The sequence below is a fragment of the Tasmannia lanceolata genome, unplaced genomic scaffold (genome assembly GCF_043159265.1).
Source record: "Tasmannia lanceolata isolate RefF3 unplaced genomic scaffold, GAP_Taslan_0.1 ptg000012l, whole genome shotgun sequence".
Lineage (NCBI taxonomy): Eukaryota > Viridiplantae > Streptophyta > Magnoliopsida > Canellales > Winteraceae > Tasmannia > Tasmannia lanceolata.
In genome coordinates this window covers 40,587,483-40,658,379 of record NW_027518689.1, presented here as the reverse complement: position 1 = coordinate 40,658,379, position 70,897 = coordinate 40,587,483, and the positions used below count along the sequence as shown (strand labels likewise).

The 70,897-nt window shown below is 38.4% G+C and overlaps 2 protein-coding genes and 1 pseudogene across 3 annotated transcripts; 2 read left to right on the top strand and 1 right to left on the bottom strand.

Moving 5' to 3' along the window:
• Positions 1-17,794: 17,794 nt before the first annotated feature.
• Positions 17,795-20,369, top strand: LOC143888220 (peroxidase 12-like). The gene is made up of 3 exons (XM_077392579.1): positions 17,795-18,077; positions 18,791-18,985; positions 19,588-20,369. Exons 1-3 carry the CDS (start codon positions 17,844-17,846, stop codon positions 20,200-20,202), a joined length of 1,044 nt encoding a protein of 347 aa, XP_077248694.1. The 5' UTR covers positions 17,795-17,843; the 3' UTR covers positions 20,203-20,369.
• A 1,384-nt stretch (positions 20,370-21,753) lies between these two features.
• LOC143888219 (protein S-acyltransferase 8-like) lies at positions 21,754-40,958 on the bottom strand. Its single transcript, XM_077392578.1, has 5 exons — positions 40,716-40,958; positions 32,329-32,514; positions 30,063-30,365; positions 23,420-23,653; positions 21,754-22,687 (listed from the first exon to the last, which is right to left on the bottom strand). The coding sequence occupies exons 1-5, from the start codon at positions 40,752-40,754 to the stop codon at positions 22,211-22,213; spliced, it is 1,239 nt and encodes a 412-aa protein (XP_077248693.1). The 5' UTR covers positions 40,755-40,958; the 3' UTR covers positions 21,754-22,210.
• Positions 40,959-49,218: 8,260 nt separating this feature from the next.
• LOC143888218 (protein BOBBER 1-like) lies at positions 49,219-61,607 on the top strand (annotated as a pseudogene). The gene is made up of 5 exons (XR_013254505.1): positions 49,219-49,726; positions 59,899-60,071; positions 60,292-60,340; positions 60,441-60,607; positions 61,009-61,607. The product of XR_013254505.1 is annotated as a protein BOBBER 1-like (transcript).
• The last annotated feature ends 9,290 nt before the right edge of the window (positions 61,608-70,897 follow it).

Here is a 70,897-nt window from a genome sequence, read left to right as displayed (position 1 = left end):
ATCCCCAACGGCTATAATTTCTTCCCGTTATAGGGTTCTCGGAGTTCCGAGAATTTCTCTCGGAGTTCCGGGAATACAAACAGAAGTTGGAAAAATGTTACTGGACCATTTCTCTGAGCTCCGAGGAATCTCTCGTTCTCGGAGCTCCGAGAATTCTCTCGGAGTTCCGAGAAGCCTATTTCCAGCAGATTTTCAATTCTTGTTTTTTATTCATTTAGGCTTCCAACTCTACACCAAGTTGGGATTGTTATGAGGGTTCCAAAGTGTTGGAACACCACAAGGACAATCTCTTAAACATTTAGGGTGTGTGTGTTTTACTTTATTTATGTCTCTAAACACCTAAACTAGGATTGGATCTTTACATTCTAAAATGACTTCGATCTTCAATTGTGATGCTTCAAGTCTTCGTGCGTCTTGGATCTCCGATGTCTTTGGCCTTCCGAATGCGGTCCAATGAGAGCTTTTTGACCTCAATCCTAGCAATCTTGTCATAACACAATCATGATCTACAACTTAGACAATCAAACACATTGGTGATATAGAATCACTTGTGTATTGGAATCATCAAAAGAAGATGGGAATACCAAGGTGGGAACCATTGGGCTTACACTTTTTTGTCCAGATCTCTGCTACTTTTCAGTTTTTACATAGCCGCTACGACCCAGACCATCTCTCATCTCTGCTTGTCCTTTATTTGTTTATTTTGAAATTTTGCACATCCTTTATTTTCTGGTCTGAAGTAAGTATTTTAACCATACTTGGAAAGCAAAAACACTCTTTTAAACTTAGAAAGCAAAAACACCATTATAAGTTTCTGATAGTATTTTTGCTGTGAAGGATCTTATGGGGCACTGCCTCAATTATAGTCTATAAATAAAATGTCATTCTCGGGTCCTCGGATGTTGTGATAGTGCACAAACTCTGTTAAATAACACACAAGTTAAAGGAATGGAACCAGGACAAACACAGAGTGGGTGTGGAAAAAAAGGCAAGATTGATGGCAAGAATTAAGGAAATTGCAAGTAATGTTGAAGCGAGGATAGTGAGTTTGGACGAGGTTGAAATGGGAGCTTTAAAAGAGGAGCACAACAGAATTGCCTTCCAGGAAGAAATTGCAAAGGGTAGAGGTCTAGAGTGAAATTGCCAAGGGGAGGAGATAAAAATACAGCATATTTCTATGGGATTACCGGTGCGAGGAGACGTGGAAACCACATCGGTGCTCTAAAGGTGAATGGGGGCATAATGGAGGATAAGAATACGATAATGAAGAAGATAATGGCATACGATTTTATTCATGACAGTTAATTTCGTTTGGATTCTTTTTGTTCCAATGAATGCGTGTATTTGAAAACTACGTGTTTTGATGCATTGTTCAATGCTGTTGGAATTGTGGCATGTTAGATTGGGACTTATAGGTAAGAATCAAATGTCCTTATTAGATAAGGGTGGTTATCCTGGACAGCTAGATGCCATTTATTACCCCACCTATGAGTTGTTTGTGGCATGTTAGATTGGGACTTATAGGTAAGAATCAAATGTCCTTATTAGATAAGGGTGATTATCCTGGACAGCTAGATGCCATTGATTACCCCACCTATGAGTTGTTTGTGGCATGTTAGATTGGGACTTAGGTAAGAATCAAATGTCCTTATTAGATAAGGGTGGTTATCCTGGACAGCTAGATGCCATTGATTACCCCACCTATGAGTTGTGTGTGTCAGGTAAAGCGATTAGAAAACCCTTCCCCAAAGCTAAGGGAACTAAAACTCTTTTGGAGATAATCCACTATGACATTTTTGGGCCTATGAGACTGACCACAAAACAGATATCGGGTCGAGTGCGCAACATAGTCTACATCATGCTACCCACTACATGCGCATAAGAACCTTACTCGTCTTGGCATTTTTATGTTAATTACATCTGAAATGCGGTGTGTCCTAACGCCAGTGTTGCTAGGCGTTTGATATTGTTAAACCATTATGGATGTCCTTGTTTGTGTGATGGTTTCTAAGTGTGTATTTGTGCTTACTCTAGTCGTTCATGGAGTTTGTCTCTCATATTGATTACACCGTTCAGCATTAGAATGTCGGCCCTTGCATCCTCACCGGAGGTAGAACATTCCTCAACATCCACCCCCCCCCGGCGCCGTCATCACCTTTCACAACAGCTTCGCTATTACATCCTCTTCATCTATGCCATCTTCCTTACTCTCCTATATCGACAACTGTTTCACTATCTCTCTTGTCAACGCCCAAGGCCAAATCGTCTAAGGTTCTGTAATTGGGTCTCTCTTCGCTACAGGGAATGTCGCCATGTTAGTTTTTTCGAGCCCCACTTACCATGATCTGTTTGTTGAAGATGAAATACGAAGCCATGTTTTAGTCGACAATAATACCTCAACCATGGTTTTAAATTTTCATTGAAACTGACACGACATGATTGAAATGTTTTCTGTTCCATCCTTGTTGAAACACATATCAAAACCAAGTCCATAAGTATACTACGTAAGTATTTCTTGCATAATTATATTTATGTGAATTGCATGTGAAATGTTGTATATGTATTATGTATAAATATTGGGCGATGATTTTTTCACCCCCTGTAGGACGGATGCGCCGCCCTTTAAAGTGACTTGACGTCAAGAAGCGTTAAAGTTGCCCACAATTCACGTTAAAGTGGGGCGCATCCCTCTTAAGGGATGGGGGGTGAAAAAATCATCTCCCTAAATATTTGTATGAATTACATGTGAAATGTGGTATGTACTGAATTTTAAGACATCCGTGACAATACGTCACTAGGCATTCAATGTTTCTAAACCATCATGGATGGATGTCTTGCTTATTTGATGGTTTCTAAGGCATTCAATGTTTTTAAACCATCATGGATGGATGTCTTGCTTATTTGATGGTTTCTAAGTGTGTATTCGTGCTTATTCTAACACCTAAATTTTCAGTCGAGACCGAAACATTTCCTTTTTTACGACGTTTGAAACTGAAACTGAAACCAAAATCGAAATTTAAACCTTCCCACCCACCCCCCCCCCCCCCCCCGCTCTAGCAGTCATGTTCCATATCTATCTACATCTTTAGCGTTCATTCAAACAATTAATCAATTTTCCTCGAAATTTATTTATGCTTACTATCCCACATAACCAAACTCCCCCTTATTGATAATATGATTTCCAAATAACAGAGATGTTCATAATCTTGAATAGCATGATTGTTCTCCAATTTTTAGGCTGGCCTGTTATCTCCTCCGACTCTGGTTGATGTGAGGTTGTACCAAAATGGTACTTCTTTGGCAAATTGCAATGTTACTCCATTATAGTGGAAATTTTTTATCTTGGAAATTGTTTCTGTGTTGGAACTTGTAATTTTAAATTATTAAGGTGGTGCTGACAATGCTCTAGTGAAGTGATGGTTGTGTGCCTGGAAAAGCTTCTTTTTTTTTTTGTTGGGTTGTCTAGATGTAGGGATGTAGGTATGTCCAATACTAAATTTGGGTTCAGTTCAGATGCGTAGGAATATGTTTTATCTCTCTTCATAAAATATTTAGTGCGCACCTTTAGGTAGCTAAAATAATCTATGATGGTTAAGATATATGATGCAGGGTTGAGCCTTAGCTCAGTTGGTTAAGGCTTTGTTCTCCAACCTTGAGGTCAGAGGTTCAATCCAGCTCCCATGCGCGCGCGATGCAGTGTATGGACAAGTAGCGAGCTAAAGGAGACAAAGCCATGGAAATAATCAATATGCTAAAACAAAAGAAGCTCATGTATTTCACTGTCAAAGAACAGTATTAAGTTTCATAATTTGATTCTAAAAGGTGTTCATTGAGGATCTCTACGTAGCCATTTGGTAATACATCTCTAGTTCCATCTTATGGTTTGAATAAGTATTTCAAAACTAGGACTCGGCTACGTTAGAAGGGAGTCAACTCAAGCGGGTCGTGATTGATGTGGACTATTTTTATTAACTTGGGCAAGTCAAATGAGTTTTGATTGGGTAGGACAAAACTCAGGCTCGGACGAGAACTTGGCCAAGGTTAAAGTGAGTCGATGAGTGACTGGGAGAGTATTCAAATAGTGGGTTTGGAGTATTTATAATGTACATAAATTCATGATGTGTTGCATGTTTAAATTCCTATATGTTTTGCGCTTCCACGAAGTGTAAAATCTTCAATCCAATGTAGTCATCAGAGCCCATGGCTCCCCAAAGCCCTCAGCCAAGGGGGAGCCGGGGGTCTGGCCTGACTCAGGGGAGATTCAAACCAGCTTGGAAGAAGGAATTCCAACTCTATCAATATCTGGAAAGGAAGTGGGAGATCGAACACAAATTCTAAAATCCTGCCTGGTGATAAAATCGAAGGATTGGAATCTTGTTGACCGTTGGAAATGGGCTAAGTATTTTTGGAATATTCCAACCCTTACTATGCCTGGCATTCTTGGCCAAAATGAGGTACTGTTCATGTTTGAGAATGAAGAATTGGCATCCAGAACTTTGAACATGGGGGATAGGGCTTGTGGATCCTTCCTCCATTCTCTCTTCGCGTGGGACCCGAAATATCAGCAAAAGGAGAAGGCAATCTGGATCATATTCTTTGGGATTCCTCTTCATGTGTGGACAACATCGAAAGTGAAGGCCTTGGGGAGCATCTTTGGATCGGTTCTGGAAGTAAAAATGGAAGGAGACCATCGCCACTGTATGGGCAAAAATTCTTACATCAGAATGGCAGCTAACCAACCCTTTTGTACACATTGGGGTTGAGAAGAAATGTTTCAAAATCGGTATAGAAATTCAGGGCCCCCAATCTCTAAATCGGAAGATGCCTTTGTAATCTATCAACATCTTTAGGGAAGCACCTTACAAGGTTGCCTCCCCCTGGATGGAGAGACCTCTGGCGATGAGACCAGTGGCATTGAATCTGCCGTTGGCCATTCCTATGGGGCTTTGGGTCAATGCGCAACGGACAAGGGCCCACTTTCCGTCCTAGCTGATGAGAGCGTGAGAGATGACGGAGGAACTGTTGATCACCGATCGGCTTGCTCTGACTCGTGTATCCCGTGGGAGCCCCCCACAGGATGAATTCAAAATTCAAATTTCAAACTCATTCGTAATATATTCGAGCCTTCCGTAGTCATCTCAGCAGAAAAGGCTAAAATATCTGTCGCTGAAGCTGACGACTCTCTTTCTATGAAATCCCCTCCAATGGTCTCTCAAGTGGACCAAGATGGCTCTATGAAATCCCATCCAATGGTCTCTAGAGTGGACCAAGATGGCCCGGTACTTCAGAAGTTTGCCTCACCTCATAAAGGCGTCTCTTTGGGACAAGTGGGTCAAACCTGGAAGACCAATTTAAGGTGCCGAAGCTCCAAAGTAAAAAGGGCGCTAGGAACCCTAATGAAAGGTTTTTTTGGGCCTGATCCGAAAGGAATGAGAACCAAGACTCTAACCATAAGTCGAAACTTCATAAAGAAATGGAAGCTCTTCCAGCAGATCCTTGGCCAACAAATCTGGAGGAGAATCTCTGAAAAGAATAGCCATAGCATAGCAGGGTTATATCAATCGGTAAGGAATTACCCTCCAGTTCATCCTGAGGAAGGAATCTATGATTGGAAATCTAAAAAATTTCTTTCTCTCCTCAAACCTCCCCGTCTGTGAGATGCCCTCGGGTGGGAGGTAGGTTTCGACATTGGGAATTTCAAATTGCTCTCAATGTTGGTGGAGTAGGAATCTCATTCTGTTGATAGATATTAAGAATCTATAACCGGAATCAAAATGATGTTGGTCTTTTGAGGAATTGGGGGAATGCAGCGAAGTTTAAGGAACCTTTCAAGGGGAACTACTTTCGAAGGAGTCGTATCAATTACTTCAACAAATGTTGTTTTATGAATGCTTCTGTCACCGCCATATTTACAATGGAGGTGGCGGTCTCCTCGATTTTGAAATCCATCATGAATGGTTTTGTCGGAAAGATGAAAAGAAGAGTACCATCAAATATCTTCCTCCTAACATGGTGAAAACCTTCTTTCACACATTTGAGATTATTTTGTGGGGCCCAACTACAGGCAGTTTCAGGCGGTTTCACTCTCTTTTGGGATTTCCCAGTGTGAGGAAAGAATTTCATCTCTGCCAAACTCAGTAAAATGGACTCAAGCGTTTCCACTCTCTCGGAGGTTCGAACCATTAAGTGACAGAGGGTGGAGAATATTGATTGCTCGGTGTGGGTGGAAGACCATGCGATATGATGAAGCAAAAGCGTCCGTAGTATCACCAACACCAAGAGAATTTGTCAAAAGCTTTATAAAGAGACAATGGAAACGGTTTAAGGAGGACTATATGCAAAACGCGGAGGAGCTCTCCATTTTAACAGGGACTCGGAAATCTGTATACCAATTTACAAACTTTCCTTTTTAAGGTTCGTTTGGAGGACGAGAAAAGGGTGCGACGCCTTAGCTGGGATGCCAACAAAGCCTTGTGCATTAGGAAGATGGAGGAACTCATCGCTATAAAATTGGACCTGATGAAAGAGATGCCATTGTTTTCATATCCAAAGAGGCGGAATTAGAATTTGGGATTGACCGCCTTTTGAGGGAACTAAAAAAAATGTTCATAGGAAATGGATACCTGCCGGGTCGGTGTAGATATTGTTAGGACTTCTAGTTAGTTTCTTTCTTCCGGTGGTGAACCAGTTTTTTTGGGTCTTGACTTGGGGTGGTTAGAAGAGGACTGGAATGTAAAGAATTAGGTTTTTGTACTGAATGAACACCAAGGTAGGTTCATATGATAGGTTTAGATGGATTCTCTATGATTATCTGAACACCTTTCAGATACTTTGTATGGGGGACTACTGGTCCCTATCTATGTATCTTTGACCTGAGTAATGAAAATTGTCGTCTTTAAAAAAATGATCTTGGTGACATCTTGGGTTCATGGTTCTAAAAATTTTCACCAAAAAAATAATTGCAGGGTCTAATTATTTTGTAAATGGTAGTGTTGTGTCTGGAATCTCAAAACAAGTTTTTCGAAATATCATGTGGAGCCCCCCCAACAAGCGATTTTTATGCAGGAAAATGACTGAGGACAGATTGAAGATTGAAAGGATGGACCTGATAACTTACAACTATTCACGGTTACAATAGAAATCAAAGGATTGATTTATTAAACCATTCCAAAAAAATTTTAAAGGATTGATTTATTAAGGAGATGAAAAAATAACCAGAAAGGATGCATAATATAGTGTGACAGGATCATTGCTTGAAGCTTCCCCTCTGCTACAATGTAAAGATAATTTATGTGAAAGATTAAATCTTTTCATTTCAAATTGAACAACTTGAAAAATTCGTTCAAAAGCGCAAAGATAGGAACAGGAGATTAAAGATGGAAAAATATGGATCATACATACTTATTTAAACCATGCACTCGAATTCAAGGTGATGAAACAAGCAAAGGAGCTTGAAGCAATCGAAGCAAATGCAATATTGCAAAATTGGGGAAAAAGAGAAAAACAGGAAAAGCAATTCCAGAAGAATTTCATATTTTGGGGGTGTTGGAAATTTTAATTAGAAAATGTTAAGACGGAGTCTTTAATGCTCTAATGGTGGTGCATAGAACAGTATGTCTTTGATTCTCCAGGTACATCTGAGGTTGATTCTCTAAACCAGGCATGCATATCTTTTATTTTTCCTATGGATTTACATGTTTTATTAATGGAAATTGTTTGATGTAGAGAGTAGTAGGCTTTGGTTATTTGCCCCTCAAGAATTCTGTTACTATGCTTAGGCTTTTTACTCAAGGAAGATGTGTGCTTGTTATTATGAACCTAAAAATAGTATGGTCTGTAATATGCCGTATGTGTGCAAGAATTGAGCTAGTCTTTGTGAAAGGAGAAAAGGCCAAGAAACAGAGTGTATTGCACTACTGAGGAGCTTTGTGCATGCACTTGGTTGTACATTTCCAAATTTATTTTACAACATTGCCGATGTCATCCAGACCCCAATACTTGGCGATGGGCCTGTAGCTCAATGGTTGAGGCTTTATATTTCAACCTTAGGTCCGATCCGAGGTTACCAACCAAAAAAACACCCTAACGATTTTTGTGCGAATAATTCAAGATTGACAGATTTTAGATCACATCATTTTTTTTATGGGGATTTGCTAGGAACCATCGCAGACGGCATTTTGAGGAACGGCTGTTGCATGAGAGTGCAGCCACCTCAAATGAATTAAATTAATAAGACAAAATCTGTTGAAAAGTGAGCCTGTGTGGTTGCTCTCTCATGCAACGGCTGGTCCATGAAATGCCTTATGCGATGGTCCCTAGCAATGGATATTTGTTTTACGCCCATTTAAGGTCAAGAACGAGAGAAATTAAACGGTGCCCGACCATGAAGTTAAGTGTACAGAAGAAAGGATTATTGGAATTGAAAATGAAAAACCAAGCAAAGAAAATTCAGAGATTACTACTACAAATGCATTCAGTATCCTTACCAATGTTGACCTAGATGAAAATGAAATTGGAGAAAATTCCAATCCAATTTGTCACAAATCTAATGAGCAAGATAAACCAGAAAAGCAGAAAACATGGGAAACATTTGATAATCAAGACTCGGATGCAAAGACGGATGATGAAGAGAGTGAAGAGGACACTGGATCTGAGGACGACCCTGACGAGGTTTCCTCACTTGAATCCTTCTCAAAAAAGGAGGATGATCAAACACACACAAAAGGTCTCAAAGAATCTCCAAAAAAGAATGTATCTTTGGCAGATGAACGTAATTAGGTCCACCTGATTCCAGTCGAGCATGAGGATAGTGGTGAAGAAGAGACTCCAGAACTTGAAGAATCAAAGGAAGCATGGCAAGAAGTTCACAAGAAAATTTGGCCAAAACGCTCACAAAGAGCCCAATATACCCTTTCCAAATTAGCTGATTATGTAATTCACAAGTATTGAGCATTATGATATCTTTGGCTTAGTGTTTGTGATATGTGCATGCATAGGACACATATGGCATCATGTGTTAGTATTTTATTAAATAGATAGTTAATTATATGATGTGTCATTGTAAGTTAAGTAGTTGTCTTAATGTGTGTTGTTTAAAAGAGAGTAGTTATTGTAGAGAATGACTACTAATATGGGGTGTCTAACTTATGTGGTTGAAAGGGGAGTAGTTATTGTAGAGAGCAACTACCATGTAGTTATTGTGTGATGTGTCTTACTTGTGTGGTGGAGAGGGGAGAGGTTATTGTAACTTGTAACTAGATTTTAAGTATTTAAATGAAAGAGATATCTTGGATGGAGAATCCAAGAAGTTTAATCCAAAAGAATTGTTAGGGAGGCAAGGCTATCCTCAAATTTAGCTAAAAGGAGGCAAGGCTATCCTCCAACTTAGCCAACTTCATCCCATATTTGATCTTTGAGAAATAGGCACATATCAATTTGTCGCTCATATGTACTGAGCCTTGGTTCTCCCTCTCTCGCATGTTCCAAGGTAGGGTTGGTTTTGTGCTTTTATTGTATCATCTTTCTCTTTATCAAATAAATCAATAGGGGTCCCCTGCTGAACCTAGCATACCCATCAAAAAAAAATGAAGTCAAGTGTATGTGGTACTTTAAAAGTACCAAAGTATTACCCTTGATATCTGATCCAACAGCAGACTCTTTTTGTTGGATCAGGTATCAAGGGTGGTACCACCCACACTTGACTTCAGGCCGGGCACCATATCAAATCTCCAAGAACTAAGAGTAAATGACCACTAATCTGTATATTGTACAGAATATCTACACTAACATATAATAAGAAAATTAACTTATACGGACCCTGGAAGTTATTTAAACCTGATAAATGTAAAGTTTCCTTAAATGTTTTACTCTTGAACATCTTATAAAGGGATTTGCTAGGGTTCGTTTCAGAAGGCATTTCGCAGAACGTTTGTTGCATGAGAGAGCAGTCACCTCATGAATAATAGTCACCTCATGAATAATGACAAAATCTGTTTGCAAGTGAGCCTATGTTGCAGCTCTCTCATACAACAGAAGTTCTGCGAAAGGTCTTTTGTGATGGACCCTAGTAAATCCCTCTTATAAATGTAAATTTATCTATAGCTATTGGATGTCTTATAAATCTAAATTCTTTTATAGCTATTAAATACTTTACATACAAACAATTATATCGAAAAGAGTAAAGTATTTCTAAGCTCAAGCTCAAATAGCTTATCTGAGCTCAAGCGTCAAAAACTTATGTGTGCCCATATTTTTTGGGTGATCCAAAACATTCATTTGAAAGGCCCTTATATGGATAGGGTGCCTACCAAAAATCAGGTCCATAGGATCACCCTAACCCATCCAAAAGTGGAGGGAAAATGGACAGATATTGTTTCTCCACAGATCTGCCCATTTTTTCCCTCCACAAATGGAAGGGGGTTAGGATGATCCTATGGACCTAATTTTTTGTAGGCACCCTATCCATGTAAGAGCCTTTCAAATGAATGCTTTGGATCACCCCAAAAATGTGGGCACACATGAGTTTTTGAGCTTGAGCTCAAATAAGCTTATTTGAGCTTGAGCTGACAAACACTTTCCCCTACGCTCTGTTTGGATGCTGGTAGATGTTGGGAGGATTTGGAGAAGAAGTCAAAAGGAGATCAAAAGCAAATCAAAAGGAAATCAGTTAACGGGGAGATTGAGAGCGATGTTGTTTGGTTTGGCCAAGATTTGCCAAAGACTTACCACTTCCTAATAAAACTCAAAAGATAAGATTTGCTCGAGAATTTCTTCCATTTTTTCTTCGATTTGGAGAAATTCATCATGTGAATTTTGAAGGTTCCACCTCACCGACAAGCGCGACATCTCCGGTGGTCAAACTCCCCAATTTCGCTAAATTCCCTACTAAACACCATTCAGCGAATCAGTAGAATTACATTCCCTGCTATTTTTCTCAGCAAAAAGCAACCAAACAGAGCACTATCGAAAAAGTACATATATTCGAATATAGTAAAATGGAAAACACTTTGAAAACGAGATTACGTTTGGAAAATAAAAAGGGGCCTGAAATGACAGTTGATTCGATCCTTTTCAATGTGTATTGTTTTGCTTTTGAGGGGATTCGTGATTACATTAATGCCGAAATGACTTTTTTTTAAGGGCAAGAGGATGGAGATGATGTCATTTTGAGGAAAAGACAAAATAGTGAGGTATAAATATTAGGAGCGGGTGTGGAATTACAGTTTCCCATTTTTATTTACTATATTATAATGCTGCTTAAATATATGTAAATATGTATAGGATGCTATTATTGGCACTAGCATGTTTTAAATTCAGCTTGTCTTTTCTTATCTTTTTAAATTCCCCTCTTGGATCATTTTGGGAACTGTAATAACCTTTGACGGGTGCTTAAATAATAAAATACAGATGAGTTCATGCAATTATCAAAACATAGCAATGTCAATATCAGTAGTGTATGTGTGATAACCTTTCACTTGCGTTCCCGGGAAAGTAAATCCCTGGAAAACAGCCTCTTTTTTCCTTGACAAGACAGAATTCTGGTGTTTACTTGCTTTCCAGGGAAAATAGAATTACACATGTGGAATTTCTACAATAAGTCAAAAAATGACATGGAAAAGCCTATCCTCCCACCCCCCACCCCCCCTACCCCCCTTAGGGATTTCATTTCCGACAAAAAACACTCGGATTTCGTTTCCTGGAAAAACTAGTGCAAAAAGAAGGGCAAGCAGTTTCCCTGGAAACCTTTTCCTGCGCAAGTGAACAGTCAAAGGAAATCTTTTCCTACACAGATTCCCTGGATTTCTTTTTCTAATGCCACGTCAGATTCCCGAGAAACATTTTCTTTTCCTTTTCCGGAAAAACAAGTGAACAAGGCCTAAGAAGAAAGAAAAGTTACCAATCTGAAAAGAGGGAAAATATGTGTGTCTAAATCCGAAGCATTGTTGGTCAAACAAAATATCTTGTTACGGAACTTGTTGTCAGGCTATGGATAAGATTGACGCCAACCCATTCTTGGAGAATATTTCCAATATGACTTTTCTCATAGTTGTATGGTGGGATTTGGTAGGCCTAATGTTTATCATTAAGATCAAAACTTAACAATAATGGTTTGGATAGAAAACTCATGAATCTTAACTATTGATCCTTACAGTCTCTAATTTAGTTAGGGTTGCACCCTAAAGCAAAGTGAATGGATGTGGAATTTGGGCACCCTTCCCTTAATTGCTATCTTCTAAGAGTGAGTTCTACTCGGGGTCCAAAAAAGTGGTACATGGCTACATGCAAAAGCAAAGATCCCATGTTGGATAAGTGAATTGATATTTCCACACCGTTTGCCGCTAGAGGAGCTGGAGGAAGTTCCTCCAACCTAGTCTGGAGCCAAGTTTTGTTATGTAGTAGGAGGGCTTATAAGGACTTGGGCAACCTCCCATTAACTGGCGTGTAAACCTTACATTTTTTGCCTCTACTTTTACCTCATAAAAACGTGGAAAATATTATTTTTTTCTTACTTGAATCGTGTCTGCATCTGGTAAGATAAAGAGCCGAAAAAACTTGGAAGAATACCAAACATTGACTTTCTCTCAATAACTAGCCAACAGGTTTTAAACGAGGAGATGTGTTTTACTTGGTCTTCTTAAAATGAGTGTGACAACCCTTCATTTTCACCGAAACTTTCATTTGATAATACTCCTCCAAGGAGGGCAGTTTAGTCACTGTAGTGACCAAAATGCCCCTTCAAAAAACTTCAAAGGTGCCATATTCATATTAGGGACTGCTATCCACACTACCATACATTGATAATGGCATAATTCACTTTGTTTTACATTTTTCTGATTAGATATTGGTATCTTTGAGAAGATTTTATATGATGTTTGTGGACCCACTTCAAAGGATGATGATCCAAACCGTTCATTTGTTGAGCCACAATGTAAATAGCTTATACCCCGTTAATCATCTCTACAAGATGATCCTAAACCTCCAATCTATAGCAGGTTACATAATATGCAATCCCTCTTCAAATTAGAGGCTTAAGACCATCCTATGAAAGTGATTTTCGGGCACATCCTATTTACGTTGTGGACCAACAAATGAACGGTTAGGATCATCCTATAAAATGAGCCCTATTGTATTTTCTGTTTTTTTTTTTTCTTGGAGAAATACTGGACTTCACTCGCACACGCCGTATAAAATCTCCATCTTAAAGTTTTATAAAAGCCACGAAAAGCTAATTAAAAAAAAAGTTAGGAAAACACTTCCGAAACGAGAATCGAATAAAGACGAAAGATGGAATCCCATTGTGGTGGTAGCCATAAAGTTAAAAAGCAAAGCTAATAGTGTCACTATCAGAATTAGGTACTAGGAAAGTTGGAATAACAGCCCCGGGTGTCTATTTTCCAAGAATTGGAAGAACCATTTTCACAAGAGGCGACTTTATTTGGTAGGTGAGTTAGGGTTGAACCTTGGACCTCTAGGTGGAAGATGAAAGCCTTAGCCATTAAACTAGAGCCACAATCCCTACCACATTTTAGTCTAATTTCTGCTTCTTTTTTTGTGGTCCAAGAATGCCTAGAAAAAAAAACGTACACATCTATAACACATTGAAAGTCACGAGGGCGGCTCCTTTGTATAAGTTTGAATTCAATTCCAACCAGAAAAGTGGATAAGTAGCTTACAACATTTGCTAGACTTTTCTCTCGTACCACCTCTTTGTTTACTTGCGTTCCCTATAAAGCAAATCCCTGAAAACAGCTTATTTTTTTCCTAACAAGACTTTGATAAGACAGAATTCTGGTGTTCACTTGCTTTCCAGGGAAAATAGAATTACACATGTGAAATATTTGCAAAAAAATAAAAAATGACATGGAAAAGCCCCTTTTCCACCCTTTGGATGGTTGCCGGGTTTTTTTTGTTCCTGAGAGTTATGTGGGAGAAAAAAATACCCTGGGAGATAGGTGGGAAAAAAAAGTCCTAGAAGTATCCTGGTAAAATAAAAATCCCATGTTTGGTTATGTGGGAGAAAAAAATACACTGGGAGATATGGTGGGAAAAAAAAAACCTTTGTTTGGTTGCTTGAACTGTTGGGTAGAAAAAAATTCTTCTCAAGCTTATTTTTGGTTCCTGAGTTTATTTTTGGTTCCTGAGTTTATTTTTGTTCCTGTGGTTATCTTGGGATGGGATGAAAATACAGTCATTACAAAAGTGGGATTAAAAATCCACCCCACAAGTAATCATTACAAGAGTGGGATTAAAATAAACCTAGTGCTAAAAGGCAACCAAACATGGGATGGGATCAAAATTTAACTTACTCTCCCACAAAACTCCCAGGAACAAAAAAAACCCGGCAACCAAACAGAGCATTAGGGATTTCATTTCCGACCAAAAACACACGGATTTCATTTCCCTGGAAAATTAGTGCAAAAAGAAGGGCAAGCAGTTTCCCTGGAAACCTTTTCTAACGCAAGTGAACAGTCCAAGGAAACTTTTTCCTGCACATATTCCTTGGATTTCTTTTCCTAATGCCACGTCAGATTCCCGGAATACATTTTCTTTTCCTTTCCCGGGAAAACAAGTGAACAGAGAGAAGAAAAATACATGATTTCCTTAGCAAATGGTTTTTAGCTTTCTTCAAAACTTCTGTTGTCATAAGTAAGTTTATTGACCATTCTAATTTTCCTTTTGTCATAAGTAAGTTTATTGACCATTCTAATTTTCCTTTTGTCATAATTAAGGAAATGATAAATTCGCCCATCTTCTTAGGGGGGCGGATATATCACTTCCCTTAAGTTTATTGACCATTGTAATTTTCCTTGTCCAAAGTGCCGCGTAATGATGCCCAAAAGAAAATTCTTCATATAAAGAATCTAAATGGTGATCACCATGGTTTCGAGGCTATAAGACCAGTTCGACGACCACGATCACCTGGGAAATGATATTTTCAGTCCTTTTTTCATATGGGAAATGATTTCACACTACAGTGTTTAAAGGGCTGTTAGAAAGAAGGATACTAAAGAAAGCTCTTTAAATACGAAACCAAAGCCGTTTAAATACAAAACGACAAGATGCTTGTAGTGTTGATACCCAAGGTTTAAAATTTCGGTTTCGGTACCGGTTTCGGACTCTAAATTTTCAAAGTTTCGACCGAAATTTTGAAATTTCGGACAAAATCTGGTACAAAACCGAAAACCAATATTTTATTCAATATTAAATTTCGGTGAAATATTAAATTAATATTAAAAAAACAGATTTTTTGGGTCAAATTTCGACCGAAATTCCGACCTAAATATATGACCGTTTCAGTTTTGGGTGATTTTGGTGTCGGTCTCCACCGAAATTTAAATTTAAAATCATGTTGATACCATCTTATTAAAAACATGGGTTTTGCCCTTTGTGATTTCATGTGTAAATTCCGACCTAAATAAATGACCGTTTCGGTTTTGGGTGATTTTGGTGTCAGTCTCCACCGAAATTTAAATTTAAAATCATGTTGATACCATCTTATTAAAAACATGGGTTTTGCCCTTTGTGATTTCATGTGTAAAGAAATTTTCCATTCATTTAACACGTACTTTTAGATTTTTACACCTGTTTTGTGATTTCATGTGTAAAACTTCTTTCCCAATTCAAGTGTAAAAAAGTAGTCATGAGTCATGCATGACTCATAAATACACTGAAGCCGGGAAAGAAAAGGGGCACGTTACTAACGTACACCCCTTCTTTATGATACTGACATTCAAATCTAGAGTTCCGTGCAATCAATATCTCGTTCATGGATTGGAACCTTTCTTAGTTTGACGTGATTGATTAAATGAGTGGAGCCCCATGATGGACGGTTCAGATTTGAGACTAGTGATCGTGGTCGGCACGCGTCCCTTTGTTTGGAAAAGAAAAACTTTTCCTTTTTCATTGTTTGTCGGCACGCGTCCCTCTAACTCTCTAAGTACGCCATAATCCTATCATTTCCCTCTAAATCATGGAAATAACAGAATTTCCTATGAAAACATTTTCAGGTGAAATGTTTTCCTGCAATCCCCATATTAAACAATGTTTTAGAGGACTGATTTTGCGGTTATACCGGGCCATGCTATTAATCCTATATATTAGAGCTAGACCGCTGAGAATTTATATATTTTACACAAATTTAAGAGAAAATAAAGGTAAATGAACCCAACGAACTGGTTGATTAATTGAAAATACTAACAAATAAATCAGAAATATTGGCCAACAATCATCATTTCCGGTGATTACCATCAACGGCAATGATTAAAATTGAAAGAAATTTTTTTTTGGACTTGTGAATTTTTATTAATAGACGGAAACCACGACCAAGACAGTCATGAGCCACGAACATATATAATAATATATCATGAAACGGAAAAGTGACGGTACTCGGTCGAGGAGATAAGCCTATCTACTCGGACGAGCAAAAAACAGTGGGGGCCCACATTGTTTGCGTGATCCAAACCATTTATTTGATCATCCTAACCCATAGGATCATTCTAACCCATCCAAATGTGGAGAGAAAAATCAGATCCATAGGATCATCCTAACCCATCCAAATGTGGAGGAAAAAATGGGGGAAAATGGACAGACACAGTTTGTCCACAAATCTGCCCATTTTTCCCTCCACTGTTGGATGGATTAGGATGATCCTATAGAGCTGATTTTTTGTGGACAACCTATCTAGGTAAGGACCTTTCAAATTAATAGTTTGAATCACCCAAAAAATGTAGGCCCCCTCTGTTTTTAGCCGGCCAAGCAAATAAGCTTATCTACTCGACCGAGTACACTCACTTTTCCGATCATGAAAATCAAAATTATCCTCAAGGAGGAAGAAAATCGAAATCCGCTAATTTAGGTCTAGTTACCCCAGGCCGAGCAAGACAATTCGCCACTTCGCTCGCTGATCTCCTAACCATGGTTTAAAATTTCGACCGAAATCCAAAATTTCGGTGGAGATCAACTCCGAAATTGACCAAAACCAAAATGTTCATTTATTTCGGTCGAAATTTTGGTTTTTCCAAAATTTGACCCAAAAAAACTGTTTTTTTAATATTAATTTAATATTTTACCGACCTTCCAACCACCTAATGACATTTAGGGAGTCTCCTTCCATTCTAATGGTATCCATTTCACTTTCCGACAACAATCTAAAAAATTCAACGGTTTAGATTTTCTGGGTGAAACCTAAATGTTTTTTCTTTAAAGTAAAATTAAATGTTATTTTACTAGTATTTTATTTTTAATGCATTATACAAATATATTTACTATTTTTTTTAACTTAATATGTCTATGACCGTTATATTGCCTATGCTTTACCAATATATAGTCGATAAACATGACATGTTATGGATAATTCTCGATGACAGCTTCTTTCCTGACTGAGAAAATAATTTATTTTGTTCTACGGCTTGAGCTTGCCTCTTTAATTGAAAATAAAATTTGTTCAAGGCAGTATTTAATCAATGGGACCCATTCCACTTTATGATCGAAACCATTCTTTTACTGGGCTCCAACCTAAATTAGCGGGGCCCAAAATTATCTCACAGAGGGTTGTATAAATTGTTTGGATAATCCTATCAATGGTTAGGAAATTTTCCATGGCGAATAAGTTGAGCAAATGGTAAAAAAAATCATTTATCGCGGAAAAACATTTCCACTGAGAAAAACATATGAAAAGTTTTCCTTTCTAGGAAATGCTATGTTTGTGGTTAATTTTGAGGGAAATGATATCAACACTAGAGCGTTTTAATAAGATGCGCAGAGCATCTTAGTCAATATCTGCTATAAAAGCATGCCTCTACCTTACTTTGTAGGAACCAAAACAGAGTTTTGAAACAGCTGCCATGGCATCTATTTCTGTCTTCTTTGTTCTACTCTTCTCTCTCTTTTCGCTCTCCTCCTTCTCAGAAGCCTATAGTTCTCCTCCTCTGAAGAAGGGACTTTCATGGACTTTCTATAAATCTAGTTGCCCAAATTTGGAAAGCATAGTTAGGAAAGAGCTAAAGAAGGTGTTCAAGAAGGACATAGGCCTTGCTGCAGCCCTGCTTCGAATTCACTTCCACGACTGTTTCGTTAAGGTACCTTTCTCTAACATCGGCATAGGCGCAATCACACTTATTACACCCTGTGAAACAACCAATTACTCCAAAAGCTTAGTCTTTTAATATCAAGATGTTGGGTTTTGAAGAGTAGGTGTTATTTAATCATTTATACTTAACATACCGGGCTTGAAAAATAGTTTTGTCTCCCCAGTTTAGAGGGAAATGATATAGTTATGGCTTATTTAGAGGGATAGGTCCCTCTAAATCAAACTTAAAAGTTTTTCTTTTACAAACCTTTTCAGAAAATTCATGCAATCTTATCTTAACATGCCTAAAAGGAAAAATAATCCAAGTTGCAACAGTTAATAAGCTCTTGATGCAACCCGTAAGCAAGGTTTAAAATTTCGGTTTCGGTACCGGTTTCTGATGGAAAACCTTTTCTTGTGATTTTTTTTCTTTCCACAAATTAGAGGAAAATGAAATGTTTATGCTTAATTTAGAGGAATATTATCATAAATTGAAGGTCCCTTCAAGTAAAAATTGAATAGGGTTGGTTGTTTAAAGAAAGTAGGAAATTTTAGAAATATTTTTTCCTTTCCAAACTTTTCCAGAAAATTCCAGCAATCCAAACAGGGCTATCCAAAATTACGAACAAGGAAATCATGAAACGCTTGGAAAAGGGGTGGAAATATCATTTCCAGTATGTATATTCATTTATTTATGTTCGTTTTGGGGGTGGTACAATGTAGGGCTGTGATGGGTCCGTTCTGCTAGACGGATCGGCGAGTGGTCCAAGCGAGCAAGACGCACCACCAAATTTGACGCTGAGGCCCGCCGGGTTTAAGGTGATCGATGATCTTCAGGACCGAGTCGAGAAGGAATGCGGCCGAGTTGTCTCATGTGCTGATATCACCGCTCTAGCTGCTCGTGACTCAGTTGCCCTTGTAAGATTCTCTCTCTATCTCTCTCTTTCTATCCTTCTTTTAACTTGTGATCTCAGCCGTCCGATCCTGATTCTGTCTTGGGTATTTTATCCCAAGAATGATATCTACGCTCTCTTGTATATATCTCTCTTTTAGAGAAATTATATGCTGAAGGAGAGTGTGTTGCTGTTGGATCAAATATCAAGGGTGGAATGATGAATACAAGCATGTAGCTCATTCATCATACATGCTAGAGATTTTTCACCTCTTGTGAGTGGGACAGAGATGAAAGAGCCTTACATTGTCGGGCTGAAATTGACTAAAATGCCCCTATCATGCGTATAAATTTTCAGATAATGGCAAGGGATATCCAACGGTCAACGATCAAGACGGACAGAGCTCACCTGCCTAGCATAGTCAATATTTGGCCAACAATAAAAAATAAAATAAAACTTAGGGATTTGTTAGCATCCATTGCAGAAGGCATTTTGAGGATGGGCTGTTGCATGTGAGAGCAGCCACCTCATGAATAGAGACAAAATCTTCTGAAAAAAGTGAAACTGTATTTTTGAATCATTTATACTTCAACACTAACAAAAACAACCTTCTATTTGTCACCGCAGTCCGGCGGTCCCGACTACAGCGTTCCCCTAGGCCGGCGAGACGGCCTAAACTTCGCGACAAGAAACACAACGCTAGCTAACCTCCCCGCTCCCACCAGTGATGCTGACACCCTCATCGCCGCACTTTCCAAGAAGAACCTCGACGCCACCGATCTAGTCGCACTCTCCGGCGGACACACCATCGGAATTGGCCACTGCCCTTCATTCACCGACCGTCTTTACCCTACCCAGGATTCCACCATGGATGAGGACTACGCTGATATACTCTACGAAACCTGCCCAGCCGTAGACACCCCTAACACCACTGTGTTGGATATTCGAACCCCGAATCTCTTCGACAACAAGTACTATGTAGACCTCATGAAACGGGAGGGCCTCTTCACGTCGGACCAGGATTTGTATACTAATGATATCACGAAGCCGATCGTGAAGAGGTTCGCGAAGAATGAGACGTTGTTCTTCGAGCATTTCGCGTATTCGATGGTGAAGATGGGTCAGTTGAGTGTGTTGACAGGGAAGAAAGGTGAGATACGGGCTAATTGTTCTGAAAGGAACCCAGAGAGCAGGGACTACTTGTCCAGTGTAGTGGATGAGGATGAACACGCTGAGCTTTAGTGTGTTCATGTTTTCAATCAACGATAATACTTGAGGTCTTGTGTAGGTTTTTTCCTTTTCTTTTCTTTTCCTTAGAACAGTTTGTTGGTATATTATTTCAAATATAAATAAAGAAGTGGTTATATTATTTCAAATATAAATGAAGGCTAATGATATTGGCACGACCATATTTTTCTACTTGCACTAACTCAGACTGTCTTTTATTGTTTAAACAGCTATAAATGATCGTTACAGTTCCCAAGAAGCTGTCGGAAGCCAAATTAAAAATAAAAGACAAGCTCATTTAGTGTAATTATTAAAGCATGGTAGTGCCAATATCAATTAACTGAAAAGACAGTAGCTGTTAGGATGTGTTAATGGAAGAAAAAAAAAAGACTACTGCTTTTGCCACTATAATGTTTTAATAAGCTTGTCTTTTCCTTTGTAAACAGCTGTCGAATGTCATTAGAGTTCCCAAAAAGCTATGAGTAGCTAATTAAAAAAGAAAAAAACAAGCGAAGTTTGTGCAATTATTAAAATATGGAAGTGCCAATATCAAAAGCCTCAAAAAAAATACTTACAAGCTTAAAAGCCGGGAAGATTCTTGTTATACCATTACATTATAATCGACAATTCTAAATAGTTGCTCCCTACAGTTTAGGATCCATAAACCATATGGATTAGGCATGTATACTCCTGTAGTCTAGCAGTTTAGGCCATTTCTCTTTCAACCAGGACCGGGATGAATCCGAATCCAACGGGCTCAACTCAATTTTAGCACGGGTAGGGGTTGGGTTAGGGTTGGGACAAGCCAACCTTAATAGAGCCCTAACTACATATGCAATTTTTAGTAGGTGAGATTGAACCAATGACCTCAAAGTTAACATACAAAACCTCATCTAATCGAGCTACAGGCACAACCCCTATCTATGTAAGGTTTCAAAGCTCAATGAACAAACTATTAGAAGTTGCAGAGGAGCTAATAAATGTGACCCGCTTTTGGTTGTGGGCATGCCTTAATACTGATTTTATGACAAATGCAACATTTTATCTTTAGTTTTAGAACCACTAACAAGCTGATTTCTTGATAAATAAATGGGGCAGAATGAAAGCAATGAATTTGTGGAAAAGGATACATATAAATATCAAGTTATGAACTTTAAAACTTTTAACAAATGCTATGTAAGAAACCTTATCATTTCCCAAAAAAAATTTATCTTTACAAATGGAACATACTTTTCTTGGCTCTGATTTGGGAATTAGATGAGCAATTTTAATTCTTGTTCTTTGACTACTACTCTTCTTCTTTGATAGAACTCTTTTGAATTAAAAATAAAATAAATAATTCCAGAAACTCAATCTCAAGTGCAATAAAAGTGCTAGATACACAGCCTGAGTTGACTCAGTTTTACCTTGACCGAGTTCTCGACCAAGTTCTAAGTTTTGCCATACAGGTCAATTAGAATTCAATTAGGCCAAATTAATGAAAAAATTGACAACATCAATCATTGACTCGCCCAACTCGTCCCTCTTACCTTGGCTTAGTTTTTAACCACTAACCCAATCACCATGTACAGTACTATACCAATGACCATATATCATCATAAAAAGTAATGGGTTTTACCCAACATACTGGCAGATAAGTCTGAGGAAAAGGTTCAATGAAGAAAATCAGTGCAGATTACTGGACTTCCAGAAGTGGTACATTTACAAAAAGAATCAACCCAACACCAAGATTCACAAAACTCAACAAACTGTGACACAATATCAAGTGCAGATTGCCTCTTTCATCCCCACCTTCTCCAACAGTTTACACAGGCCTACTGCCTTTTTAAGGAAATAGAATTTGCATCCCAGAAAGGGTAGTACTTTACCTGGAAGAGGTATTTGTAAATCTGTAAATGGGTCAATGGTTTCACTAACAATAATCCAGATTGAACCAGTGCAACCCATCAAGGGAACATTCTATTCTGAGCGTGTCGTCTTTGTATGTAAGACCGAAATTCAAAAGAAACTAACCAAAGTCAATTTAGCTTTCGGTGACCGCAGAATTCATGGCAAGAATGTCAGGTGAGATCTCCCAACTCGCACTTCTCCTACCCCAACTAGAGTGGTGTGCCTCCGATCTAACAATGGGAGGTTGCTGATTCGAGCCCACAACAAATTCGGCCTCTGAGGCAACACTATGCTGCCCGTTGCTGCCTCTGCCGTGCATCTCTTCATCAAATTCTTCAAAGTTACGGCGTTGGGAAATCTTTAATAGATCCCCACCTATCTCTAGATCTTCTTCGACTTTTGAGCGTGGGTCTACAGTTGCATAATTAACTTCCCTCTCTCGACTCTGAGTTGCTGGAGATTTTGCTACCTCCTCTTGTATGTAAGCACGGAATTTGTTTCTTGAAGATGGTATCCTTGTGCAGAAAACTTCTAGAAAATTATTCAGACAACCTCGGTGGTAGACATTAAGCCGGTTGTCCGCTCTGTATCGAAAATTCTCATATGTGGTCTGAACAGTTGCATAAGCAAGAAAATTTGCAATATCTGATTAATGCAATTAGATCTAAGAAAGATGAAAAGTCAAGAAGAATGTCCTAAGATAGGAATATAAGGAATGGATATGCATTATAAAGACAATTGTTAAACCCGGATGGGGTTGGCATGTCGGCTGGCATCGTGGGTTTGCTCCCCATAGACGCGAGTTCGAATCCCCCCGTAGTTACCCAATGCACGTGGTTTACGGGTGATTGCGTGCATCCGTAGGGATTAGTCCCGCCCTAAAAAGGGGTAGGGGATCCCCAAAGTCATAAAAATAAATAAAGACAATTTGCATTATGAACATCATGAGGCTTAAAGTCAACTGTTCAAAAAAAAATCATGAGGCTTAAAGTCAAGAAGAATGTTCTGATAGGAATATAATTATATAAGGATTGGATATGTATTACGAAGACAATTTGCATTATGAACATTATGATGTTTAAAACTTTAAATAAATCTAGAGCGGGGAAGAGGTAAACATAACCATGGTGATGCTGCCACAAAAGCTAGTATATGTTTGATTTGTTCTCTAAAGAATTGGTAGTCAAGTAGTTGAAGGAATCAGAAAAGGAGAATCTTGCAATTAATTTAGATCCATCCCAGTAGTAAATCAAAACAAAAATAAAGCTCAAAATAGGAAGAACAGTATGAATGAGGAAAACATAAAAAAAAGGTATTTTTCGAATAGGAGAAAGAAACTGACCTGGTTAGTGCTTATAAGGTACAAGTGAAAACCAGTAAGACCCCCAACAAACCACAAAGAAATGAAACAATAGGCCATGAGTACCACAGATGCAGGAGATTCTTTCATTGCCTTCCAAACTGTGGGATAATCCCCATCCATGAGAATCTTGATGTACAACGCTGACATGGCAAACACATAGATGCACAGAAGAGTTGATGAAGAAACAAATAGGAAGAAGTAACGGTAGTTCCGCTGCACATAGATATGGGAATCTACATTAATGAATTTAAAGAGACCACGTCTTAATAGGATGAAGGTATGTGGAAAATATGAGATCATAATAAAGAAATTAACTTGATTTAGTGACAGTATATGATTAAAGAATGTAAATCCCACATCTAAAATGCATATAATGTGAACAAAAATGAGAACAGCAAGCCGAGTCCTAACTACCAATATATCTTCTTATAAATCGACGGTTGAGATCCAACTGGCAACACACACACCCCACATTTTTTGGGGCATCCAAAGCATTCATTTGGAAGGCCCTTCCATGGATAGGGTGTGTGCCAAAAATCAGCCCTATAGGATCATCCTAACCCTGCCATTTGTGGAGGGAAAAAATGGGCAGAAACATGGAGACACAGTGTCTGTCCATTTTCCCCTCCACCTTTGATTGGGTTAGGATGATCCTATTGATCTAATTTTTGGTACACACCCTATCCATGGAAGGGCCTTCCAAATGAATGCTTTGGATGCCCCCAAAAATGTGGGGCCACATGTGTTTTTGAGCTCAAGCTCAGATAAGTTTATCTGAGCTCGAGCTCAGGAACACTTTAGATCTCTAAGGATCACATTTAGGAAGAGGCATCGCACCCATCCTCAAACCATAAACTTCATATTTCATTCAAGCGTGTTGATACAGCCAAAAGCCATTACAATATACATAAATGCAATCCCCACAAAAATTTAAGGACTTAAACTAGAATTCTAATCCTACTATGCATCTAATAACAATAACCAATCACAAGCTGATCAGGCTAAGCTTGGGCTTGGTCGACACAAACCCCTAATTTTTTATTTTTTATTTTTGAAAATTAACAATCCATTCCATTGAAAAAAGATCTTACAGAATACGGGGGAACAAGGTGTCCCCGCACCATGAACGTACAGATCTTACATTTTTTTTTTTTTGATGGGTAAGCTGGGGTTAGGCAGGACCCCTACCAGATGAATTTGATAAAATAGAAAGATATACATGAAGCTAGAAGAAGCAACCCCTCTACATGCAGAGGGGGAAACCTACAAAGGATAGGGCCAATGAGAGGGCCAACCAAACACAAAACAAAGCGAGGGCAGCAGCCCCAAAACTAGCAACCAAAGTGCTAACAACAAAATACCAAACAAAGACAAATAAAGCCCAAACTATCCTAATTTGGGAGGGGATTTTGATAAAAAGAGGGGAGCACGCTAGAAGGGGACATGCGGAGAAGAAGCACCGGAGATTTTCCCTTTTTATCTTTCTTGCTGTGCACTAGCTGCCAAGGGGCTTCTTCTAGGGGATCTTCGTTTGGAGGGCCATTGGAAGGAGAATTGTTGAAGACAGCTTTATTGCATTTACCATTGACCATTTGATTGGTCACATGATCGAGATTACACAATGACTCCTCATCCAAAACAGAAAATCTGTTTGTAGCTTTTTGAATTGAGTGGCTTATATCCTGATCGAGTTTGGGCTTGGGAGGCTGGATGGCTATTTGCTCTTTTCTAATCTGCACAGGTCTCGATTCTTTCTTTTGAGCAACTTCATGATGAATACTAGAATGACTTTGTCTAGGAAGGTGAGAGCACTCTTCAGTGCAATGACTGAAATCACAGCAAATAGAACAAGATTTTGGCTTCCAATCATAGGTGACTTGTTGGGTAATCTCACCTATCGAGGTTCTAAGAGTGATGAACTCCGGCAGAGTTTGCGTAGCACTAATTTGGACACACATTCTTGCGTAGTTTAGCCTAGTAGAATTCGCTGTATGGGAGTCCATGTAGAGAGGTTTACCGATCAAGCTTGTGATCCTACTTAACAATGGTGGTTCCAAATTTTAAGATGAAGACCTGGAAGCCTAATCCAAACGGGGATTTCGGGAATACTCTTTTTTTCCAATGAGGAATCAGGATCCCATCTTTGGAGAATGAGAGGACGACCTGCATAGTTCAGGGCTGAATCTTCTAGGACCCGAGTGCAATCCTCCGCGCAGGAAAACTTAAAAAGCATAAAACCATTCTCCAAAGTATACAATTGGAGAGCTCCAGAAAGCTTCCATTTGCGTAGGAGGGTCTCCCGAAGAGAGATAAAATAAGGTCTTACCAATAAAGTAGCCAACCAAACAATTTGCAAATTTGGATTCTGATTCCAGCCTTTCAACATCTTCAAAAAGGAGTGCCATTTTCGATTTTTCCTCATCTGCTGGGGAGATATGGTCAAGCTTTGTGGGAGCAGCAGGAGATGGAAATGTTACATGAACGTACATACAGATCTTACATGAACGTACAGATCTTAAAGGAGTACGTACAGATCTTACATGAACGTACACAAACCCCTAAACTTGATGCATATAAACCTCTCCTAACTGAACATGGACACAAAGCTTACTCAAAACCTGGGAAAACATGGACAATTTCCCCCGGTTGAAAGGCGGTCCCCTTTGGTCAGTGGTCACTTAAGCAAGGTTAAATTTCGGTTTCGGTTGCCATGGAAATGGAAATGTTTCGAACATAGTTACCGAAAACTTACTCCGAAAGCTAAGTTCTTATCACTTCCAAAATTTAGGGGAAGCGTGCTTCCTATGCTTTTCCTCTTAATTAAGAGTATGCTTTCTATTTAGGTGATTATTTCTTTCCAAAAGAATATTTTCTCCTTTAGACAATACCGAAGAAACACATTTAATTAAAAAAAAGAGTGAATTTTAAACTTGAAAACTCATATTAAGTTTCAAATAAAAATTATGTGGATTGATTTTTTTTTCTTGAATGGTGTTTTCCAAGAATTTAATATTAAATATACATGAATAAAACATGTGAAACTGTAAATTCCTAAAACTTGTAATTTTAATTAGTTGTGTTCTATTTTACTTGTAATCCTTAACTATATTAACCCTTCTTCCCTAACCTACTGCCTATGAAGCACGGGTACGGGGTGCGGGTACGACACGACACGGGTACGTGAGTACATGATTTGCCAAAAAAACCGGGTGGGGTACGTTCGGGTACGCCGAATATAATAATATATTTTAATATTTTATTATATATTTATAAAAATAAAAAATAAAAAATAAAAATTGTACAGCAATCAAATAACAATAACATTACCAAAATAGAAAATTCTAATATTACTCTTCATTTCATAAGTGATTAAGTTCCATATTTCATAACATGAGGCATCAATACATCATTCATTAGAAACAAAAAGTCTGTGACCAGTGTGTTGACCAGTGCCTGACAAGATGAATAATTTTTAGAGACCAAATTATGAGATTTTTTTTACCGGACTTTTGGGATTTAATAATGTTTGGACAAAATAGATTTTATGAATTTTTAAAATTTGAAAAATACCCCACCGTTTGGAAGTTAAGAAAGTTAAAATTTTGACCCGACCCTTTTTCTTTGAATTTTGTACTAGAACTGGAGAGTTGACTTTTTTTCCTTTTAGATTTGGGTGTTGAAACTATTTTTAATAAATCCAAAAGTGGGGTATTCCGTTATTTACATGTAAATCTTAAGTAAATGGACATTTACTTAAATGGTTTACATGTAAATACCGAGTACAGGAAAGTAGAGAGAAGTACAGGAGAGGAAAGAGAAACAGCAAGAAGAAGCAGGACGTGTCGGGTACGCGTGGTGCGCACCCGACACGCACCCAACCACCAAAACTGGTGTTTTTTTTAAAAAACAAATGGGGTACATAACGTACCCGGAGCGTACCCCGGACGTACCCGGACATACCCGCATCCCATACGTGTCGGGTGCGGGTGCGGGAGCCCCGGGAGAGTACCCGTGATTCCTAGCCTACTGCAATCCTACTTTCTCTATATACTTCTAGTTCGCTTCCAACGAGGCTTATTACATGCATCATGTTGAATTTCAATGACATTCTCTCTTTATTATCTTTAGAGCTTTTCACTTCCTGCATTTTCTCTTTTTTAAACCCCTCGCTTCCCACATTGCTTCTCTCACTCGCCTTCCACTCTGGTAACTATGGTTTCGGTTTAAATCTAAATATTCGGTGGAAATCCTGTAAAATTATGTAAACACGTGAAAACATATGCAAACGATAGAATTTTACGATGAAACTTCGGGAAATGGTAGAATAAGCACAAATACACACTTAGAAACCATCACATAAGTAAGACATGCATGCATAATGGTTTCATAACATCTAACACCTAGTGATAAAGTTTCTTCTTTTTTTTTGAATGGTAAAGATGACATTAATAATAATGAAAGGAACAAATAATGGAGCCGACTGAGAGGGTAGACTAAGAGAACAATACAAAAGAAACAGAGAGGGAAAAAAGTCTTAAGGAGGTAGAAAATCAAACAACATCAGCTCCTGTCTTCCCACCCCCTCCCACGCCAGTTTATCCGCCTCGGAGTTAGCAGAAAGGTTGACGTGTTGGAAAGCCATCTCCACTCCTCTAACCCGATCCCTAATCTCATCCATCCAAGCCGCAAATCTCCAAGGAAAGGTCTTACTACCTTGGAGCCACCTTATTAAATTGCTTGAATCCCCCTCCAAAATAACTTTAGCTAAGTTTGTAGATTCGGCATATCTAATCCCTTGAAGAGCTGCTCTAATCTCCACCTCATTAGAATCTGACAAGCTTATAGGACCGGAGAAAGCCCAAATCGTGTCACCATGCTCGTCTCGAAGAATCCCTCCAATCCTTGAAGGACCAGGGTTGCCAAGGCTAGAACCGTCAAAGTTCATTTTAGGAAGACCCGGGGGAGGAGGGCACCACTTAGTGATAAGTGTTGTCGCACATGTCTGATAATTCAATACATACCACATGTAATTCATACAAATATGTATATATAATACATACACCCCATTTCACATGCAATTCGTATAAATATAATTATGTAATGGATACTGAAATAGTATACCACTAATGCACTTATGATTTTGGTTTCGCTGTGTTTTGGTTTTAGTATCGGTTCGGCAGGGATGGAAACAAAAACATTTCAGTCATTTCATGTCTATTTCCGTGGAAATTTAAAACCATGCACTTAAGTAACTAAGTGACATGATGTCATGTGGGGCCTCTTAAGCAACTCAATAACTTAAGTGAATTAATAATATAAAGACCTAGTTGCCCCTACAATAAAATAAAAGACATGACCCCTATGGGCTAGGGCATCCCCCACTTATGCCCTCCTCCTCCATATTAGTATTGGAGCATTGGAGCATTGGAGCTTTGGAGGAAGGTCCTCCTCATGTCAGAGGGTTCTGATTCCTATCATGGACCTTAAATTTAGATATTTTTATTAGATACTTCATAGCTTCATGATAATATAGAAAACGTACAGCACGAAAGTTTTACAATATGGTGCTTCCAATACTCAACTCAACAAAGCCTTTGTCCCAAACTAGTTGGGGTCGGCTAAATGAATCCTTTAGAAAAATTTCATGAAGAAGGTGAAAGGAATCTACCCGGCTCTAATCCTAGCTCTAATTGGGTTCTTCTACGTGGTACATTTTCTTCCATTCTATCCTATCCAAGGTCATGCTCTCTGTTATGTTCCTAGCTATCAAGTCTTTCCTCACTGTTTCTACCCAAGCTGTTTTCGGTCTGCCGGAGTTACCGGATTCACCATTCGCCCTCCGATCCGCGATCCGGGGTCGTACGATCTGAAACGTGGTTCACTAACGACCCGGATCGCCAAAAATGACGAACCGCGGCGACCCGCGGGAGAGAAAGAGAGAGAGATGCATATAGACTAGAAGAGAGATGGAGAGAGCTACAAATTTTATATATTTTGGGTTGAATTGGAACTAGAGCTTTATTTTGAAAGAAATATGTAGGGCATACATGAGGTTTTTTTATTTTTTTATTAAATTGATGTAGTATGGACTATCGAAGGATATTCATATATTCCAACGGGAACTTTCTTTTTGAAAAAATATGTATGACATACACGAGGTTTTTATATTTTGTGTATTAAATGTGTGTAGTGTGTACTATGGAATGACATTCTTGTAAAAATATATGAAATTATATATATATATATATATATATATATATATATATATGCCCTCCATTGAGGGCCAATCAAATGAATGGTTTGGATCACCCAAACAATATGCCCTCCATTGTATTTTAAGCTAGTGTGTAGATAACTTATCTACACATGTGTGTAAAAACCGTTTTCTCATATATATATACCCTCATCATACCGCGTACTGGACTACCATCGTACCCCGTACCCGTTCCTGTACCGCGTACCGGAACGAACCGCGTTCCAGGTAACCTACTCTGCCCCTACCTCTTTTTACTCCATCAATATGGTGCTTCCAATATGAGAGAAAAAAGAAAGAAAAGGAAAATCATTAGCCAAATGGAAAAAGTCAAAAATGTTGAAGGAAACCGCATGCTAAATATCATACCTTTGCAATGCATTGACCCACCCAGGGACAATGATGATCAAAGCGTTCCACACAATTATCGCAGATGGAGCAATGAGAGCAACGAGGAGGACGATAAAGCATGCATGTGTCGCAGTATTTGACCTTCACAGGTATACCATGAACCAAAACTTCTTTGGTCCGAGGAAACTGAAGGGTCGGTGTTTTTCTTCCACCAACTTCAGCTGAAGCTGAAGAATCAAAACATAACTCCTCTGGTGGATGTGAAGCGCGTGGAATAATACCGGGGTCTCGGGCAGAAGTAACAAGAAGCAGCACTAGTACCTAAGAAAACCAACTTAGGGATTAAGATAAAAACAATAAAAATGAGAGAGATATGTGTATGCAACTGTCATCAACTCAAGTACAGGAACTAAAATTATGGGGAAAAAAACAAGGAGAATAATTTTAATGGTATTAGAAAACACATTGGGCATGTTGGGCAACCATGAAAAAAAATCATGGAATCCCTGTTCACAGTGTGAGAGGGTGGTAAGGAGAGCATGAGATAGGGCCGAAAGCATATTGTAATAGTTAACTACAAATTTATGCACGCCAAACAACTTATCAAAATAAAGAAGAAAATCCATAGTGATTCCACCACTCATCAGTCTATAATGAGGACAAAAGATATGTTGAAGTGAAGATGAAAGAAAGGCACCCGCCACAGAATAAGAGATGGACAAATAATATCTAGTAAAAATATTGCATTATGTGATAAACAAGTGTTCGAGTACAATTTTTGCCAAAAAAATAACTGGAAAATTTTATGGATTAAAAAGGAGAATAATCTGATCATTCAAAAAAAAAAAAAATAATCTGAAGGATGTATCATTCAAAAAAAAATCTGAAGGATGTAGACCACAAGAATATGTTTCTGAACATAATTAAGTAGTTTAGAAAGCATATAAAACAATCAGAAACATGAATTAGTCAACAATTAGAAAAAGAAACAAAGCTATGCGAGTTAAATAATTCATGCAAGCTAAACAACTTAACAAAATAAAGAATAAAAACCATTCTGATGTCAGTCCACCACTCAACAGACAATGACAAAAAAACAAAAGGTATATTGAACCTGAGGAAAGAAATCCATCCACCAGAGAAGAACGAAAGGACAAATAATATTTAGTAAGCAGTTCACATGATTTGAGAAGACATGATAGTAGTAGTTGTGAGGTCAATGGCCATACTCAATCGGTGTGGTTCTACAAGAAACTGCAACTTTATCAATGAAGAAACAGAATCCGAAGATCTTAACAACCTGCGATCGATCTTGATGATCAAGATAATGGAAGACTGGCACAAAAATTCCTAAATAAGATTAACAACACAAAACGTGGATTGAAACATCATCTGATACATATCAACTGGGGTGATATGGATCATATTTTTGGATTAGTAATGTGAGAGAATATTGTGTATCACCATAATGCATTTTTATATGTATCTGGCGTATTTATGCTGTAAAACTTCTGATTTTCTCTATTTCCCATAATTTCTTCTTATTTTCTAATACCTTCTATTTTTACAACCAAAAAAGTTGATAATGAATTGTACGATACGCTCAGTTTTTATCAGCCATGCTCCAATATTGATATAATGGCAGAAAAGATCAACTTTAAATGCTCAGGCTGATATCAGATACCCATGCAGGTAATAAGTGGTTAGAGTTAACAAATTTTTCATTTTAGGATATCAAAGAAACTTTCTTAAAGTAAAACTAGAAGCATAGCAAAACAGGATGAGATGTCCCAAATAACTGAAGTACATCAAAAAGCCGTACAAACAACATCAATATACAATAATTTACTCTATAACAAAACCGAATTGCCAATGATCAAAATATCCCTTTCCACACCACTTCTAGATAGGCCTGCCATTTCATTAGCCAATCTTGGAATATGTCTTAAAGATAGAACTTGTGTCAAAGAAAAAATAACATTCTTGAGTTGAAACTTGAAAGACGAGAACATAAATTTTATTTTTACCATTCCAAAAAAAGAAAGTGAAGATGGAAATATGTGAAAAGAATTTTCATACGGAACAAGATGCCCGAAGTTACATAAATTGCCCTGACAACAAATTAACTAGAGCAATGACTGCATAAATGCCTACCCACACTAGGTCAAAGACAATAGTCAATGTTTTAAATGTTCCGCTAATGAAGTTTGGTTATTTCAAAAATAAGAATGAGAAAAATGTCACATACAATGGGCCAAGTAAAACAAGACTAAAGAGGACTCACATAGATTGTAAAGGCAATTGCAACCGCCATAATTGCATATCCTGCATTATATGCAGGAAATTTGTGGAGAAGATTTCTTGCGACAAATACACAAAAGATCACAATTGGAACAAGAATGAGTGATACAGTGATAAGCAATGACCTAGCATCAGGTCCAAATATCAACCTTCCGCCAAAGATAAACCTCTGCAGAAAAGGCACAAAAAATGTGTTAGAGGACTAGTAAAAATTCAGAACCAAAATTTAAAAAAAATTGAAATGAAAATAAAAATAAAAATAGCATAACAAAAATTTAGCAAGAAAAATCAGGAAATGAGAAATGTACAGTACGCTGACTGACAATAACCTTCCAACCTGATAATGACCTGCTATTGCTTGGCCCCAAGTCAAATAACAATCTAAGTGTGGGCAAGCACCATGTGCGACCAGTACGAGTCAGATGCTGCAACCTTTAGGTTTTGGTCCATGGAACCGATATGCCAAAGATAAATAAAAGTGAAGGCATATCCTTTCCAATTGGTCAAAAGAAAAATAGAATATAGAAACAAGCTAAAAGAGGTATTAGAAACCCCAAAGAGTAAGGTAGGATCGTAGGAAGAGCATACACTACCATTTCTATTAAAATACCCTCAAGCACCTATATCTAACCCTTAGCTTCTAAATTAGAGATTCAATCAGTCCACTCTAGCTGAATCCTCCACAAAATCACGTAATAGGGCAAGGTTGACTAGAGAGAACCAAAATCCATATTTGCCTCCTACGAATTCGCACCCCCTCCAAAGCTCCATGAGGGATGTGGTTCAGCAACCTTTTCACTCCTCGGTCATCCAACTATACTTATTGGGTATCACATACAGTGAGCAGAGGAATATACATACATAATTCACCCCTGGACAATGCAAGTACACATCCTTTTTTCTGTTTTTTCTGGTCAAGTGCACATACTTGTCTAATACCCTAGGGCAAGGCAAGTACAGATTTTTCACCTTTGGGATATTTAATACCTTTGTTAATCCTCCAGAAAATTTTGCATTAGGTCAACGTTAAAACCCACCCATGTGTTCTTCCTACAAATCAATAGCCTCCATACTTCATGAAAGAAGTGTGCCCATAATCCTTTTAGCTCCTCAATCATCTAGTATAATTGGGTACCACTACACTGAGCCAACAGGATGTGCCTTTTTTGTGGAGATAGGTGCCATAATTAGTTCTTTGAACATAGAAATGTGTTATCTTGTTGATTTTGTGGGAATTTAAAAGAAACTTCTTTGGACATGCTTTGTCCAATGCCCCTAGACAAGGGAAGTGAAGACTTCTCTTTTAGAATAGTTTGTGGATCTGACAATCCATTGGCCAGCTTACAAGGGAATGCTTGATGACTCCTACACCAGGAGGGGCCGGATAAGCGACTTTGGAAATGATGCTCCAATGATATTTCATTGTTATATCCTTCTATTTTAGCATGACCGACATTAGGGAGACTTTTTGTTCCAGACACCCTAGTCATTGGTTTTTGTTGGGCAGCTTACCTAAAAAATATTGGCCATGGATCATCTTATCCACCATAATAGATACATCAATAATTTGATGGGGGACCCTCCCTCACTTCCTACACTTTTCAGGGTGTCTCGGATACCCTGACCAATTTTGAGGCCATTGTTAAAGTGACTGTCATTACCATTATTGACCCCAGCCCTTTTGACACTAAAGCCACTTATTGCACCTAGGGCCCACTGATTATTTTCGTGGAGGTTGAATGGAGGTTTTCAGTGCTTATTTGGAATCCTATAAGTGGTCTAATTAAGAGTCGTGGTAGCTATTGTAGTAAGAAAAGGTCCATGTGAGAGATCTGAAGTCATTACGAGTTTAATTTGTTTACAGGTCTAGTTTCCATTTTTTAACATGTTTCTAAATAGGGCTAGTTTGGGACAAAGGCTTTGTTGAGTTGAGTTGAGTTGAGTTGAGTTGAGTTTCTAAATAGGGCTAGTTTCTATTTTTGTTCAAGCTTTTAAAACAGAGCCCCTTAGGATTTTTGTGGGATTTCTAGTTTCCATTTTTTAACATGTTTCTAAATAGGGCTAGTTTCTATTTTGTTCAAGCTTTTAAAACAGAGCCCCTTAGGATTTTTGCGGGATTTTTTCTGTTTATATATATAGATAGATAGATAGATAGATATATAATGATATTGATACTGAATGCATCCATATTTCTTTGCTTGAGCCGATGTGAGACCTTATCTTCTTCATAGGTGTGAAGCCTTTGAAATCCATGTGTGACTCCAGGTACTATCTTTCCCTTACCTTTTTCTTCTCTTCTTCTTCTCAACCCCTCCTACTTTTATTTTTAATTTTTTGTGGTTCTTAGACAAGGGCTGCCCACGAGTCCACAACCACTTACCTACTAACCCTCAACCTCATGACTGCCATCAACCACCCTTCTTCCCCTTCTCTACAAACTAGCAACCATATCCCTACCTCAAGACTGCTCGTCAGCCTCACCTTTCCCCAGAAACCTTCACTACCCCTCTTCCCCTTCCCATATCAACCTTCAACACCCCTCTCCTTCCCCTTCCACCCTGCAATCAAATCCCCTTAAGCTTACACACCTGCTACTACCCTAAAATCCCATATCAGCCGTTACATCTGCCAGAACTCCCACCCAGAAACACTGCTGCCCAAAAAATTCCATCTCAATCATACAACTGCCTAGAAACACACACCTTCCATCACCCATCCAAGAAATCTAAAGCCTACAGCCAAATCCCCATAACCCCAGGAAACCCCGTTCCCCACCATTCCCCTTACCTGGAAGCCTCTCAAACAACTTAGAATCTAACCCGTTGCCTTGCGACTACCTAAAAGTTTTACCCTTACCTTTGCGAACCTTACAAGCACAGAAACTCTATTTTATTGAATAGTAATGATTTTATTAAAATAACTGTGGTGGTCTAAAACTGCTACAGAAGGAGAGGAAAGAAGAGAATAGGACAAAAAAATACAGCAATACAAACAAGAAAAGAAGGTAAAAAATGAAACATCTCCAAAATGGGTCAGCCTACTCCTTTCTAGCAAGTTGATCAGCCTCGCTATTTTCTGCTCCCCAAACAAGGTGAAATCTAACTGAATGCCCTGCCAGCCTATTCGAGTCTCTTCTATTGTGTCTGCAGATTATGTAGGATGATTGAATGAAGGACTGATACTTCAGTCATTCGCTCTGATATCAAATATGATGTAGGGCGGATCTATGAAAAGGACATTAAGTGTAAAAGGATGGTGGAAATTAGGGTTTTAGATCCTAAAATATGTGATTAAATTGAAAAACTATTTCTACTAGGTTTATGATAGGGTTAAAAGGGTACAGACATATGCCAGGAATGTGCAAACGTAGGCCGGGAAGGTATAGGCAAGCGTTTTTTGCGAGAATAAGGGGCTCAAGGATCAAAGAATAATACATGGAGATCAAGAACTGAAAATAAAGAGAATTAAAGCAAGAAATTTATCATGCAAAAAAAGTAAGAAAATAAAGCTCTCTCTCTCTCTCTCTCTCTCTCTCTCTCTCTCTCTCTCTCTCTCTCTCTCTCTCTCTTCAAAAAAAGCAAGAGAGAGATCATTGTGCTCTTTGTGCTGAGGATGGAGAATCGGCTAACCATCTTTTTTCCATTGCAAGGTGGCAAGGGAAATTTGAGGAAGTGTGTTGAAGAGGTTTGATACTCCTTGGGTCTTTCTTGAGGACATTTTCCAGGCGTCTGATAATTGGTTTTTCTCTCCATGGAAAGAAAGGGCAAAATTTTGTGGCTTATATCGTTTTTAGCAGTGTTATGGGTGATTGGAAGGAAAGAAATGCAAGAATTTTTAAGGGACTGGTTAGGAGTGCTTCTTACCTTGCATCTAAGGTGACGGTGCTTACTATTTCTTGGGCAAAATCCCTTCCTTTAAATTTGTTTCTAGCTTCGATCTCTGGTATGGCTGGTGAAATTCCAAAAGGCAACCCAAGAGGGGGTTGAATTGGGTTGTTTAAAAAATTAAGGGAGTGTTAATACAAATTAAAACTAACTAACCCTTGTTAAGATATGAATTTAAAAGGGGCAAGGTAAAGATGTTACCAATCACCACACAACATAGAGAGGAAGGAAGAGCCAAGAGAAATGACACCGAGATTTAGAGTGGTTCGGGCCTTCCCTACGTCCACTTGTCGTTGGTCTCCACTATATCCGATACCACACCAAGCCCGGATCGGAGGGCCTCATACACACCAAAGGCAAGGATAGAATCCCTCTCAACACACTACAATTCTTGCTTACAAAGAAGAACTTGAAACGCTCTCTTAGGCTTGATATAATGATAAACTCAAAGATCTCTCTCTTACAATGAATCCTAAATTCCTAACTCAAATCTCCCACTAAAATGATGTGAAAATTCAAGGATTAAGAATTAATGAGAGAGTCAAATGCTTTTGGGTGAAGAATTTAAGATGTTTGCAAGCTTGAAAAAAATATACTTAGTGTATCCAGTGTGTGTGTGTGTGTTTTTTTTTTTTTCTGAAAATTAGTGTATCCAGAGTGTTAAATGCAAAGGGAGACCCATATTTATAGTTTTGAGAGTGAAAAGTGGGTTTCCCAACGGTCATCTAAGAGGCTACTCTGAATCCCTTCGGAAGTCCAAGCAACTAGTCGTTGCGTTTAAAAAAGGTCAGAAATTCAAATTTCGGATGCTCGGAATGGGCTTCGGACGCTCGACTCTAACACCCGACAAGGGGCTTTGGACACCCGACAAAATCTGCCTTCGTATTCGGAAGTCCGAGGTATATATTCGGACGTCCGATTCGGATGCCTGAACATCCCTTTCGGGAGTCCAAAGAGAACCCTGTAATTTTTCAATTCTCTGTTAGAAATTGCCTGTGTATCGGAAGTCTGAAGTAGACCTTCGGACGCTCAAACATCCCTTTCGGGAGTCCGACGAACCCTACAAATTTTCAGTTCTCTGTTAGAAATTGCCTTTGTATTCGGATGACAAAACCAGGTTTCTCGGATGCCCAAAGAGGGTGTCGAGCACACCTTCAGGTGCTCGAACAAACTTCGAAAAACCATTTTTGTATTTAAACTTTGGGGGTTTCTTTGGTTGTTTTCAAAGGGTTCTTTAGGTCTCTTAGGGAGTGTTTATAGCCTTGAACCACACTTAGACCTATGGGAGTTTGATTTACATTCCAAAGTGGAGATATGACTCCTAACTCTAGACAATCTTCAACCGTCTTTGCTTGATTGCTTTGAAACTTCACGAAGTTGATAGCCATAGATCTTCATGGTCCCTTGATGTTGTGTTGTGATATTCATTTGCTGTGAGCTTCATAAAGTGAATCTCCATTTGGTTTTCACTTAGCCGTGAATCTTCACCACTTTAACTTTGTCCTGAAACAGCATGTATTCTACAAGGCAAATTGTGAGTACTTATTTTCCAATCAATTGAGGTTTGTGATCAGTCAAAACTTGGGTGATCGTTGAACCCTTGGGCTAACAGCTAGAGAGAAGTGACTAGAGGGGTGGATCCGAGGAGGGAGGGAAGTATGGCAAATCAAGCAAATATTGGTACAGTGTTGTAGTTCACATATAGTTTCTCCCCTTTCTCAGTCTTGGGAACCGCCAGCGAGTGGCTTCGTTAAGTTGAACTTCGATGGCTCTATTCTTGGCAATCTGGGACTGGACAACATCGGACAGGTGTTGCGGGATGAGATGGGTGAGGTTAAATGGTCTTTTGCGGGTTCTTTGGGCATTACCGATTCAAATGAGGCGGAAGTTAGGGCGGTGCATAAAGGGATTAAACTATTGAAGGGGGAGAATTTTGATCGTATAGTGGTTGAAGGGGACTCTCTCAATGTCATACGTTGGCTTTCTGGATCACATCTGTTTCCTTGGCGTTTTGCGGATTATTTCAATGAGATTAGAGATATTGTTGGTTCCTCTGCTGCATCTTTTCACCATGTTAGAAGATCGGACAATGGGGTGGCTGACTCTCTCGCTAGAAGGGGTGTTAATTTGGCATCATTGGAATAATATGATTTTCTTCTTCCTTGAGCGTCATCTTTATGTATTGTAATTATTGGTGTTTCTATAATTTATGTATATCTTTGACCGTCTCAATCCGATTAATGAATTTTTGACCATTCAAAAAAAAATAAAGAGAGATTAGACCTAGAATCACTCCATATCTTTCCTACGCTTCGCACCAAGTTTTCAAAGCTTTGCACCTTGGAGAAGAAGATGGTGCTAGAATCCCACTAGCAATTATGAGGCATCACACCATAGGAATCCTAGGCCTTGCACCTTGGGAAAGTAGATTTTACATCCACGATTTTGCAAAGCAACAAAGAACAATCTTTTTCATTCCATCATTCCATCATATATAAAAAGAAAATATCATGAAGGATCACATCGAGGGAATCCCCTTCCACAATTAGTCGATCAAGGTCTTCCTCATCTACGAAGCGGATGGAAATTAGGAGAGTACACTTTTGCATTTAATAGCATCAGAAATACCCAGTGGATCAGAGTAAGCCCACCTTGTCACACCATCTGCCTCAGGTAGGATGCCTCCAATGCGAGACACTCCAGGATTCCCTAGGTTGGACCCATTAAAGTTGAGCTCAACGCTCCCAAAAGATGTTGGAGTTCACTTAAGAGTCACCTTAGCGATGAGATCATCCTAGTCCGAATATTATCTCAGGATCTTCTAAGGGAGTTAATCTTGATGCCTCTAAATTCAGTCAAACTGTTGGCCCAATACAACATCAAGGAGAAGATCCATTGACAAAGGCTTCGGATATTTATGGCTTTCCCGTTGAATATGTAATTACTCCTTTCCTTCCAAGTGGTCCATAGTAAGACTAGAAGAGCTAGGCTCCAGAACCTTCATCCCCTGATCGGACAAGGAGCGTACAACCACTCCTCAAAGAGCTTATCAATATGATATGGGAAAAGACATGCAATGTGAAATAACTGAAGGATGAAGGACCAAATAGCTCCAGTAACCCTGCAAGAAATAATAAGTGATCTATAGTCTCACATGCCTCGAGGCATAAGGCACAGTGGTCAGTAATAATCATTCTATGATTCCGAAAGTGATCCACGGTGAGGATTTTGTTGAGGCAAGTCATTCACCTAAAAACATGAATTCTAGGCGGCGTTGGAATGCTCCAAGCTCTATGGGCATGCAAAGGAGACGTCAAGGGTAGTAGATGATGGTAGGGACAATGAATAGAGTAAGGGGCCGTTTGGATACTCGGATTTTAGAATCTTGGATTTCCTCAAAATCCTGGATGGGAGACAAGAGAAGAAGGAGACCATCCATTGTTTTCTAATTTCTCGCCCTTCTTTCCGTCAGCAAGAGAGTAGTAGATCATCCCATGCCTTCCAGGTTTTAGAAATCTCAAGACCCACGATCACTCCACTCCGCCTCAATGATCGCTCCAACCACAGCTCTGATACCACTTATTGAGAAAATCTGCCAGGCAAATCCGATCCGATCGTGCACAAATTAACGGAAAAGTAAAAAAGAAACACAAGCCACAAGATGAACACCAAAATTTACGTGGTTCGGCCCAGCGTACATCCACGGGCGAGAAACACGATCTTCACTATGAGAAAAACAATATACGAGGATTACAATGGATTAAACCCAAACCCACAAACCCGCAACCCTTTCCTTGCTTCTCTCACCCAAGACCGTACCCAAGAGAAACCCAAGAAGAAATCCAAGAAGAAAAACCCGAGCAAGAACCTCCCCCCCCCCCTCTCTCCTTGAGGTAGGCGACACACCCCAAGCCTCTTGCCAAAAACCCACAGGAGCTACAGACCCACTCTCTAGTATAGGTTTTGTAGAAAACCAAGAGGCTATTTCCTAATTGGTTTCCAACCACAATTAGGAAACATATTATGTGGGAAACAAGGCAACTTTCCCAACATCACCCATAGATGTACTCTCACAAGGGAAAATGCCAAAATGTTCGATGATTTCTTGATTCCTTCCTCTCCACCACCCACTCCCCCCACCCCTACTATCTCATAAACCATAAAACATCCTCTGGAACAAAATCCTCGAACACAAAAATGACAAAGACCCACATACAAAAATAAGCCAATAAGCATATCATTATCACCTATAACCCAATTCAAGTAAACTCTAAAGAAAGCACCAAGTCAAATAAAACACACCACACCTTCAAGTGCCAAAATCGACCAACAGTCTCACATCCAACACCACCCAATTCAAATACTAAAGAAACTAGCCACTAAATCAATCAAAACCCACAATTTCACACCATGATCCGAACATACCCAAGTGCTAAAATCTACAAAAATCACAAAAAAACCGCTAAAAAAAGAATGAAAATCTTACATTTTTTCCTTCCCAAACTTCGTAGACGCGGTTGGCCATGAGAAACCGCTCTTACTAGGCCGTAAGAGAATCGAAGATTTGGAACTTGTTGCTGTTCATCTTCTCTGAAGAAAGGAGTTTTTCTCCGATGGTTGGTATTTATAGAGAGACATTTTGATTTTGGGAGAGTAAATAATAATCCGATCTCTGAAACTATTCATCAATGTAGACGCCGCAAAAGGAAAGAAGAATAGAAAATTAGAAACCCCCCATCCCTGCCCCGTTATATTGCCAATTTACTTAAGGTAATGATACTGGCACTACAATGTTTTTATAGTTGCACAAATTCAGCTTGTTTATTCCCTTTTAGTTTCCTTCTTACAGCTTTTTGAGCACTGTAATAAGTAATAACCTTCGGCAGCTGTTTGAAAGATAAAAGATGAGGAGTTTGTGCACTTATCAAAACATGGTACTGCCAGCAGCTCTAGCATTTAGTGAAATAGTCCTTTTCACCGGATTACACCTCTACCTTCACGTAATTTCTTGTTGTAAGAAATTCGAGGAATACTAAACTCAAGGGCGCCCTTTCATCTTATTTTTGCAGGTGCACTCCTGAGTTTATCATTCCTAGGCCTTGTTTGGATTATGAAATTTTTGGAAAATTTTGGATATAAAAAACGTTTCTAAATTTTCTTACTTTTTTCACACATGAAAAATGAGTACTTGAACCCAACCTATTGAATTTTAACTTACAGGGACTTCAATTTATGATAATTTACCTCTAAATTAACCATAATTATATCATTTCCCTCTAAATCGTAAAAGTAAAAACTTTTGCCCCAAGGAAAAAAAATCTATCATAAATGTTTTTCCCACAATTCAAACAGGACATAAGAAATTCTTCACTTCAATGTTTAACTTCCTGTGAATTTTTTTTGGCTACTCTCGCCTGTCACTACTTATAATCTTTAGAACTTCTTAAATAAACTTCTAATACTCGATGCATCTACCTGTTAGCATTTATGAATAGAGTTGGGTCTTTAATAATTAATGCTCCAAAAAATTGTAATCTCTTATATCTTATTGCTCGTATTAGGCATGGCATTGACATCAAAATCAATGGCAAATACAAGCAGCTGACAGTGGTAGCAGGAGGACGTCGAGTTTTCATTTTTTTTTTGCCAAACAAATAAATACAAACGTGAGCAGGGCAAGAACAAATAGTTGGATGAAGGAAGTGTTACATGGTTAGGGCTATACCCATGGATGTCGATAAAATGCCACACGTATGTACCCGTGATGGTGCTAATGGGCTTCGAGAAATAATCACCCGCCAACATTTTCCACACATGTTGTGCTTTTATGTTTCTGGGTAATTTTAAGATTTAAGTGCCATTGGCCAAGTATAAGGGTACTTTGATCTCTTACCCATGTTTGGATTGTAAGAAAAACATATCTGATAGAAGAAAAAAAATTCTTGGAAATTTTATCTTCCCATGATTTAGAGAGCAATAATAATATGAATACGTCTAATTTTTAGAGATATTTTCCCTTGTAAACATTTTTTTTCTTCTAAAAACTCCTGCAATCCAAAGAAGGCCTTATGTAAACAAATTATTGCTGTTTGATACAAATTGTTGGGTATAGTTAGGTTTAGGGTTTAATTAAAAGTGGTGAGAGAGATTTTGTGAGAGTGATGGATGTGGCGATGCTATTACCAATTTGAGTACGAAAGAAAAGACATTTAAATGGGTGGTAATGGAATTTATGATTTTTACTGTTGTAGGGATCAAGTTTGGCCGCCAGATGATTACAGGACATGCTTGTAGATAATTTGCTCACAATTCCCATTCACATGAAGAGTTTTTCTAAGGGGGTCTGCCTAAATTTGAATAATTGACGTTTGCATGTCCTTATCAAGCAAACATAATCTTCGTTTAGTCTGACTGTTATTGGAAGCCACACAGTATGTATCAAGCCCCGACCCCAGTGTGTAAATATTGTCTAATTCTGATCTTCTACCTGCCCCGATTTTGTTCTCCAACCTCACTACCATACCCTTACCCCTACCTGGCAGGGATGCTGAAAATGCGTCCACATAGTTAAGGGAAAAGTCCACACATATATAGCCCAATAACTTTTTATCCTTTTCCGATGTGGGATCTCACAATATGACATGTCATTATCGTGCAACTTGTGGGTTGGGCTCAAGCAAAACCCGATTGGTTCAACCCTTAATAGGGTATGGTTGGATTAGCATTGGAGAAAGCCAGCCCGATCTAATTCCAGGTTGGGTTAGGGTTCTGCCTTGGGCAGCTCTACCTGACCCAAAACTGAACTCCTTCCCTAATGTTATCACGATTTTCAATAGCAAAATGATAAATGCGCCCCTTTTCATTACTTGGGACACCCGGCTAGAGTGTATCTATGACGGCAAAGGGGATGATGTACTTCACATTTAAGGAATGAAGTGACCTTATTGCCACGTACAATGCAGCTGGTGTCCCAAGCAATGAAAGGGGCACATTTATCATTTCCCTTTCCAAAATCCTATGTTCATGGTTTCTTTTACATACTTTTTACCTCTTTTTTTTGTTTTTTAATGGAATTAACCCGGCTTGATTTAGAAAGTCGGGATGCGTTGAGCTGACACTCCTTGAACTGGTTTGAGGTAATGCCATGAATTTCATCAACAGGAGTGAGCTTAAGAGAAGAGGAGAAATGTACCTTCCGTCGTAAGCTTTTTTATAAATTAATTCGATAATTTTGTTTTTTCTTCAATGACAAGTTTTCGGAATGGGATTTGCTAGCGGCCATGGCCGCTAGCAAATCCCTTTTGGAATAAACTGTGTTTAAACTTTGGACGTATTTTCGTTGTTCTTTTGTGGGATTGATTTCCACGCCACCATATTTTGATAAATGGTGGTTTCACAGTTTTATGATTGGATGTTAATAGCTTGAGTATTATAACAGGAATTGATCCGGGGGCTAGGATCATCTATAGAAATGATTTTTTGGGCACAACCCATGTACGTTGTGGCCCGTCACATGGACGGTTTGGATCATCCTATACTGTCGTCGTATAGTGCTTATTGAAAAATACGGACTACAAGGGCTTACACCGTATAAAAACTCATAATAATAACATCCAAAAACCTAGAGATTTTAAATGGCCTGTGAGCGTAGAGTGTAGTATCTTTTCAGAAGGTTTGGTGGAGCCCACTTCATCCATGTTGGGTCTGTAGCTCAATGGTTGACATGCAAAACCTTGAGGGGGCAGGCTCCATCCCAACTTGCCAATAAAAAAGGAGCCCACTTCATAGGATGATCCAAACCACTCATTTGTTGGTCCACGACATAAATAGGCCGCACCCCGAAATCATCTTCATATGTTAGTTGATCCTTCTTTCTGAAAAATAACGGACTTTATGCCCACACATGAATATACATTGAAAAATAATCATTATTACTATATATAAAGCGAGAATCTTAACAATTGGTTCCCTTCTTTTACTGAAATTCGCTTTCTTTCCTGTACGTGTTTAATTAACTTTACCAATACATCCTATTTTGGGAGGGCATTTTTGTCATGTTCGACATTAAATGCCCCTACAAAAACGTCCAAACAAACACCGCTACCTATTAATGATCATATAATAATAATATCATACGCCAGCTGTCTCCTCTTCCTGTCTCTTTGCCCGAAACTGTCATAATTTTTGAATTTTCTTTATACTTGTTCCCGTAATTGTCATATTTTATTACTCTTTCGGTATTTTTTTCATAATTTTGCTCCTTTGCCACCATTTTCCAGTAATTTTTCATTTAAAACTTAGTATCTGCATGATTATTATTTATTGCTATTATGTATTGTTAGCTACCTTTACACAACTCGTACTTCTGCCAATCTTTGCAAGCCACCTTTGCACAACTCGTACTTTTGCCAATCTTTGCAGCAAAGGATGGGCTACAAGCAGACAAGTAGACTAGCGAAGGTGGCCAGCAAATCTATATTAAAAAAAAAAAATCTTCAAAAAAACGTCAAAATTCCGATTGACCCGTGGGTGTGCGGGCCAGTTGCGGATCCAAGCCTAATGACCCATAAAATTCCCCCCGTGATTTTGACCCGGCCCGTTTGACCCGTTTCCCCATGATTTACAGGGAAATGATGTGATTATGAGAGTTTTTATATAGTGTAAGTCCTGATAGTGAGTATTTTTTTGGGAAATGTTATCAGCACTACTATATTTTGATGAGGGCGCTCCTCACTTTATTAAAAGTACGGTATGGAGCGCACCATAGGATGATCCAAACTATCCATTAGATGGACCACAGCCTAAATAGGTCGTGCCCCAAAAATCACTTCCATTGGTTGATCCTAACCCTCCAATCTGAATGTTAGAGGGTTGATCCGAACCCACTATAGATCGGAGGGTTAGGATCAAACTATGGAAATAATTTTTGGGCCACAACCTATTTAGGCTGTGGCCCATCTAATGGACGGTTTGGATCATCCTATGGTGCGGGCCATACCGTACTTTTAATAAAGTGAGGAGTGTGCTCATCAAAATACAGTAGTGCAGATAACATTTCCCATTTTTTTTTAAAAAGTACTGCATGACTTACATTGTAGGATGATCCAAACCGTCCATTTCATGGGCCACAATGTAAGTAGGTTGTGTGCCAAAATTCATTTCCATAGGATAAGTACAACCCTCCAACTAGTAAATGTTTCCTAAATATGTCGTTCTTCTATAGAATGCAGCGCTAGGATCATCGCATGGAAATGTGTTTTTTGGAAACACCCTATGTATGATGTCTCCCATCAATTGGACGATTTGGATCATCCTATGGTGTAAGTTATACAGTACCTTTTTTTTTTAATAGAGAGTGTAAGAAATATGTTTTTGGTTTGCAAGCTTTGTCACAAAATTCTTGTTAGAATATATATGGTGTAAGCCCATGTAGTGAAGTATTTTTTAATAAGCCAGGGGTCCCCGCAAAACCCCAACATACCTATCAAAAAATTAAAAATTGTACTGAATATTTTACGGTCTACACCATAGGATGATCCAAACCGTCCATTTAATGGTCCAAACCGTCCATTTCCGGGTGATTTTGACCCATTTCCCCATGATTTAGAGGGAAATGATGTGATTATGAGAGTTTTAAGTCCTGATAGTGAGTATTTTTTTTTAAAAAGTACTGTATGGCTTACATCATAGGCTGATCCAAACCGTCCATTTCATGGGCCACAATGTAAGTAGGTTGTCTGCCAAAATTCATTTCCATAGGATAATTACAACCCTCCAACCAATAAATGTTTCCTAAATATGCCGTTCCTCTATAGATTGCACGGCTAGGATCATCGCATGGAAATGTGTTTTTTGGAAACACCCTATGTATGATGTCTCCCATCAATTGGACGATTTGGATCATCCTATGGTGTAAGTTATACAGTACCTTTTTTTTTTAATAGAGAGTGTAAGAAATATGTTTTTGGTTTGCAAGCTTTGTCACAAAATTCTTGTTAGAATATATATGGTGTAAGCCCATGTAGTGAAGTATTTTTTAATAAGCCAGGGGTCCCCGCAAAACCCCAACATACCTATCAAAAAATTAAAAATTGTATTGAATATTTTACGGTCTACACCATAGGATGATCCAAACCGTCCATTTAATGGTCCAAACCGTCCATTTCCGGGTGATTTTGACCCATTTCCCCATGATTTAGAGGGAAATGATGTGATTATGAGAGTTTTAAGTCCTGATAGTGAGTATTTTTTTTTAAAAAGTATTGTATGGCTTACATCATAGGCTGATCCAAACCGTCCATTTCATGGGCCACAATGTAAGTAGGTTGTCTGCCAAAATTCATTTCCATAGGATAATTACAACCCTCCAACCAATAAATGTTTCCTAAATATGCCGTTCCTCTATAGATTGCACGGCTAGGATCATCGCATGGAAATGTGTTTTTTGGGAACACCCTATTTACGATGTGGCCCATCAATTGGACGGTTTGGATCATACTATGGTGTAAGTTGTACAGTATTGTTTTTTTTTAATAGGGAGTGTAAGAAATATGTTTTTGGTTTGCAAGCTTTGTCACAAAATTCTTGTTAGAATATATATGGTGTAAGCCCATGTAGTGAAGTATTTTTTAATAAGCCAGGGGTCCCCGCAAAACCCCAACATACCTATCAAAAAATTAAAAATTGTACTGAATATTTTACGGCCTACACCATAGGATGATCCAAACCGTCCATTTAATGGTCCAAACCGTCCATTTCCGGGTGATTTTGACCCATTTCCCCATGATTTAGAGGGAAATGATGTGATTATGAGAGTTTTAAGTCCTGATAGTGAGTATTTTTTTTTTTTTTTGAAAAGTACTGTATGGCTTACATCGTAGGATGATCCAAACCGCCCATTTCATGGGCCACAATGTAAGTAGGTTGTCTGCCAAAATTCATTTCCATAGGATAATTACAACCCTCCAACCAATAAATGTTTCCTAAATATGCCGTTCCTCTATAGATTGCACGGCTAGGATCATCGCATGGAAATATGTTTTTTGGGAACACCCTATTTACGATGTGGCCCATCAATTGGACGGTTTGGATCATACTATGGTGTAAGTTGTACAGTACTGTTTTTTTTAATAGGGAGTGTAAGAAATATGTTTTTGGTTTGCAAGCTTTGTCACAAAATTCTTGTTAGAATATATATGGTGTAAGCCCCTGTAATAAAGTATTTTTTAATAAGCCGGTTGGGGTCCCTTCAAAACCCCAACTTACCTATCAAAAAATATAAAATTGTACTGAATATTTTACGACCTACACCATATGATGATCCAAACCGTCCATTTAATGGGCCACAGTATAAATTGATTGGTCCCAAAAAATAATTTCCAGTTGATAATCCTTTGTTCACACACGTGCAATGCATGTGCGTTTTTACTAGTAGACTAAAAAAGTGTAAAACAGCCTGGTGTTCATCCTATGGAGATGATTCACTAGGTGCAGCCTATTTACATTGTGGCCCAACAATTGAGCGGTTTGGATCATCCTATTAAGCGAGCCCAATGTACTTTTATAAAATTTGGGACTTCACTCCCACACATCATATATATTGAAAAAGACTTTACATGGTGCGAGTAGGCCTGGCAAAATTGGCCGAACCGGGCCAAAACCAAACCGAAAATTCGGTTTCGGTTTGGGTAAATCAAACCGATTTAAATTTCGGTTCAGTAGAACCAAACCTATGTTCAGTTCGGTTTGAACCCTTGCCGAACCGAAACCGAACCAAAACACTAAAAGTATCGAAACATAGTGATGGAGGTGGCATTTGAAAATTGAAGGGGTGCCTATTTCATTCGGGTCTTCTCTACACAGACTACACACTTGTTAAGGTGAGCACATCATTTTACAGCTATAGCATGGGAGGCCTCACATTTTACATCTCATGTTTTCTATATGGTAGGGCCCAATATAAACCCATGCGAATGATGGGGCCCATCATTCTATACCCATCAGTGGGCTCACCATTTCCACCCAAACCCATGTTTTCATAAGGTGATTCCCATCCGCGCCAACCAAATCCATTAATAGGGTGGGCCCACCATTTTCACCTCATGTTTTGAATGGAAAGGGGCCAATTATTTTACACCCCGAGAGAAACCGAAAGAAACCGAAAACCGAATCGAAATTCTTGAATCAGTTCGGTTTGGTTCGGTTTGGCCATTCAGTAATTCGGTTCGGTTCGGTTTAGTTTTGGTTTGGAGTGTAGGATGGTTTGGTTTGGTTTGGGGGTCAAACCGAGCCGAAACTAAACTGTTGCCATCCCTGGGTGCGAGTGTGTAAAGTCCATTATTTTTCAAAAGGTTCAATGGGGCCCACTTCGTTGGATGATCCAAACTCTTCATTTGTTGGGCCACAACTCCAAACTCTTCATTTGTTGGGCCACAACACCTGTACCCTGAAAATCATTTCATTCGTTGATCCGAACCCTTCGATCTACAGATGGACTTCACATTATTGAAACCTCTACAGAACAAAGGGTTAGTATCATCCTATGAAGATTATTTACCGGGTGTTCTATTTTCGTTGTGACCCAACAAACGATCGAGTGGTTTGGATCATCCTATTAAGTGGGCCCACCGTACTTTTTGAACACAGCGTACGGACACATCATAGGATGATCCAAACCGTCCATGTGATGGAACACAGCGTAAATAGGTTGTTCCCCAAAAATCATTTCCATAGGATGATCCTAGCCCTCCAATCTATAGAGGTTTCCAAAATATGCAGTTCCTCTATAGATTGGAGGGTTGGGATCATCCTATGTAAAATAAGATGACATGGACGGCTTGGATCATCCTATAGTCTGGCCCGTACAATACTTTTTTTGAAAAATAAGGGGCTATAAGGTCTTACACCCTATAAAAATGGACCCACTGTACCTTATGAAAAATACTGAACCTTACGCCCACACATCATACGCATTCAAAAGTGCTGGAAAACTTAAAGTATACCTGACAGGAGAAACTTCCAGAGTGATTGAGGTGTTTCTTCCCCTGAACTTCTTCGGTTGTGGAGCTTGTTAGTTTCAAGTTTCAGCCCCCCCTCTCTTTCTCCGTGATATGGCAATAATCTCAGACCTCCAGGAAGAACAGCATCAAGAAGCTTCTGGAACATCCATCGGCCCTTACGAAGAAGTTCTGAAACCGATACTCGACAATCAAAACCCTACCGATTTCTTCAAAACCACGGTCGATTTTCTCCGTAGGAAATCGGACTTCTTTAAGGACGAAAACGTTGAAACAAAAATCTCAGCGGTGGTTTCAGCTGCGAAGGAGAAGGACTCCGAGGAGAGAAAGAAGAAAGCAGAGGAAAGGGGTTTGGAGGACGGAGGAAAGGCCGAAAAGCGATTAAAAGAGAGCGAGAAGGAGGACATTCCGATGGAGATCTCGCCGGAAAGTAAGCCGGAGAAAGGAACTAAAGAGGTGAATGGAAAGGAGAACGTGAGGAGTGAGTTTCTGTTTTTTCTTAATATGCGTTTTTTGTTTCTATTTCTCTGTTTTTGTTCTTCTTTGGTTGATTTTATTGATTTATTAGCAAAAGTATTCCCGCATTTAATTTTTTGGAGTTTGCGTGTGTAGGAGGAGCATATTGTAATGGAGATTGTGTGTTTTTTCTTGGACTTTGCTTGTGTAGGAGGAGCAGTTTATGGTTTTTGTGACTCTATTGATGGAGTTTTGTGATCTGTGAAAGTTGGAGTTTAAGAAAGAGCGAGATTTAGTAGGAACTGCATTCTAGTTGGTGTTTGTAGTTTTCTATTATTGGTAGATTTAAATTCTTTTCTGAAACTGAAAGTGCTATTCCTTATACTTGGAGATCTAATCCTTGCAATGGAAATTCTAAGTGTGTGGAAGCATGGTAATAAACGATGGAGAATGGATGTTCAATAAATTATGAATGAGGAAAATGAAACATACCATCTCAACTCAACTCAACTAAGCCTTTGTCCCAAACTAGTTGGGGTTGGCTAATGAATCCTTTTAGAAAATTTTCATGAAGAAGGTGAAAGGATCTGTCGGGCTCAAATTGACTAAGTCTAATCCTGACACTAGTTGGGTTCGTGTCTAAATGGATCATTTTCTTCCACTCTATCCTATCCAAGGTCATGTTCTCTGTTATGTTCCTAGCCCTCAAGCCTGTCCTCACTGTTTCTACCCAAGTTATTTTCGGTCTGCCCCTGTAGACACCCCATTTTGACCGTACCCTAAATCTTTCTTGTTTGAGTAAAACCCAACCAAATCAATCAACTAGGGTCTCAAACTTCACCCTAAGCTAGGTTAGGGCCCCACCAAGGTCCCTACAAAATTTCGTTGAAATCCGAAGACGTTTGCCTAGCAAACAGGCCGAGGTAAGTGTCGTAGTGCAAATGCAGATGGGGGTTGAATTTATCCTAAGAGGGGGGCGAATTTATCCTGGAAAAGGACGTGCATGACCGAATAGGCTATTATTCGGGCGTGCGCCCATCACTTTTTTCGCGCAAATCCGCGCGCCCAATCCACTTATAGTGTGAATATCATCCCCAAAAATCTCTATAAATATACCAAACCAAAGCTCATAATTTTTATTTTTATTTTCCCCCTTTTAGAGAGAGAGAGAGAGAGAGAGAGAGAGAGAGAAAATCTGAAACACTAACTCACCTTCATCTTCTCCTGGTGATTTCTCCGGCGATTTCACCAAAGTTCCGATCAACTTGTTTTCTTCCTTTGCAGACATCACTTTCAACATTTTCTTTCTTTGCTCAAGCTTGATCGATCCACTTTGCTTTCATTTTAAAAAAACCTCAGATCTGAGTTCTAAAGCTTTCAGATTCTAAGATTTTAAACTTCAATCTCTATTACCTACACCTTGTGATAATCATCATGCCTCTAAAGTCTTAGATTTAGAATTAGGTTATACAGATCTACTTATTGAAGGCTGAAGGCATCATATCAGTGAAATTTTTCAAAAAAAAAGATCCGATCATTTCTTGCTGGAGCTGAGATTTTCTGAGTGATTTACAAGGGCATCATATCAGGTATGATTTTCTTCAGAGATTTTTTATTTATTTTATTTTTCTCATTTTTAGTTTAAACAATACTTAAAAATCTCTTCAATGATCTCTGTATTTTCGTAGTTTTTTTGATGAAATTGTGTTTAAAGTAAAATTAGGTTTCAAATTGTTGAATGATTTTATATTTAAGTACGTGAGCTTGAGTTGTCCCTGTCTTGCTTGAGTGCTAGGAGCTAGTTTAATGTCTTTTGCTTAACATATGATGTATTAGTTATTGTGCTCTGAAAATTCTGGATTCAACTTAGAATCATATCGATTGTATTTTCTAAGAAAATGACGGTTGGATAATATAATGCATGTAAGCTTACCTGAAAGTATGATTCAAGCCTTAATAGGAGTTTGTGCTTACAAGGTAAGCAGAAGCTCTCATTGAAAATGAGATGAACTGGCGTGAACATATTTTTGTGAAATATGTTAGCTGGTAGTTTTTTTTTTTGGAATTGTAGATATGCAAATAATGTAAAAAAAAAAAAAAAAAGTCGTGGTGGCTAAAACATGGAGCAAATTTTGTGCCTGAGAGATTTTTCCATGGATTTTTTGCCAATGGTTCAAATGTATTTAATAGAAAGTTATTCTTACATTTAATCATCAACTGGATTTAGCAAGAATAGGGGGTTCTCACCTCAATTTATGAGATCCATGGCTACATGTTGAATTTCTCACGGTACATTTATTGTATTTCAAAAGCTTTTATGTGAGAGGTTTGAGTACATGTGATTTTGAATTCCATTGAAGCCGTTGATAGGACTTGAGATCTGGACCATTCAATTTTAGAAACATTGGCCAAAAAATTAGATTTGAGAGTTGGCTTTATTACTCATGATGGCCTTAGGCCTACTCTTGTTGAATTTCATTGGATTTTGAAACTTAAATTCTTGGTGGAAATGAGCAGGTGGCTGCATATACATGAATTTTGTATGCTAGATGTTTGATTAAAGTACTGGGAAAGCACTTTTTACTAGAGGTGTCAACTAGGAGCTGTTCAAGTTCTCTTCCACAATTAAGAATCAAAACTCAAGGTTTCCCCAGTTTTCAATTTGCTTTTGTAAGAGTGTTGGCACTATACATGTCCATGGTTGGGATTCTGTTATGGCATTGTTCCATTTAATTTTCAAGCAATCCTCATGTCCTGTGTTGGTATTAGTTTAACCATGTTCCAATGGTTGTGTAGGGTTATTTTGTATGTTGCTTCTTTGTGAGCAGACCATTAGAGTCTCCTTTGAATGTATAATAATTTCATAAGAATATTTTAACAGCAATAGAGAAAGAGGGGTGGAATAAAATGATAATAATTTGAAGCTCATTTGAATTTATTATTATTATTATTATTATTATTTATTTATTTGAATATTTGCAAGCTAGTTGATTTCATAGGTTGAATGTTAGGGAATCATTCCCTTTATAACATATATGAGTTCAAGTTGTAGGGATGTCTGCAAAAGATATACAGGTTCTGGCTATTTGTAATGTGGTTCAGAACATTAATTTTTAATTTCTGCAACTTTTGCTTGTAGAATGGTCTTGTTTATATACTATTACATGTTATGATAATTCATGCTGAGTTGGCCGTTATGTAACCTTGTCTGTTCTTGCTTAATGCCTAAGTGCATGAAGAAAAGTATTGTATAGGTTCATTTCATCTTGAGAATTTAGATTTCACTTTGGGCATACAGTTGTGAGTATATGTTAGCTTATCAGGTTTCAAAAAAAAAAAAAAAAAAAAAGTTCTTTATATCATTCACTTATGGGATCCTATTTGCACAACTATGTAAGGCATGAATCCAAGATTGTTTTCTTAAGTTACCTTTAGTTTCTGACTTACGTTAGTCTCAGAAATTTCAGTTTTACATCTGTTCAGTTTATGTGTTTAGTTCAAAGTAATGAAAATCCTTTCATATTTTATCATATTTTCAAAAAAGAAGAAGGGTAAGAACAATTTTCTTTTATGTATTATGTACATGTAAATATATGTAGAGCATCAACTTATACATTAATATGGTAATAGAATATGATAGAAACAAGGGAGAAGATCAAAATCTAAATTTTTAATTTCCAGTTTTTCAGAATAGAGTGCTGGAAATCTGAATTTTCATATTTTTAGGGTGCTTAAGCCTAGAATTATCCAGTTATGCAAACTAGAAAGTTGTAGGTTTTTTTTCATAGATAGGAATACATATAAATTTTGTTAAATTTGGATAAGAATTGAGTAAGTTATACTCATTTCAAGTTTCTATTGAAAAGTGGGTTCAAATGGGTGTTTTCTTGTTTTCCGGCCACATACAATTGGAATTGGCCGGAGATCCGAACATAAAAGTTTTAGGGAATGTTTTTAAAAATAATTTTTATGTTTCGTAAAACTTCTAATTCTAAGTGTATAAGGAGCTACACTTAATTTTTGTTTTTGATATGAGTGGAAGCCCACTTTTCGAGAAAATGATAATTTCGGGCTATTGCCAGTGAAAATTGGCTAAAGTGGTAAACTAAAAAGTTGTTATTATACTTGTAATAAACAACTTTCATGTTCACCATTTTTTAAAATTTGGAGTTCTTGAGTACGAAAGATTTAAATTAGATTTCAAGTTTTCAGTGTACAAATGCTATTTGTTTTATAACGTGCTTTGTCAAATGTCACCTGTGCTCATAAAGTGTTTTGCTTCCTTATAACCATTGTCACCTGGTGTTAACTTTAGTTATGATCTTGAATCCTTGATTGCATTATTTGATCCTATTATATACGAAAGGTTGTTTGTTTAATTAGTTGCTTTAGTTGTGTATTCCATGCTTTAGTAGTTTGGTTGGGTAGATTCTGGAAAGTCATCAATTAAATGCAAATGCCCTTTTCATTTGATATTGAATTAACAGTTAGTTGGGATGTCTTTAAAAGTCTTAATCAGTCATGGACGTTAGATGTTTTCTTTCTTGTTGAGCGTATTTGAAGTGTAAGAAACTCTAGTTATTCATATAATAATGAATCAATGATCATGTGTCATATAGGCTGAATAAGTTGTTCTATACATGAAGCATGATATTTTAATTGACACCCTGTCATTATCATATTTTAGAATAAAGTGATATGTTAATACTGTTATGGTAATAAAAGTATAAATTAGGTTGACATCCTTTATACTGTTCCATATTTTTGAATTTGTTGATCTGTAATGCCTTAAACTTCTCATTCAATGGCTTTTATTTCATATGATTTTAGGTTGTTAGTTGGTGTGTATCATTTGTCGGGCATCTCTCAATATCATCCTCTATTAGGGCGATGAAGGCGCTAGCCCAAGCCCATCATTAGGGGACTTGCTCAGTCCAAGTAACACTCCCCTCTTTTGTATAAAAGACTTGCCTAGTCTTTTAGATGTACATTCCTTAAACCTTAGGTCCCTCTCATTGCAAAGGCAATGAAAGAGTTATCTAGAGCCCGCCTTTTAGAAAGACAAGCTATGTCTAAATAAAAAAATCAAACCCTTTTAGGAGACAAGCTGTGTCTCGATAGAAAAGTCATCCATCTTTTGGAGACCAGGTTTTGTCTCTTTGGTCATAGTGTTCTCTGTGTTTAGGAGACTTGCCTAGTCTCACTAGCACCCTTCTTATCTCCTCTTCTTTTAGGAGACTAGCCTAGTCTCATTAGCACTCCCCTCTTAGGGTTGTGCACTAGGAGTCAGTCATTTCGTATTTGAGTCAGTCTTTAGCTAAAGAGTCCGTCCTTAGTTAGAGAGTCATTCTTTAGCCAGAGTCAGTCCTTCTTTCAGGAGTCTGTCCTATCATCATAGGGGTTAGGATTCTGTCCAACCTCTTATCAAGTCATGTGATTTTTTTATCCGCTCCTGCAAGGTATAAGCTGCTGTCAAACCCTTGCAGAGTCGTGATTCTGTCTCCCCCCCCCCCTCCGCAAAGCATAGGATGTTGTCCAACCTTTGCAGGATATCATGAATCTGTCATACCCTTATAATGATAGGATTATATCCTCTTGTGTCAAAAACATCAAAAACATATGAAAAACCAAAAATCTCAAAAATCTTGAGTCATATGAGAGTAGTTAGGATTTCTGTTCCGAACTACGTTGGCTTGATCCCTTTCCATAGGGTACGTAGTGCAGCTTGGGATCCACATCCCAAGTCCAGCCAAACTTTCAAAAATAAACATTTCAAATCTTCCAGAAATACAAAAATTCTTCAAAACCCTTTCAAAAAGATCTTCCCCTAGAGTTAAGAGTCTGTCCTAGATATTTGGGGTGTTTTAGAGTTAAAAGTCTGTCCTGATTTGTATTGATATGGTGTGTCCTGTCGTGTGAGTGTCCCTAGAGTTAGGAGGCCTCGAGTTGATCGGTTAGACATTTAGTCGAACCGATGGCCAGACTAGGAAGCATATAGTCAGCCCATGGTTTTCCTTAGGATGCACAGCCTAGTTACACATAGGATGTAGGGTTCACCTGCATTAGCTTAAGGCTAATCAACTTGCATTAGTTAGGGCATATAGAGAGTCCTAAAAATTACAATTCACTTGAATTTAAGCAATCGTACAAAAAGCTTTAAAAATCAGTCGAGTCTAGTGGAATCGAGTCTAGGATAGTGGTTCTAGATAGTTAGGCATCGTAGTTTAGAATAGGGCATCGAACTACGTTGACTCCGATTCTTCCCGAGGCCGGGATACGTAGAACAACTGGGATGGACGATCATCTTGGTCCGAGTCAAGTCCTGCATTAGAGTTTTAGGATTTGTCTTGTCCAGTCATGTATATAATTGATTTGTGTTGTATGTTTTGCTGTGTTTTCTTACTTTCATGTACAGACCCTATACCTTTAGCTGTAGCATGCATGTGTTTGCACACCAGAACTCAAACACCAATTAGGTATGACACTCATAACCTAGTTATTCTCAGGCGACACTAATTTCATTTATTTTGTGTGTGCTTATTATTCATCTCTGAGACATGCATGATTATATAGACTTCTTCTCGGAGATATTCGTTTCTATTTCACATTACTTTCGCTCAAAATTCTTCAAAGTCAATAATAAATGGCATAAGAGACCAGGTGTTTGTACTTGGGCGGACGAGGTGCTCTTTGGACCTTCCAAATTCGTAACCAGGCACGAACCTTCTTTTATATCTCTGGTTATCCATTGCAACAGAGCATAGTATGGGATCCTTGGCCCACTTCCTTGGATGACGACTCTTCTTTGTTTAAGGTACGCCTCGAATCTGGGCTAGTCCCCGAATCGAGAGGTATCTCCCTTTGTATCGCCACTCATGCTGTGAGAGGCACATTCTTTCGAGAGTTCCTTGGTAGAGCTCTCCATTCACGTGGATGATCCTGAGACTGTTCGTGGGGGCTCGTCCCCCGCCTCTCTCGGATCGGAGTCCACAGCCCCTACCTATTTTTATTCTATCAACTTGGCACGAGTCACTTCTTCTAACTAGAGCATCCAAAGGCCTACGTTGGATATGCCCAAACCGTCTTAAGCGGTGCTCTCTCATCTTCTTCTCAATTTGTGCTACCCCCACCTTTTTAGTTTTTACAGATGTCTTCATTTTTAATTTGATCTAACCTTGTGTGGCCGCACATCCATCTAAGCATTCGCATCTCCGCTACACTCATCTTATGCACATGCTGCTTCTTGGTGGCCCAACATTCTGAGCCGTACAACATGGCTAGCCTCACAACTGTCTTCTAAAACTTTCCCTGCAACTTGGTAGGTATTTTACGATGGGACAGAACTCCTGAAGCATGCTTCCACTTCAACCAACCTGCTCTTATTCTGTGGTTAACATCGTCTTCAATCTCTCCTTCCTTATGTTGGATTGAATAGACCATGGAAGTATAAAATAAGAGGTCTCCTCTTATCATGTACACAAGATTTGGCATCTTGTTTCATTTGGTTTCTAATCTATTGAAAAAAGCTATGACTGTAGCCCGTTATATATGTATTAAAATCCACTTAGCAATCAGGGATCTCAGATATACTATAATTGATGACTAGGGTGGACTGAAATCCACATAACAGGCAAACAGACTACTCACTACAAAAACAAGGATAGGAAGACAGATTTTCTGAATGCATCTTCCAAATGCCCAATCCTGGGATGCCTTGTGTCCCAAGAGATTTATAGGACAACAGGATAATGCAGGTACTCAATTTACCCTTTTCAGAGAAAACTTTAAAAAACTCTAAAAGAGAAGGAATAAACAATTTGTCCTGCTGCAAATGTTCCATTTCCTTCTCTTCCCTTATTTTCTTCTTCTGCGACGATGGAGGGAGGAGTTAGTTTGGATATGTGGTGTCTCTGGCAGCTAGTGTTGGAAAGATGACGGGGAAGTGAAAGCAAGAGGAACTACACAATTTGTGTGGTGTTCAATTCAATAAAAATGTTACATCACTTATATATCAATGCCATGTAAAACGACCAATGTACCTTTAGTTATGTCCAACAAAATCTCTTAAAGTCCCTTCTCTCTCTCTCTCTCTCTCTCTCTCTCTCTCTCTCTCTCTCTCTCTGAAGCTGACGTGTTCCTCAGAACATTTCAGCTTGTTAATCAAATATAACTGACGTTATGCAGTCAACCTTTAGTATGTCTGCTACTTAAATCTCAAGTGGAAATGTGTATCAGTGCCCAACCTATTTTTTTTTTTATTGAATGGTTCAGTACCCAACCTTTAGTATGTCTGTGCTACTTAAATCTCAAGTGGAAATGTTTATCAGTACCCAACCTTTAGTATGTCTGCTACTTAAATCTCAAGTGCAGTATCACCTCTCCATTTTCCATTTTCTCAGCAATGGCGTGAAAATTGATCCCAATATGCTTGGTTATGACATGAAACTTTGGGCTCTATGTGTTCAATCTGCATGAATTTGTTATGAACCCCAGGAAAGAGAGAAAGGAGAAGAGAAGCTAGAGGAGTACCCACCAGTTCGTAGGCTTTGAATGCATAAGATAATTAGTGAAAACTCTAATGCAAGTACTTATATATGACAACACAATAATAATTGCAAATTTTTCATTGATTAAATAAACACTATACTACCCATCTCTGTGTTATTTTTAACACCCATCAAGCTTAACCATTCCTGTGAATATATATATATGAGAAAATAAAGTATGTGCAGCTGCACAGATAAGCCTGTGCATGGCTCACAAACCATAGGGGGGCCACATTCTTTGGGGGATCCAAAGCATTCATTTGGAAGGCCCTTCCATGGATAGGGTGTGTACCAAAAATCAGCCTTATAGGATCATCCTAACCCTGCCATTAGTGGAGGGAAAAAATGGGCAGAACAGTGTCTATCCATTTTCCCCTCCACCTTTGATTGGGTTAGGATTATCCTATAGGGCTGATTTTTTGTACACACCCAATCCATGGAAGGACCTTCCAAATGAATGCTTTGGATCCCCCAAAAAATGTGGCCCCCCTATGGTTTGTGAGCCATGCCCATATAGCTTTTTTGTCAGATATATGTGATGATCACTCGTGATTCATTCGGTGAAGATGTCTATGCCTTGGTCTTTGCGTCTACGTCTTTGCTTGGGGTGGAGAGAGGAGCTATCTCGGTTATGACATGAAACATTGGGTTCTATGTGTTCAATCTGCATGAATTTGTTATGAACCCTGGGAAAGAGAGAAAGGAGAAGAGTAGATAGAGGAGAACCCACCAATTTGTAGGGTTTGAATGCATTAAGATAATAAGTGAAAACTCTAATGCAAGTACTTATATACAAGGTTTTAAATTTCGGTTTCGGGTAGAATTTCGGTCCTCACCGAAACCAAAATTTCAGCCAAAATTCGGTACAAGCGCTCGGAATGTTGATTTTTTGGGCCGATTCTGTAAAGAAATAAGAAATTAATATTTTATCAAAAATTTCGATGAAAATTTTCAGCAATTTCGGTTTCAGAAAGTTTCGGTTCGGTCCTGACCGAAATGGCCGAAATTTGAAACCATGCTTATATATGACAACACAATTGTAATTACAAATTTTCATTAATTACATAAACAGTATGCTACCCATCTCTGTGTTACTGTTGTAACTCATCATGCTTAACCATTCCTTTGAATACATATAGCTTATTTGTCAGATATATGTGATGATCACTCGTGGTCATTTGGTGAAGATGTCTGCACCTTGGTTTTTGCCTTGGGCGGAGAGAGGAGCTATCTCAGCATTTCCACTCTATCTGTCATAATGAAAATCAATATCCATGTGTTTCATTATGGCAAGAAACATCAGATTTTGTGATAGTTTTGTCGCACTTTGATTGTCATAAAATTTCGTGACCAACAGAACCCTCTATGAGCCTTTTTTTTTTTGAATAGTAGCCCTGTATGAGCCTTTATTAACATTTTCATGACATTCAAGTATCTTTGGAGCCTTTTTTTTTTGGGTTTTGATTAACCCTTCTCCAGTATAATCTTTCTTTAATTATAGGTTTGTTCATGCACTTCACTTTCTTATTTTTATTATCTCAACACAGTTATTTTTTGTTATCCATCTTTATCTTATTACTGTTAGGATCACCTCCTCTTATGATTTAATATATTTATTTGTTTATTTTATTTGCATTTGCCCTTTGAATAGACCCAAACTATGGAAACGGCCTGGACCTAGAGAAGTATTCGTGGACTCAAACTTTACAGGAAGCGACTGTAACTGTTCCAGTTCCTCCTTGAACTAAGTCAAGGTTTGTTACATGCGACATAAGGAAGAACCATTTGAAGGTTGGACTCAAGGGTCAGTCTCCTATTATAGATGTAAGTGTGCCCCAATTTTTATTTCATTGTTTTTTTGTAGGTTATTTTGGAACCACTCTCATTCCCTATGGAAAGTACTGGTTGGCTTGATGGTCTAAGACTAGTTTCATTTGTTGTCAATTAAATTTAATTTCCTAGCTTTCCTCACTTTAATCATTTCTTCTTCCCCTTGAGCCATTTGTTGCTCTATCACTCACCATGAATATTCGGATACTTTCAGGGGGAGCTTTTTCAGTCTGTCAAAGCAGATGATTGTTTTTGGAGCATAGGTAAGTAGGAGTCAATTTAGATACTTATCCAAGTGTTATTTTATCAGAATTTACGTATTAATAATTTTTTCTTCTAATAACCATAAAACACTTTCTGCAGAGGATGGGAAGGTTATCTCTATTCTTTTGACCAAACATAATCAAATGGAATGGTGGAAATGTTTGATTAAAGGTGACCCTGAAATCGATACTCAGAAAGTAGAACCTGAGAACAGCAAGTTATCTGACTTGGATCCTGAAACTCGGCAAACTGTGGAAAAAATGATGGTAATGTACTCAAGATCTGTATTTTCCTGTGTTGTTGGGCATGGATTACTGTGTGTTTCAGTATCACAAAATTCATCTCATTTGCTTTCTTTCCCTCTTTCATTAGTTTCTCTAGCATTGTTGTTTTGGAAGTAATCACTTAAATTATTTGCATATTTCAGTTTTTCTGTTTCACCATCCTTAACGTAGCATGCTATCTGAAATTGGGAAATTTGTTTCTGTATATTGCTTCTGATTTTTTGTAGTGACTCTGTCTTAGTTATGTTTTCTGTTTCTTTCAGCCATGTTCCCTCCTGTGGTTCAATGAGCATTTTGGTTTATAAGTTCAACCTTAGTCAAAATATAGATGAATGCCTTAATCTACATATGCTGAATACCATAAATTTTTATGATGCTTACAGTTTGATCAGCGGCAGAAATCCATGGGCCTCCCAACAAGTGACGAGAGGCAGAAGCAAGAGATTCTCAAGAAATTCATGGCCGAGGTCCTACTCTTCGCTGCCTTTCAAAAAAAAAATTCTTCGCTTCCTCACCATCTCACCTTTTCCTCTCTCTCCACATATATCTGATCTTTGATTTCATTTTCATGTTGGGTATATAATATAACCCATATATGTTCTAATATAAGCCCAATATGATAATGGACCGGTGTTGTGGGCCTATTAGGGCTAGAGCCCACTAACCTATTAAAACCCTAGTGTATCTAATATATATAGGGGTTGGAGGCAACAAACTTGGTATTCCAAATTAGATACCTTGGGTGTAATGCTTCAAGCAACCTCTTGCTTGACCTAATTACTCTAACAATCTTGAAGCATTACCCCCTCTAATGTCCCTGATTGGAAGAAAGTAAGATCACTCTTGCTCTCGTTTTTTGTTTTATATTGGCCATCGTTGTGAGTCGTTTGTGTAAAGGGATCCAACTCTGTGTAAACGGTCTTGAGGTTTTGATAGCCACTGGTCCTTCTTTGATTAGCTTTATATCTCCTTGATGGGCAGCAATAAAGAATTGAGAGACGTCTGCCTTTTTTCTTTTTTTTTATGTTCGTTGCACAAGATTGGGACAAGAATAGCAACAGTGGAAATTATGACCCTAGCCTCTTGGTTCTATCCTCGTCAAGACAGATTTGGGCACCGGTTTTGCAATCTTCACTAACCTCTCTTGGTTCTATTAATTCCGACCCTACCCTCTGTTGCAATTTGGGTTTGAGTCTCTCTCTCTGCAAACGATCTTGCAGATCCAAATTTCTGCAATATTAGTGGGGCTTCTCTCTATCTCTGAGATCGTTTTAAATCTTTTTTGGGCGTTTGTTCTCTCTCTGGAATCAAAGGACAAAAGGGCATGATTTCCAACTTGGAAACAAGGGGCGATCTCCTACTTTTGCTGATACAAGAGACGGATTGTCTGCTTGTTTGACGTTGGTTTCTCCACCTGTTTGTCGTCGGTTTCCTACAATTACCTTCAGGTCTCTCGGGATCTCTTGGATCTAGAAGGGTGATTACTTAGTTTTTGCGATCTGATACTTGAGCAATCAGTTCTTGCGATCGATTCTTGTGATTATCGCCGGTTCTCTTACCTGATTCTTACGCCGGTTTCAACTGGTTATTATTGGTTATCGCGGTCGGTCTTCGCGGTTCGGTTTGGTTATTGGATTCGATTATCGCGATTCACAAATCAGGTGCACTCTTTCCAATTTTATTTCCTCTATAAATAATACAATTGAAAAGAGTTCTCTTCCGTTTGAGATGGTCAAATTTCAATCGTTTGGAGGATCTGAGTTTAACTCATGGAAGCGAAAGCCTCAATTCGGTCTAAAATATATGAACTGTTTTTACACTGTTTTGAGTACCTTTGCTGAGACGGATGAAGAAGTTGATGAATCTCAATGGCTTCGAGATGAGGCTTTCTGCAAAGACTACTTGTTGAATTGTCTTTCAGATCGTCTTGCAGAAACCTATAGTAAATATGACATTGCTAAAGTAATATGTGACAACTTAGATGCTCAATTCAAGAAGAGGAGGAATTGTCCACCCATCTGGTGGACAAATTCATGGATTTCAAGTTTCAAGAGGACAAGGAAATCACTCCTCAAGTCACTGATCTAGAGAATTTGAGATCTAAGTTGCATAATGCGAAGATAGTTGTCTGTGATTCGTTTCTTGTGGGTGCAATTATATATAAGTTACCATCTGCTTGGCACCCTTGCAAAACCGAGATGTATCGGAAAAAGGTGCAAGTGGGACTGGATGATCTCAAACGATTCATTCGAATCGACGATGAGAATCGAGCTAGGAATAACTTGGAGATGGTTAGACAGCAACAGTCTGCTGCTAACGCGGTAATATATCCCAAGAAATTTCCTCGGAAATCCAAGTCACCTAAAAGTGAACGTTCCAAGTTGGAGGCCAAAAAGACTCTTTCAGAAAAAGAAAGGCTAGTACCACAACTGTGAAAAATGGGGTCACTTTGCTGCAGAGTGTGAAGAACCTCAGAAGGCTAAATTTGACACACCACAAAAGGAAGCTCATATGATGGTGGGCAGTGCTGCGCCTAAGAGTTTTGTTGCCATGTTAGGCAATGGTAAGGCCAGTACTTCTTCAGACTGGTGGTTAGATACATGAGCCACCTGCAATGTTTGCTACTCTAAGAAACTACTTACAGATGATGTTGGTGTGAAGGAGACCGTTACAGTGGCTAGTGGAGCCGAGACAGCGGTAACTCACACTGGTACTGCGAACTTGGTCCTTTCTTCAGGTAAAGTACTAACTTTAAAAGATGTTAAAGTAGTTCCTGCTATCAAAAGAATTTCATTTACATTAATCTTTTAGACAATGCTGGCATGTGTTCATCTTTTTTGGGTGGTAGAGTAACTTTAAATGTTAACTCTTATTATGTTGGTTGTTCTTTCTTAATCAATGGTATGTATAGATTGAGTTTAGCAAATGAGACTATTAGTCAGGTTAATTCAACACTTGTTGATCCTAAGTTGTTACACAATCGATTGGGACATGTAAACTATCGGATAATGGTTCAATTTGCTAAAACTTATAATATACCATTAGATATGTTAATTAAGTTTGACAAGTGTGAGGTTTATGCTCAAACAAAGATCACTAGAAAACTATTTTGTCAGGTTTTTAGGAGCACACAATTTCTTTAGTTGATACATTTTGACCTCTATGTCTTTAAAAGTTTCACTACTAGAGGTGGTCGGAAATATTTGATCACATTTATAGCCGATATGTCAAGATATTGTCATATTTCTTTGTTAAAATTAAAAGATTAAAATCAAAAGATGAAGCTTCTGATATGTTTTAAAATTTTCAAGAATCGTGTTGAACATCAATTGAACTTGAAAACTAAGAGATTTAGGAGTGATAAAGGATGAGAATATACTATGACAGGGTTCAAGGAATTTTGTGCCTCTCAGGGCGTAATCCTTGAAACTACTGTTTCTCACTCGCCTCAATCAAATGGCATAACTGAGTGTAAGAACATGACATTAACTTAAGTGTTAAACTCCATGTTAATGACAGCTGGCATGCCTAATTGCATTTGGGGAGAAGCAGCTTTAACTGCAAATCACATCCTAAATAGAGTACCTCACTCTAAATTGATCTCTACTCCGTATGAGTTATGGCATAAGCTTCCTTGTAGATATGACACTCTTAAGACTTAGGGCTGTATTGCTTATGTAAGGATACCAGACCCTAGGAGACCTAAAGTGGGAAGAACAAACACTTGTGTTTATTTAGGAGGTGCAGAAGATAGTGTTGGTGATCGATTTTTTGATCTATCAACCAATATGGTTATCGAATCTCGAGATGCAATTTTTCTTCGAGAATAAATTTCTCAGAGATCAGGGTTTGACCATACCAGGCGATACAGAGATGGTTACAAAATTGTCGGTTGAGCCTGAACCAGTTACTTCTAACACTTGTCCCAATCTGATTTCTGAATCAGTTCCTGTAAGAGTTCTACAAGAGATAGAGTACCCACGAATTTGGTGGGACTTTGTGACCTACCAAATGGAGAATGATCCATCATCCTATCAGGACGTGATGAGATCTAGGGACCATGTTGTGGGCAGAAGCCATTCATGATGAAATGAGCTCTTTGTTAGAAAATCTAACTTGGCAGCTAATCGATTTGCCAAAAGGGGCTAAGACTATGGGCTGTAAGTAGCTATTTTGTATGTGATTATACAAAGTTTATTATGGTTTTAATCAAGCACCTAAATTGTGACATCAGAAATTTGACATAGTAGTAAAGAGCTTTGGATTTCTGACAAATTACTCGGATAAATGCCTTAACTGTCGTTTTGTGTCGAATAAGGTCATGATTATTTGTTTGTATGTAGATGTTGATTCTTATTTTCAATCTCTCTCTGTGATGAGTAATGTGAAACTAACCTTGGGTAAAGACTTCGACATGCAAAGACCTAGGTGTTGTTAAAACCATTCTTGGTATGAAAGTAAGTTTTGACATGCAGGGGATTTTCCTTAGCCAAGCCCATTATATTGAGAAACTACTTTCTATATGTGGATATACTGAGTGCAAACCGATTGAGACACCATTTGATTATACCAAGAAGCTGATTTCTAATAAAAGAGACAGTGTGAATCAGTTAGATTATTCTAAATTGATTGGTAGTCTCATGTATGCTATGAGTTGCACTAGGCCAGACATAGCCTTTACAGTTGTCATGCTGAATCGTTTCACTAGTAATCCTAGCCATGAGCACTGGGATGCCCTTATGAGGCTGATGAGATACCTTAAGGGTACTCAAAATTATGCTCTTTGTTATGGTGGCCATCCTCCTGTATTGGACGGATATTCTGATGCATCATGGGGCTCAGAATCAGAGGACAGCAAATTTATTGCTGTTGTGTGGAAGTCGAATTGGAACTTTATGCTCTAACTTCAGCTATAGATGAAAGCTAAGGGATAAAGAATCTGATTATAGTTATGGCATTCCACTGACCCGGTTAAAGATTAGTTCTTTAGTGGGTTAAGGATTAGTTCCATATGTGTGTTCTGTGATAATCAAGCTACAACAATGGTTGTAAATAACTCACTCTTTAATGGTAAGATGAGACATCTTAGGCTGAAACAGGCCATATCCTGAATTATCTCAAGAACACGGGATTATCACTTTGATTGATACGAAATCGAAGGATAATAGGCCGAAGCTCTCACAAAAGGGACTGCCCAAAGATCGAATATTCAAAATTGTGGGGGAGATGGGGTTAAAGACCGTGTAAACATGTCTTAACCTACATCCATGTTATTTTGAATTTTTTGAATCTCCCTCTCTTGGCCAAGATAGGCACTTGATATGTTTCGATGATGTTTACAGTTGTTGTATGTCATTCCACATTTGATGACATGTCCTTTTTGGAAAAGGTTGTACATTCCAAACTTGATGATACGTCTTAACTCAAATATGGATAAGATGACTGTAACATTCCAAAAAGAAACATGAAATGGTTCTTTGCAAAAGACACTATTTGGTCTTGTTCTTTATTGAAACTTGACAATTAGTAATGCTTCTTTGCAAAAGAAGCTATTTAGGTCTTGTTCTTTATTGAAACTTGTTTATTGAAACTTGACAATGATGCTTATGGTGAGAGTGATACTGATACTTTTTCAGCCATTTTGGAATTGTATTAAGTTCTTCAGGTAGAGCTAGATACTTTCGTGAATTATGGAATTATACTAAGTTCTTCTTCAGGTAGAACTAGATATTTTAGTGTTTTACACAAATGATTGGATTCATTTTCATGAAATCCATATTTGATAATTCACAGGGATTGGCGAAAAAGGAAGAGCTTGTCTTGATTTGGACTTTGATGAAGATGACTTAATTGATGGGTAAATCTTCTAAAGTCATAAAGACTATGCTTTCATTTTAGTATGTATCGAGTTCACTCTTTTGTGGAACTTTATTTTTAGATCTCGATGAGAATCATACCCCATGAATGAATTCCTCTAAGATCAGTGGGGTTCACTTATATGTGAAACTATCTTTTGGTTGAGTTTAGATTATATCTAAAACTCTTGGTTAATCATAAAAGTATTCGTGTTTTCAGCTGGATTACAGATCTTTTATGATATGGTGATGTGGATAATTCAATATTTTATTTGGACATCACACTATCTATCTATTGGATTGTGCTATATGTAGAACATAAGAGGAGATTGTTGGGTATATAATATAACCCATATATGTTCTAATATAAGCCCAATAAGATAATGGACCGGTGTAGTGGGCCTATTAAGGCTAGAGCCCACTAACCTATTAAAACCCTAGTGTATCTAATATATATAGGGGCTGGAGGCAACAAACTTGGTATTCCAAATTAGATACCTTGGGTGTAATGCTTCAAGCAACTTCTTGCTTGACATAATCAACATTTCATTCGTGCAACATCCGGACATGGACTTCTCCAGAGCAAAAATATCATCGTGAGTGGAGAATCGAAGCACACGGTAAGTTCTTGTTGTTGGAAATGTAAATCCGGTTTTGTGTTGCTCTGAATCCTGAACTTTGGTTTATCAACTAAATTAGTAAATTAATCCCTAATGTCCAGTGTTTGTGCAACCAATCAGGCCCTGAATGTTTAGTGCATTTAATGTCCTATTAATTTGGTTACTGTTACTGCTAAAAATTGGTTGAGAATAGGGCAAAAAATTGTGGGTCCACCTCTTGTGCTTGCCATGCTCATGGTGGGATCAAGATTATTGATCTGGTGGGCCACCTAATTTTTTTTAAAACTAAGCCATCTTACCGAGTTGATCTTGTAAATACTTTCCATTGAAAGCTTATCAAATTAAACCCTATCAAGGCTAGGTTTATTTAGGTTAATTTCTTAGCTCAATTGGTATAAAGATTATAATCGTATTCTTCATGGGAGCAGTACTTCTTGGTCTTAAATTTACTGCGTCCCTCTTGGGTACCTCCCTTTCCTTTGTGCAGCCCTACTCACCAAGAAATTCAGAATCATCCTTCAAACAGCTTCCCTTTTCTTTGTTCTAAATCTAATTGGCAATATTTTTTCTGCGAGGGGGATGATATTTTCGCCCCCTTTTCTTCCCCTCAAATGGGGTAGCCCGAGGAAGACAAAAGATGTATCACTTCCCTTTTTATGAGTATGACAAAGGAGATGCAAAGAGAGGTCTATCAAATTGACTGTTTAGATCTATCGAGGTGGCATTACAAAGAGGTCATGCCCCCACTCGAAGCATTCATCCACTGATTGAGATGAGGACCTTTTAAACAGATGTCACAGGATATTATTGTTTCCAAAAATGCTCTCATAATCTAATTAAAAACGAATAGACAAGCTTGACTTTCTGCTATTATGAAAACATGGTACTGCAAATATCAGTAGCCTTTATATGTTTTCTTGGCAAATAGTTATGTTGAGAAAAGGGGGTGGCATATATGAGAAAATCCACCGGACAAATCCGATCTAATCGTGCATATATAAATGGAAAAGTAAAAATAAACACAAACCACAGGATGGACGCATGAGATTTTACGTGATTCGGTCAAGAAGCCTATTGTCCACGGGTGAGAATGTGAATTTCACTGAGAAAACAGAGAAATTATATGATGGGTGGCCGTGAGAACACGTGAAGTCTGGAAAGTATGGTACGGCCCACTCCATATGATGATCTAAACCGACCGTCTGTTAGGCCAAAACTTATATAGGTTGTGCCCCAAAAATCATTTCCATAGGATGATCCTAACCCTCCGATTTGTAGAAGATTCCATAAATCATTTCCATAGGATCATTTATGGAATCTTCTATAGATCGGAGGGTTAGGATCATCCTATGGAAGTGATTTTTGGGGCACAACTTATTTAAGTTCTGGCCTAACATATGGAGGCTTGGATCATCATATGGAGTGGGCCGTACCATACTTTCCGGACTTCATGTGTTTCACGGCCACCCATCATATAAATTCTCGAGAAAACAATATACAAGAACTATAATAGGTTTAGCCCACGAACCCATAAACCACACCCCTTTCATTGTCCTGTCAAAGATCATACACAAGAGAACTCTTTTATCCATTTGACTTTTTTGGTTCCGTTTGTTGTGTTGGAAAGAAAACTTAGAGATGAGTAGATAGAGACTTAGAGATGAGTAGATAGAGACAGATTTCACTTGCTTTGGACTTAAAATGAGAGATTTATTGATGTTTCATTCACAACCAGGAAGGCATAAGGGAGCTTTCATCAAGGACAGAAGCATCACGGAGAACATATGTTGTGTCCAAGAAGCCATCTATGAAGCCAAACGAGGGAAAAGAAGACACGGATGATAGTCAAACTGGACATGGCTGTCAAAGACCATACACAAGAGAACCCTGAGAAAACCTAAAGGAACCTGATAAGTAATTAGACCTGGCAAACGGGTGGGTCGGGCCGGGTCAACCCGCGGGTGATGCTGGTGCGGGTCACACGGGTCGGGTGAGGAAATGACCCACATTTTTGCGGGTTAGAATTTAGGTGACCCGCGGGTCACCCGCAAATTCAAAGAGTTGCTTATTTTGGGAAATGTTATCACTGGATTTTTATAAGGGCGGTATCGCCGGCACCGTGGGATGATCCAAACCGTCCATTAGATGGCCCACATGCTAAATAGGTGTTGCCCCAAAAATCATTTCAATAGGTTGATCCTAACCCTCCGATCTATAGAGGGTTAGGATCAAGTGATCAACCCTCTAACATTCAAATCGGAGGGTTGGGATCAACCTATGGTGCTAGCCATAACCTATTCAGGCATCAAACCCTTAAAAAATAGATTAGCATGACAAAATCACCATCCTTGGCATTAGAAAAAAAAAAAAAAGCCATCTAACTAGATTAGCATAACAAAATCACCACCCTTAAAAAAAAGCGGGTGCCCGAGGGTTGACCCGACCCGACCCGTGTTTTTGCGGGTTGGGTCACCCGTGGGTTAGTTTTGACAGGTCACTAAAATTCAGACCAGTGCCCGCAAATATGCGGGTGGGTCGGGTCGACCCGCGGGCACGGGTCGCGTTTCCCAGGTCTATAAGTAATGCTCTCTCTCTACACTAGCCACACAAAGAGCCTTTTTGCCAACAAATTTTTTTTATATTAAAGAGCTTTATCGTTAGGTTGGATGATTCGCACCCCTCTAACGTGAATTGACGTCAAAAGGCGTAAAAAAAAATCTGACTAGTTGCTCCGTTTGGTTGCCAGTTAAATTTTGTCCCAAGAAGAGTTAGTTAAATTTTGGTCCCATCCCATGTTTGGTTGCCTATTAGCACTAGGTTTTTTTTAATCCTACTCTTGTAATGATTGCTTGTGTGGTGAATTTTTTAATCCCACTTATGTAATGATTGCCTTTACATCCCATCCCAAAATAACCCCAGGAACAAAAATTAACTCAGGAACCAAAAATAAGCTTGAGAAGAATTTTTTTCTACCCAACAGTTCAAGCAACCAAACAAAGGTTTTTTTTTTCCCACCATAATCCGGTCAACTAAACATGGGATTTTTATTTTACCAGGATATTTCCAGGACTCTTTTTTTTCCCACCTATCTCCCAGGGTATTTTTTTTCTCCCACATAACTCACAGGAACAAAAAAATCTGGCAACCAAACAGAGATCTTTGTTGAATCATCTTACAGGGGGTGCTAATTTATACTAAATCTTTGATTTGCACGGTGGTATGAATGTCTAATCTGGACCGTTAATCTTTGTTGACAATATTGGAAGTGATTCACATGGTTCAGTGAAAGTCAAAGCCCTGTAGGTCACACAAACCGTCACCTCCCCCACAATGGGTTCCTCAAAGCCAACTTCTCTTGACTGCCATGAAGATGTTAGCTCTTTTTTCTTTGGAAATCGTGTTGTCAGTATGAAAGAAACCTAAACAAGAACATAGGGCCCTCTTAGTCAACTTAGCCGTAGGGCAACAATAAGGCGGGTAGGGTTTTTCAGAACCCTACCCTACTGAAGAAATTATCATGTCAGGCCGGTTTCCGTTGAATTTTTTATTGCAAAACCCATGATTCATAAATGACCTTGAGATAGTTTTTCGGGTTGGGTCGGGTCAAGATGAGTGTTCTATTAGACAACCAAATCCAATCTACTTGAGATAGATTGTCGAGCTGAGTTGAATCAGGTATTTAATGCTTAGCTTAGGTTAGTGATTAATTTCAAGTACAACAAATCCTCACACTAAGAGGCTGTTTGGATACACGGATTTTAGAATCTTAGATTTTCTCAAAATCTTATATGGGAAAC

Excerpts from the sequence above, each read along its gene's own strand:
- LOC143888220 (XM_077392579.1), top strand. The coding sequence starts at position 17,844 with ATGGCATCTATTTCTGTCTTCTTTGTTCTACTCTTCTCTCTCTTTTCG. Across the intron at positions 18,078-18,790 it reads TCCACGACTGTTTCGTTAAG|GGCTGTGATGGGTCCGTTCT; the intron begins GTACCTTTCTCT and ends GGTACAATGTAG. Across the intron at positions 18,986-19,587 it reads CTCGTGACTCAGTTGCCCTT|TCCGGCGGTCCCGACTACAG; the intron begins GTAAGATTCTCT and ends TTGTCACCGCAG.
- LOC143888219 (XM_077392578.1), bottom strand. The coding sequence starts at position 40,754 with ATGGCCAACCGCGTCTACGAAGTTTGGGAAGGAAAAAAT. Across the intron at positions 32,515-40,715 it reads AAGTTTGGGAAGGAAAAAAT|AGGTTTATCTTTGGCGGAAG; the intron begins GTAAGATTTTCA and ends CCTTTTCTGCAG. Across the intron at positions 30,366-32,328 it reads CAATTGCCTTTACAATCTAT|GTACTAGTGCTGCTTCTTGT; the intron begins GTGAGTCCTCTT and ends TGGTTTTCTTAG.